The sequence below is a fragment of the Bufo bufo genome, chromosome 7 (assembly GCF_905171765.1).
Source record: "Bufo bufo chromosome 7, aBufBuf1.1, whole genome shotgun sequence".
Classification (NCBI taxonomy): Eukaryota; Metazoa; Chordata; class Amphibia; order Anura; family Bufonidae; genus Bufo; species Bufo bufo.
Genome location: NC_053395.1, coordinates 32,279,874 through 32,351,962, shown reverse-complemented (window position 1 = coordinate 32,351,962; position 72,089 = coordinate 32,279,874).

The window sequence follows — 72,089 nt, the reverse complement described above, 5'->3', positions numbered from 1 at the left end:
GGCATTACCATTCCTACACTCTGCTACTGTCTCTAATGGCTAACAATAATGTCATCTGTTTATTTATTCCAGGTCCTCCTACACTGTGCATTCATAATATTGCCATGAAACTGTTATGTTCATGTAGTGTGCCTGGTTGTCCAGCAGATAGCGGTGTGTATCTGGCAGAGTGAGAAAGAGATCTTTAGATAGAATGGAACTTACCATTCCATTCTCCCCCTTTTGGGCAGAAGTAGGCTAGTTCTTCCTGCAGCCAGCCAGAACCGCAGGGGCAACACGTGAGGTGCACGGTGGGCCGATGAGGGGCCAAATAATAACACACAGTTCATCGGTTTACTCACGGTTAGCAGAAAGCCTCCCTGGGCCGGCAGCACAATGTTGAGGAAGACAGCACTAAATCCTCCGGGGCACGCTCTGTGGTGGGAAGCATCAGCCAAGATGGAGGTTGAGGTGCCCCTGGTGTCAGGGGTGCTTAGGGTGCTTGTTGCACACACATGCCGGTCCACCTCTCTATTCAATTCTAGAGGACTGATGGAGCGCTGTCTAAGTTAGTCCCACAGATGTGAATAAAGTGGTGGACCCACATGTTCATTAACACTCCTTTCACATGGGGGACCCGGGGACCTCTCTTCTTAGGGTTCATAGCGGGCAGGGCCGGGCCGACACAGAGGCTGGGGAGGCTCCAGCCTCAGGGCGGAGGCCAGCTCCCCAGCCTCTGGGCGGCAGGCAGGCCACTGAGTCAGAAGATCCAATGGTATATTGTAACCGCCAGGCGTTCCCATGGTGACGGGGACGCTTGCCTGGGGGTTAGAATCTACCATCGGATCTGAGTTTTCACGCTCTCAGTGAGATTGTGAAAACTCAAATCCGATGGTATATTCTAACCCCCAGGCGTTCCATGGTGACAGGGACGCTTGCCTGGGGGTTAGAATATACAGGGCCACGCCGCTCACAGGAGTACATTTATAAACTAATCAGTAACTTTAACTTTAATCATTGCTGATCTCTTTACTTGGATTACTTGGATACCTTACTCTGTCTTAGCTCCGGGAACAGCAGTAAGTGCGGGCGGGCGGTGCTCACTCACTGACCTCACGCGCCTGCTCCTCCCACTAGGTGGCGCAGGCGCGTCATGTGTCAGTGAGTGAGCGCTGCCCGCCCGCACTTACTGCTGTTACCGGAGCTAAGAGTAAGGTATCCAAGTAAAGAGATCAGCAATGATTAAAGTTAAAGTTACTGATTAGTTTATAAATGTACTCCTGTGAGCGTCGGGGAGGGAAATCTGTGGATGGCACTGTTTAGGGGAAGGGGATCTGTGGATGGCACTATTTAGGGGAGGGGGGTCTGTTGATGGCACTATTTAGGGGAGGGGGGATCTGTGGATGGCACTGTTTAGGGGAGGGGGATCTGTGGATGGCACTATTTAGGGGAGGGGGGATCTGTGGATGGCACTATTTAGGGGAGGGGGATCTGTGGATGGCACTATTTAGGGGAGGGGGATCTGTTGATGGCACTATTTAGGGGAGGGGGGATCTGTGGATGGCACTGTTTAGGGGAGGGGGATCTGTGGATGGCACTGTTTAGGGGAGAGGGATCTGTGGGTGGCCCTGTTTAGGGGAGGGGGGATCTGTGGATGGCACTATTTAGGGGAGGGGGATCTGTGGATGGCACTATTTAGGGGAGGGGGATCTGTGGATGGCACTATTTAGGGGAGGGGGATCTGTTGATGGCACTATTTAGGGGAGGGGGGATCTGTGGATGGCACTGTTTAGGGGAGGGGGATCTGTGGATGGCACTGTTTAGGGGAGAGGGATCTGTGGGTGGCCCTGTTTAGGGGAGGGGGATCTGTGGATGGCACTGTTTAGGGGAGGAGGATCTGTGGATGGCACTGTTTAGGGGAGGGGGATCTGTGGATGGCCCTGTTTAGGGGAGGGGGGATCTGTGGATGGCACTATTTAGGGGAGGGGGGATCTGTGGATGGCACTGTTTAGGGGAGGGGGATCTGTGGATGGCACTGTTTAGGGGAGGGGGATCTGTGGATGGCACTGTTTAGGGGAGGGGGATCTGGATGATGATTAATAACAAACATACATATCTAAATGGCGGTTGGGAAGGGGGGGGGCGCACTTCGGCAGCTCAGCCTCTGTTGGTGGTGGACCTTGTCCCAGCCCTGATAGCGGGTCCCAGTGGTTGCAGGCCCCAGCAATCATACAACTATGGATAGGTCATAGAAGCTGTTTATGGAGTAACCCCCTTAAGAAACCATGTTATGTGGGGGTCCTGACCTCTGGGACCACAAGTGATCCTGATAACGAGGGTCCTCAAGTCCCCCTTTTTAATGCAGTGGTAGTGCAATGTTAGTCCACCACTCTATTCAATTCTTTGGGACTGATGGAGCGCTGTCTACATCAGTTCCATAGATGTGAATAAAGAGGTGGACAGACCTGTTCACTAACACTCCATTGAACTGAAGGACTTAGGGACCTCTGTTCCTAGGGTTCACTGGGGGTCCCACTGGTTGCATGCCCCAACAGTCATACAACTAAGGCTACTTTCACACTGGCGTTTTGGCTTTCCGTTTCTGAGATCCATCATGGGCTCTCACAAGCGGTCCAAAACTGATCAGTTTTGCCCTAATGCATTCTGAATGGATAAGGATCCGCTCAGAATGCATCAGTTTGCCTCCGTTCCGTCTCCATTCCGCTCTGGAGGCGGACACCAAAACGCTGCCTGCAGCGTTTTGCTGTCCGCTTGACAAAACTGAGCCAAACGGATCCGTTCTGACACACAATGTAAGTCAATGGGGACGGATCAGTTTTCAGATCCGCCCAAAACACGAGTTTGAAAGTAGCCTAAGGATAGGTCATAGATGCTGTCTGTGGAGTAACCCTTTAACGAAACAGAGTTGTGGAGGGGACTGAGCTCTGGGACCCCAAGTGATCCTGATAATGAAGGCCCTCGAGTTCTCCTTTTCAATGTATTTGGTAGCACACATGTCGGCCCACCGCTCTATTCGATTCTAGAGGACTGACGGAATGCTGTCTACGTCAGTCCCATAGATGTGAATAAAGCGGTAGACCCACATGTTCACTAACACTCCATTCACATGGCGGACTTGGGGTCTTTTCTTCTTGGGGTTCACAGGGGATCCCACTGGTTACATGCGCCAGCAATCATACAACTATGGCTAGATCAGAGATGATGTTTATGGAGTAACCCTCTTAAGAAACCGTGTTGCCCCTTTAGGCCTCCTTCAGATGGGCGTTGCGGGAAAATGTGCGGGTGCGTTACGGGAACACCCGCGATTTTTCCGCGCGAGTGCAAAATATTGTAATGCATTTTGCACTCGCGTGAGAAAAATCGCGCATGTTTGGTACCCAAACCGGAACTTCTTCACAGAAGTTCGGCCTTGGGATCGGTGTTCTGTAGATTGTATTATTTTCCCTTATAACCTGGTTATAAGGGAAAATAATAGCATTCTGAATACAGAATGCATAGTAAACTAGCGCTGGAGGGGTTAAAATAAAAAAATAAAAAATTTAACTCACCTTAATCCACTTGTTCTCGCAGCCCGGCATCTGTTCTGTCTTTAACTGTGAGCAATAGGACCTTTGATGACGTCACTACGCTCATCACATGATCCATCACCATGGTGATGGATCATGTGATGAACGCAGTGACATCATCAAAGGTCCTATTGCTCACAGTTAAAGACAGAACAGATGCCGGGCTGCGAGAACAAGTGGATTAAGGTGAGTTAAATTTTTTATTTATTTTTTTTAACCCCTCCAGCGCTAGTTTACTATGCATTCTGTATTCAGAATGCTATTATTTTCCCTTATAACCAGGTTATAAGGGAAAATAATAATGATCGGGTCTCCATCCCGATCGTCTCCTAGCAACCGTGCGTGAAAATCGCACCGCATCCGCAACTGCTTGCGATTTTCACGCAACCCCATTCACTTCTATGGGGCCTGCGTTGCGTGAAAAACGCACAAAATAGAGCTTGCTGCGATTTTCACGCAACGCACAAGTGATGCGTGAAAATCACTGTTCATGTGAACAGCCCCATAGAAATGAATGGGTCGGTATTCAGTGCGGGTGCAATGCGTTCAACTCACGCATCGCATCCGCGCGAAATACTCGCCCCCGTGTGAAAGGGGCCTTAAGGTTTGATTGAAACTTACTTCTGCATATTTTTTCATCTACATTCATTTCCATGTAGTCTCAGCATATGTCCAGCCTGGAAGGAAGGATTCCCATGGCGGCGTCTGCCTCCGAGGAGTCAGCTCTTACACTTTTCTTAGTTAAAGTACATTAACTAAGTCAGGGGAACACAACTAAGGCTGTTTTATTATGTGCGATTCTCATCTGCGTGGAAGCGAAAAGCTAACATAGAATTTCTGAGCAGATTTAATGCTCCCCCTCAGGAATTTATCGTATGTAAAACAAATATTGTTTTAACTCCATTAATAATTGATAGCTTGCCAGCACAGATCCTTACCGCATTAAGGGAATTGGAAATTAAGGCTAAGACACTACTTTAAGAAAATATCCCAATGAATAATTAATTTTGCTTCGGTCTATTGAAAACAAAATGAGATTACATCTTAGTTCTAACTTTCTAGTAAGCAAATGTATTCCGACATGACGAGCTTGTACGCGCGGAGAGCGTGGCGTGGCTCTCACCGGACGCATACTAAGCCCACCATCATTAAAAAAATGGATCCATAGCCTCTCCTTTTGAGGATGAATTGCATTATCTGGAAACTGATGCTAAGAAAGAATTTCTATGTAGCTCTGCTAATTAGCACATGTTCGCTAGCCATAAACAGGGGGTGGACTGTAACGCCACGCAAACCAAGTAAAGCAGAGACCAGGGGGCACCCTGCTGGCCACAAGTGATTGGCGGGAAAAAAACACTAAACCAGAGGAGGACATACCCCGCCTGTGCAGCCGGTTAAAGGAGCCAGTCGGGGGGCTTCCTAGCTGTAGAGCAATAGCAGCAGTGGCCAGTCTGTACTGTTACAGGGGTTACCCATTAGTAAAAAATGAAAATCAGATCATATAGGACGTGACAGTCTCTTTCTAATAAGTTTAGAACCAGCCCTGTACCTCACATGGATTCAGAGATCTCCACATTGATTGCTGCAATCGCTCTGCTACATTGAGCTCAATTTGAAAAGCTAAATATTCGTGGCTCACCAGTCCTCCTGACGGATAGGTGCACACCCCTTAGCACCCCCTAGGCTAAAAATGGACCTAAAGATATATGTAATAAAGTGGATGAGGGGCACTCTAAATTTGGCCACACATGAATTTAAGATGATAGGTTTATTGTCACATATAAAATCGGCAAAAAACTATAATAATGAACAATAATAAACAATGTAAACAACATGCGTTTTCGTATGGGAAATTGGGAAAACATAAATGCGATTTATTGCTTCTGATGTTGTCCTTCGAAAATATGATGGGATTTATGCTCTTAATATGAGGACGTACATGTGCGATTTACTGATTAAAACTATGGCTTTTTAGGCGATATTTTCCATTCAAAGACGCTAATAGCATTTTGTGCACAACTCCTGGATTCTTTGTATCCATCTTTTCACTGTATCCATCACTGTCCCAGAATGCAACACTTCATTGACAGTTGTTCTATAAAAAGGACATTGCTCACACTCACCACTGAGGAAGGGGTACCCTTAACCCCGAAACGCGTCTGGTACTGAACAGTGAGGGTCGTAAAGATATAAGGAAAAGAAAAAGGAATACAAGGTCCATTTTGAAAAAAAGCGCAAGATTTCTCATCTTCAGCTGTAAACGTTTCATTCGATATTCAAAGACACGCGACAACCAGGTGACCGATTACCAGGGATACTGCAGACCACGTGGGACGCCACAGGTCCTGCAACAAACTACCTTAGATTCAAACATCGCGGTGAGAACTTCACTACATGTGCGATTCGATTCTATATCTAACGATTGAATAAACAGGACACCTATCTACCCACTGTGAGTAAAATACAATCGATCACGAGGGGTAAGAGACAACTTATATCACTAAGTATTATCAATATTTATTGCGATCTTTTATTGATTAGAATTATATAAAACAAAAACACCATTTATGCCAATTGGAACTTTGCATAGCAGAATACTACTATTTTCCAAGGCGATTTCTCAAGGCGATTTTTTTTCGAGTATCATCGATATTTTGGACCATTATGCTATCAACTGATAGACATTGTGTCACTTTTGTATCCTATTTTGTACTTTTATTGTTGTTTACATTGTTTATTATTGTTTATTATTATAGTTTTTGCCGATTTTATATGTGACAATAAACCTATCATCTTAAAATTTAGAGTGCCCCTCACCCACTTTATTACATATACATTGAGCTCAAGCTGTCAGCTCAGGGGGGGGGGGGGTGTCCTTTCTGCAGCAGCTGGTGGCATGGAACTGGCCATGCATGTCAACCTTACTGAGCTGGACAGAGAATTTTGAAAAAGGGCAAACAGCAGGTGGCGCTGTACAGATAGATTTCAGCAAATAACTCAGTATCCATACCAAATTTTTTATTACATGCAATTGGGGACAAGCCCTTTAAGTGTAGAGGGGGGCTTAGTGGCCGACATAGGTGGCGTTTAGTGGGTCGGAGCTTAGTGTTACGACCAGGGAACCCCAGATATATCTTTGATTGGAATCCCAGAAACTCTTGATGGTGGTGCTTCCTCTTACCCCACTTCCCCATCATTATTTTCTCCTAGAGACTTCCTCCCAAATATCTCGTATTCACCAGGTCTCCTCTTTTTTGAATCTCAGATTTCCGGATTACCCAAAACGGAACCATCCAACAATACTAAGGGCTCATTGAAACAAAGGATTTTCACGTCTGGGTGCTGTCCTCAGCTGTATGAAGAAAAGGCACGCGCTGTGCCACTGCTATGTCGACAGCGAGCAGGAAGAGAGACGGCATGCTCGCACGGACCGCCGCCAATCTGATATTGATGACTTATCCTAAGGATAGGTCATCAATATTAAAAACCTGGGAAACCCCTTTAATAAACGTCCCTCGTAATGCGTTGACTACTGCTCAGTAGACCTGTGGGTGAGATGGGACTTCACAGCATTATAAATCAGTATGATGCTGTGAGTTCACTTCAGAGGAGCACTGTTCAGTCTGGGAAATACTGCTCTCACACGGAGGGTGTTTCCCGGACTGAATACGCTCGTATGAAACTGGCCTTATTCTTGATCAAATAACTAGCAAGGGGCCCACACACTCTTCTTGAACAGGGGCTAGGATCATCAACTCTTGGTGTATGAAAATGGGTTTTCTAAGATAGACAATCCCTTTAAAGAACCTCCACCTTGTTGCTCCTTATATGCCACTGCGTTGGTTTGGGAAATGAGGGTTATTATAGGTATTAAATGCGTTCTATATTTTTTCAAACCAGCTCCTGGATCTGAATACATTTGTAATTCCATGTAAATAAAAATCTAGTATAGACACTGAGTTGTTCACTGAAAACTATCTGTATAGCGCCACCTGCTGTATAGCGCCACACTTTGCGATGCTCGGGTGCGCACAATGGAAGTCAATGGGAGAACCCGAGCTTTAAACCAGGCACCCCCTGCTCTGAAGAGGGGAGGGTGTCGGGACTCTAGTTCGGCTTAGGAGTCCCTGCTCTGACTCCATATATAGCTATGTCCATATATGGAGTCAGTGCTTTGGGACACCCAGTGTATCTAAATCTAATTTAGCCTCTATTTCTGAAAAGTTTCTGACGTGATTTGAACTCACAACCTTCTACATTACAGCCAAGAATCTTAACCACTACACTATAGAGCTGCATGGCCAGTTACTAAAAAAATTAAATAGGAGACTTCTGCTCTATAGGAATACTTACTACTAGTACTTTTACTTTTTTAGTAAATGGCCATGCAGCTCTATAGTGTAATGGTTAAGTTTTTTGGCTGTAACGTAGAAGGTTGTGAGTTCAAATCACGCCAGAAACTTTTCAGAAGCATCGCGCTCAAGCACACGTAATATTACGCCAAACACAGCGATGTGCCGAGCATAGCGATGCTCGGGCCGAACTGGTGTTTGGCCGAGCATGCTTGCTCAACACTAGTGGTTATCCTGGAAAAGATAATGATGACCTATCCTCAGGATAGGTCATCATTACCACATCAGTGGGGGTCAAACTTGCACTATCCCCACCGATTAGCTGTTTCAGGGAGCCACTGTGCTCAATAAAGCTCTGGCAGGCGACGCTTGCTCCCGGCAGCTTTTCAAGTACAGCGCCGTACATTGTATAGTGGCAGTGCTTGGTATTGCAGCTTAGCCCCATTAACTTGAATGGGGCTAAGCTGCAACTAAGCCACGTGAGTGATGTCGGTGGCTGATCGGCGGGGGTCCCGGGTGTCACACCCCCGCAGATCTGATACTGAGATAACCTATCCTGTGTATAAGTAGTCATAAATATATTTTCCTGGATAACCCATTTAATAAATGGAGATGCCGGGGGTGGGTAACCCAACTCACCTATCAAACAGTTATGGCATATTTTGGGAATGAAAATCCCCCTTTAATCATTATATTGTAATGTAGCATTATATTACAGTGTAGCACAGTGAACCATCTCGTAGTTACATTGTTGCAACTTGTATATTTTTCAACAAACCAAACAAATCCATAACAATATGGTGAATGGTGTTTACAGAAATACGTAATGTTGCATTCATTAAGCGCTTGTAGCTATCATAAACCGCTCAAGGTCCATTTATTAAAATCAACAATAGGTAATTCAGGTCCCCGCTGGGCGCGTATGCTCCTATGCTGCTCTACAGCCCTATAAAACATTAAGGATAATTTAAGACGTCTTTTAATTTGTATACAGCTGCAGTGCCTGGGATTTTTACTAAATATTTAATCTTGCGGTTCGCGGCGGAAAGAGTTTATATCCAGTCGCCTCTGGTGCGTTTATTACAGTAAATAAAAGATCTGCAGGCAGCCACTTTTATTGAGCTTTTAGATATTTCTGAGGCAGATAAATGTTGCCTACGAAAATCTGTGACATAGTACGAGACGGAGAAATATCCCCCATTGTACTGAATTCTTTACCAATTAATACATGAAAAGGTGGCTGGATAGAATAATAAAGAAGCTAATAACTTATGGGCCGGGAATCCACATGAAGTCCCCGAGGTTCTCTGATTCTAAGATATGCAATGAATTTAATAGAGAGTGAGCTATGTTCATGCATGAGAACAATGGTGCACAGACATATAGGGACTTCTCTTAAAATAACTGCAAAATGAAAGATTGCAGTCATACAAATTGACAGCCATAATTTTTTGTCTATATAGTTGCAACTTTCTGTGCTGATCAGTTTCTTAAAGATCCTGTGTCAGCATGATCAACCCTATTAGGCCCAGTTCACATGTCAGTTATTTGGTCAGTTATTTCCATCAGCTTTTGTGAGCCAAAACCAGGAGTGGAGGTTACACAGAGATAATGGATAATGAAAAGATTTGCACCTGTTCTGTGTTTTTGACCCGCACCTGGTTTTGGCTCACAATAACTGATCGAGAAAACTGATCAAGTAACTGAGGTGTGAACTAGGTCTTGGGGGTGATCATGCTGACTAAAATGATATCTTCCTTGTGTCTGTATGTTGAACAGCCACAGAGATATGTGCATTTTTATGTATATGAAAATGAGCAAGCTCAAGCACCAGGGGGATGGCCAGAGCCCTTGGAGTACTGCTACTGTTACAGTGCTCTGCACACTCCCCAGTCCTTGATTTTGTACTGACCCTCTGATGCACAAAAAAAGGGGAGGGGGGAGTATGCAGAGCACAGGAGCATTACAGAAGTAGTGCTCCAAGGGCTCTGGCCACCCCCCTGGTGCTCCTTTGCATATCAATAAAAACACAGAAATATCTGTGCAGCTGTTCAACGTACAGACAAAAGAACAGTATTGTTTTAATCAGCATGATCAACCATAGGGTTGATCATGCTGACAGATGCTCTTTAATATATCCTTATAGCAACATTTTTCATATACAAAGCTCCAAATCTGCATACATTTTACTAGAGGAAGCTTACAGCTTACAGCAAGCTCCTAAGCTCCCTCTAGTGGCATCTCCAGGCAGACAGTATTTTAGAATTTATCACCAATGTCCAAGCAGGGGATATGAAGGTTTGTGCAAGAAAATAGAGCATAGAGCAATAAAGAGGTATTAAAAAAAAAAGCAGCACAACATAGTTAACTTATGTTAAAAGTTAGATATTTACTGTAAGTTGCAGATTTTTTTGCAGGTTTTACTTAACAATATTGTGAGCCTATCTGCAACTGTATAATAGGTAATTAAGAAGTCTCGTATGCCTTGGAAAGCCCCAGCAGTAAATATTGTTCTAGTAAATGCTGCAATGAAACTGCACTAAATACTCTGTTATTGGCATTTATGCTACTAGATAGGAGGCTGTGCTGAAGTGAAATTGCTTCACCCACTGTAGTGACAACAAAGCACTACAGCGTAACTGAATCACGCATAATTACAAAACTCAAAACACACAAGACATTCCTTGCATACCAATAGGAAAACTGCGCAGTATTAAAAGTCTATTGGCAGCTGGCAGGAGACTCACAGACTGTGGTAATTGTAGCAATGATGATCGGGGAAAAATGGAGAGGAGGCAATGGTTAAAGGGGTTATCCGAGACTATAAAAAGCTCCCCCATATGCCGAGCCCCTCACAATGAATATACTTACCTGGTCCCAGTCCCCGCACCGCCGCTGCTGCTTTTCCCCGTGTACTGATGAAAACATCCGATGCCGGGGATAGCAGGTGATCACAGGGACGAGGCTTCCTAGCGTCACCCGTGATGTCATATGTAGTACCCAGGAGCAAGGTTGACGTCTTGACATTTGTGGAGATTTGCCCCTATTGCTGCTGTGCAAAGCCATCAGCTCACTACTTTAGTGCCCTTTGAAGAGCTAACTGTGATTTATGCCATTGTTTGCACTTATACTGTTTTATATTGTCGAATTGCATGTTATACAATATATCCTGTTCATTTGCACTGCTATTGCACTGAATTGTCGAAAAGGTTAATGCACAGCCAGTTCACTCTAAGAGACTTTGGGAATTTGCAGCCTGTGCACTAAGAAGCTAGTAATTTTCCACTGATGTCATAAGGGACAATGCAGAGCTGAGTTTTGGAGGGAAAAGCCAAAAACAGTGAACCTCTGGCCATCTGGTTTAGCTCTGTTAGACTGTTGTTGATGACTGAAAACTGATTTGTCATTCCCATTGACTAGTATTAAGGCCCAATATGAGTCTATGGCAGCCTTAAACTGCAACATTGTTTCTGTTAGGCTGCACTTCTCTAGCTTCACCCCTTCCATTAGGAGGTTCTAGATCAGTTAGAAACTGTATAAAAGTAGAGCAGTCAGAGCCCTTAGTTGCCTGCAGATAGGGATCAGTGTTTAGTAGGAGAGACTCTGCCAGACTGCACGAATGACCAGAAGACACGAGATGGGGATACTTTGCCACAGACCCTGGGTCACCAGCCCTTTGATAAAAGAGCCAGCCGGATGACTGAGCAACAGACCCTGGACCACCAGCTCTTTGGGTAGGGTATCAGCTTTCTAAGAAAGAGAGGGACAGCTTGCTTCCTCAGCATAGAACTTTCTGCTACTAGGGATGAGACTAGAGTGGCCAGCTCAGTGCACCCCCTGTATTGTTTTGCACTTGAGTTCCTTCAGTAAAGAAGCACACTGGTTTATGGCAAACCCTGACTCTCTGGACTTATATCTCATTGGGTTGCACCACGCCTTACCATCCCCTCCAGACCCAGTGTAGCATTAGAGACCACCTCAAACTTGTTCACTAGACACATACCTCCCAACTTTTGAAAAGAAGAAAGAGAGACAATATGTGCGGTGTGTTTAGCGGCGTGGCAATTTTTTTACATATTAGGCTATGCCTCTAACCCCGCCCAAAACATAACTATACACACCTAATCCCACCCAGTCCCCTAAATGCCCCCACACATAGTAGTTATGCCCATATTGTGCTCCCTTCACAATAGTCATGTCAACATATGCCTCCTTTGCAGTATTTATGATCAGATATTTACCCCTTCACAGTAGTTATGCCAAGTATGTGCCCCCTCACAGTAGTTATGCCCAGATATGTCTCTGCTCACAGTAGTTATTCCCAGATGTGCTCCCTTTGCAGTTGCTATGCCCATAGGTGCTCCCTCACATTAGTTATGCCCAGATATGTGCCCCATCACAGTAATTATGGCCAGATATGTGCCCCCTCACAGTAGTTATACCCAGGTATGTGCCCCCGTCAAAGCTAGTAAAAAAAACAAATACTCACCTAGTTCCTCCGATGATCTTTGCTCCCCAGCAGTAGGCAGGACACACATCGGCTGCTCTGGGCTGTGTAGGAGGAGAAGCAGAGGCTGATTCCTGGCCTGCCACTCCTGCACAGATCAGCATTGTAGAGCGCTGGCTGCTGAGAGGATAGTAAGGCTCCATTCAGATGTCCGTAAGTGTATAGGACATGTTCTATCTTTTTTGGGAATTGAAATGCGGACCCGGAAGAAATGAATGGGTCCGCAATTCCGTTCCTCAAAATGCGGAACAGAATTGCGGACGTGTGAATGGGGCCTAAAGCGAGGAGCTAACGGCTCTCTGCTCCACCATTAGAGTCAGCCGTCTCTGCTTCTTATGGAGGCACAGACAGCTGGGAGCAGGATGTACCTCAACAGTACTGGGACCGCGGGACAGCCAGCGAAATCCGGGACTGTCCCGCCGGATCTGGGATGGTTGGGAGGTATGCTAAACATAGTGCAGTGTCAATGCACACAGTGGTGTTATTATGGAGGGAGAGTGCAGATGGGATGTTTAGTGCCAGTTTAGATGCAGCACCAGAACTACTGCAAAACAGCTGCTTGGTGGGGGGTGTGGGGTGTCGGACCCCCGCTGATCAGACAGTGATGGCCGGTCCTGAGTATACACCACCCTTTCAAGGTTTTGCCTACTTAATGGGCAGAGTCTAAGGCGGCAGACCTTTGTGATGTACCTGGTACTGCTTCAGTAGCCATATTATAGCTTTGCTCATTTTGGAGGCTGTAGGGAGCCATAATATGGAATTGTGCATTCGCTTCTTGCATCGTCCGGAATAACGCTGAGCAGATAGCCCAGAGAGCTAACATTCTTTATATATTGTACACGGGACACAGCAGTGCAATGTCTGCCGTGCAGATTACTGGGGAGCTCAAGCATGCGAGGCCCTACAGAATCTCCTCGTCTATGAAAAATGTCAGGGTGAGAATGTCTATCTACCCCTGGATCTGGATCATTGTTAGCTTAAAGGTCAACTCATTTAGGATATTGTTTTCTGACAGAAGCGATTGAGATATATATGCTGCAATCAACGTCCGTATCTCTCTAGAATATAAACCCAGGGACTTCGCTTTTTCTATATTAGATATGCACGATCGGGTTAAAGAAGACATGTCACCAGGATAGGATGCACAATGTCCTAGCAAAGTTGAATTTGTGACACAATTACGGCCAAAAAATGGAAAGATTGTGGTCCTCCATTATGACTACAATGAAATAGGAAAGAGGCGACCCCAGATTTACAGAGTAGATAGACTTTGTTCTCAGGGGTAACCCCTCATTAGCATACATGGCTAGCTATTCTTCTAGAGCCATTTTATTACGGGGGTTACATGGAACAGAGATGAATGCTTTACTAGTTTTCAGGAACAGCGCCACCCCTGCCCATGGACTGTGCATGGTATTAGTGCTCAGTCCCATTCACTAATGCTTGTGCATTACCACCTGTGTTCATGATGTCTGATGCCATTGCTTAGGATGTGTGGCAGCAGTCTAGGAATGCACTTTGTAACAACCACATATGTTGGTACCTGCATTCCCTGGATTTAATGGAGGCCATTTTGGCACCAAAAATGCTAAAAATTCAAAGTGGGCCCAGCATGCACGTGGAACCTGCACTCCCCGAATTTTACGGTGGCCGTTATGGCGCATAACAGGTAGAATTTAGTGTTAGGTTCCCTTCTTACGGAGACAGGGATCTCAAGTCTCCCGGAGGTTCAGGGAGTCTCCTGCTATTAGATAGCGGCTCCCTGACTCCCGCATGTGAAACAATATATCCCGGGAAGGTTCACTGATAGCAGAGCAGAGAGATAAGAGAAGTGACAGGACACAGAGTTTAGATTACAGGTTTAATTAACCCTTTAGGGTCAAATTGGCTTCTCAAGGAGATATATATGTTAAAGGCATCCCTTCTTCTGTCTCATTCAGTAGATATATAACTATTGAGAGAGATGTATTTTTTTTTAAATACATTTACACATTTAACCCTCCATTTTAATTATATTATTTACCCCAGTGTTAAATTCACCCCCCCCCCCCCCCCCCCCCTGGATGCTTGTTTTTTTCCTACAGTGGGGTAGATAATTACACACAGGGTTTTAAAGAATAAACTTCCTGACTCAGACCAAGAGCCGACTCAGCGACTCAGCGAGTGAATCCGCGCATGCGCATTGCGCAACCTAAGCTTCGGTTCACTTGCTTCTTGTCAGCTCAGCGAGTGAACCGAGTCATGTGAAAGATCCGAACTTCCCATCTCTAGTTTACTCGCAGTAAACCTTTCCGGCAACCTGTAGCAGCGTCCCCTTCTCGGCACGTGCGCACAGTGCAAGAAGAAGCCGATGCCAGCAGTCCACAACGGCGCATCAGGCTGAGCCTGTGCACACGCGCGGGATCTCGAAGCGGGAGGAGGGAGGGAGAGGGAGAGGCGGCACAGAGGAGTAGAAGGCGGCGCTGGGCACGAACGGCGATGCGTGCGGCCGGGCACCATGCATCCACAGACCTCCCCTGCTTGGGCACCTTAATTCAATGATTGACAGGGTAGTAAAACCTGTTTTTCCGCAGAATAAAGCCACAAATAGCTTTTATAAGGCCACCTTAGAAATCAGAATGCCACCCTGGACATGAGCAGATGTTTAGCTCACAGGGCTTATAGGTGGGGACAGAATCCCTTTAATCATATACATAAATATGATAATTTGGGGCAGGGTGATGAGCCCCGTCCTCCACACCATAGAGCAAAGTGTGCAGATACTGCTTATGTTTGGAAAATGTAATAAAAAGTTTGTGAAAGAAAAAAAAAGAAAACCTCCCTGAAATGAGTATTTGCAGGTTGGGATGTCTGCGGAGATCGCCTTGACTTTTGGCAGACGGGGCCAAATAATAAAAAAATGTATTTGCAAGAATCTCAAATTTACTAAATAAGCGTAGCATTAGCATCAGAATACTTTCTTGTACTTTATTTGTTTTGCAGAGTGCTGTTGCATTTTATTTTTTTCCCGCTATTTATTGACAACCAGTAATTTCCAAAATGGGCTCACTGCATGTGACATGCATCCTGCTGTACAGGGCACAGCCCGCAGCCTCTCCTGTGCGTAAGTCCTTGTTATATGTCCCTTACAATTTTGAGTGATCTATAGAACTATAGCTAACTTAAATGGGTTTCCTGGGATTTTAATATTGATGACCTATCCTCAGGATAGGTCATCAATATCAAATCGGTGGAGGTGCGACACACGGCACCCCCACGATCAACTGGTTAAAGAGAAAGCCGTGCTCCGTGCGAGTGCAGCCTTCCCTTTATTGTTTGCCTGCTCGCCGCTGCGATGTCATTAGCGGTGATCAGGTGTAATTACAAGCCATTCCATACACTTTAATGGACGGCTCATTTCTATACACTTGAATAGGAAGGAGCCGTCACATAGAAGTGACTAGGATGGCTTCTTGTAATTACGCCTGCTCACTGCTGCAATGTCAATGGCGAGCAGGTACACAATGAAGGGAAGGCAGCGCTCGCATACAGAGTGGCCTTTTCCCCAAACAGCTGATCGGTGGGGATGCCGGGTGTTGGACCACCACCAATCTGATATTGATGACCTATCCCGAGGATAGATCATCAATATTAAAATCCCAGAACACCCCTTTAAAGGGAACCTGTCACCTGGATTTTGTGTATAGAGCTGAGGACATGGGTTGCTAGATGGCCGCTAGCACATCCGCAATACCCAGTCCCCATAGCTCTGTGTGCTTTTATTGTGTAAAAAAAACTATTTGATACATATGCAAATGAACCTGAGATGAGTCCTGTCGCTGACTCATCTCGCGGACAGGACTCGTCTCAGGTTAATTTGCATATGTATCAAATCTGTTTTTTTTTACACAATAAAAGCACACAGAGCTATGGGGACTGGGTATTGCGGATGTGCTAGCGGCCATCTAGCAGCCCATGTCCTCAGCTCTATACACAAAATCCCGGTGACAGGTTCCCTTTAAGCTTCTGAGAGGCCAAACGTCCACATACGATGCTGGAGCTAGGCATTATGGGGCATGCTATTACCTATGCTACTAGCTGGTAGACGGAAACTAGAATGTTCTCTTCTATTAGGTAAGTTACAGGTGTATGTTAGGAAATAGAGGGACATTTATATGGGTAGTAAGGATAGGAAATGGTGGTTTGGAGGGAGTTCTGAGACAGGACTTAAATATCTACAATCTAGGATTTAAAAGGTAACCAGAAGCCCCCTTGTGACACCCAAAACTAAGTATACTGTAAGAAAAAAACCTAAACTTCTAATCCCCATCCTTTACAAATGCCTAATGCATGAGCTATAACACTGACTTTGATTCGACGATCTTTCAAAATCATGACTTCAACTTTAGGGCACATTTCCAGTGAATATGCTTCGACAGGTCGTCCTGAACGGGGGTCATCTTCAACTGATTCCCTACCCCCATTAAAAACTTCTTGTCCCAAAACTTAACTTGTTAGTGGGAAGGTACATCATGCACATTTACAGCAATCATCCTTTCATGGATTCCTTTAGGCTTCTTTTCTTCCTTTGCAAGAAACGTACTCACAGAACGAAGCTCAAAATCCCCCACTTTCTTTGTAGACCCTCACTGTACTGCACTTGCCATTCTGTCACTTCCAGTGCTTTCATCAGACTGAACTGCTATGGTTTGTGCTACTGTTGTAAATATATATATATATATATATATATATATTTTTTTTTTTTATATATATATTAAGATTGGCATATCAATAAATTCTCCTTAAAATGTTCCTCTGGCTGAGTCCACCATTGATTAGAACGTGATCACCTTCTGCCTCAGAATTCTACACCATTGAAAATTCCCCATAGCCCCCACCTCTGTGTAGCCTGCGTTAGTGCTCTGCTAACGAGAGGCCAAACATCACACTTAATAATGGTACCAGGCTCTAATTAGAAATGTTTCTAATAAAAGACGCGTTCCGTGTGTGCAGAACCCACGCACTGAACCCTGCGTAATTGGTGTCATGCATTACATTAAAGGTGGGAGCTTTCCTATTCTTCTGGCCGGTCCAAACAAGGTAGAGATTTAAAAAAACTTTTTGTCAAGGAGCTGAGCTTTCATTTAAAATCCCTGCAAAGGATCAACGTCTTACTTTTTATTTTTTTTGGTGCTATCTTCTCTTCAGCGCTGGCAGAATTTCCTTTCGTCAAAGCTTTTATTAGGAGAATCAGCCAGAGACTCTGTATGACCTTTGCTGAGAGCTTTAACAAGCAAATACTGTACCTCTGAAAGCATTTTACAGATTTTTTTGGGGGGGAAACTACATCTCTGGTATTGTATTCTTGCTGGGCTGGAGAATGACTTTGTTGGGTTGGATGGTTAAAAGGCATTATGCTTTACCGGTTTCCTATTCTAAAACTTACATTAAATTGAAGTCACGTTTATTATTGTAACCGGTTATCTGCACTGTATTGCGTTTTTTTCGGAAGGTCGTTTATTGTATGGCGCTAATATGCTGATTGACGATGCCTTCTAAATGTGTCCCAAAAACATTTATTTTCCATTTTAATGATATGGAAATGTAGATAGTGTAGTAAATATTACAGAAGAGCGAATTTCTTAAAATTCTGTTGAATCGGCAGATTAGATTCAGGTTCGACCCAAAATCTAAAGTGTTCCAATTGCCTGGAAAAGTCTATGGCAGGCGCAGCACTATGAAGTGCCTTTTGCACTGTGGCATTAGAAGAATTTTGATATCTCTGACTTTTGGTCTAACCAGACTGTCTGTTACTCTGTAATTCCTCTAGCGCCATTCTATGGAAACAGTAGGTTTAAAGAGCACACCAAATGCTTGAAATAACTTCTTTATTAACTTCAACTTTTCTTCATATATAACACTGCCGCCTCTGCAGCAGATAGTCCATGTACATAATACATGTTGCATAAAGATTCATAAAATAGCGGTATGCATAAGATCGTGGTTCAACTGTTCAATCTTCTCATTCAACATAAAATGGTGGATATATTTCTCTCTTCAGTATCTGTACTGTCACTTTAAGTTATTTAAGCACATTATGATCTCTCTAAACGGAATATCTGAGGTCTAACTAATAGTATTACTTGCAGTATGCAGTTAGCAGTGACTATTTGCAGATTGGTTGAGTATGATCTGGTATGGTTGTATGCAATTTGGATTGCAATATTGAATCTGAATGCTTGCAATTTGTATTTGCTATTGAATTTGCAATTGGTGGAACTGTAAGTAAACACACATATAACTTGTTCAATATATAGTTCCAATCACAATACTAACAACAGGATCATTATATAACTGTTTTAAATACCTATTTTGGCCTCTCCTGCTTCCATAAAAACACCGCTCTCAGTGAAGTGAATGTCTCTTCAGCTCCTGTCTCTGGTGAATAATGATTCTAGCAGCTCCTGCTAGGGGAATTCCCAGACAGGCTGTGTGTGAGGCTGGCTGTGATTGGTGAAAACTCTTGCTGTGTGAGAAGCTGGCTGTGATTGGTCTAGACTTCTGCCCAGCAACAACAGATTAACACTATGCTTTCTGTTGTTTCTGCTGTGTCACTGAGCTTACCTTATATTGCAAAATTAATCTTAAAGGCATATTATCTTTTCTGCTTCTGTGAACACAAAATATAACAGTTATATGACATCCAAAACATGATGTCATTGTAAATAACTCTGCTTTTGTCTTTCACACATAAACATAGGAACTGTATTTAGGTTATTGGCAGATCTGGCTATATACACATAAAAGCTATATTAGCAACCTTGGACAGGTCTTAGCTGGCCAGCTACAAAGTCTCTCTCACAAAATTCTGATTTTTTAAAACAAATTCAGGTGGAATTTCCCAACATTTCTCAAGTGAGCCTTACTTTTACCACCTGGATATGTTACCTTTTCAAGACTGAGGTGCCCAATGCCAGGCAGCAGCTGCAAAGCTTATGACATTTGTATTGATTTTACAAGGCTGTCACTAATATCAGTTGTGATTATGGATTTCATAAAAGACAAAACTTTTCCAGATTAAGGTGGGTTTATGTAAAGGTTTTTAAAGACGTTGTGAAATATTATTTTTTCTTCATTATAATGGCGTCCCCTAGTGTTTAATATGTATAGTAGTGTGAACGTCCACCTAATGAGGTGGTCGCACATGTTCCTTTCCATCCTTTAACTACCTCAGCTTTATTGACTGTTAGAAACTGTGGCACTTACAGGGAGAGAGTTGAAGCAGAAAGGACATGCTTCCTGAGATGTGATAGGGAGACCTGCAGCAGAAAGGACATGTCTCCTGAGCTGTGACAGGTAGAAATCTGCAGAAGAAAGGGCATGCCTCCAGAGCTGTGATGGGGAGTAAGCTGCAGAAAAAAGGATACACCCTGTGAGCTGTGATAGGGACACACACACTGAACTGTAATAGGGAGAGAGCTGGAGCAGAAAGGTCATTCCCCATGAGTTGTTTTAGAGAGAGGGCTGCAGGAGGAAGGACAAGCCTCCTGAATTGTGGTAGGTAGAGAGCTGCAGCAGGAAGGACATGCCTCCTGAATAGTGGTAGGGAGAGAGCTGCAACAAAAAGGACCGGTCCTCTGAGCTGTGAGAGGGAGAGAGCTGTAGCAGAAAGGACATGTCCCATGATCTGTTTTAGGGAGAGGGCTGCAGCAGGAATGACACACCTCCTGAGTTGTAGGGAGAGAGCTGCAGCAGGAAGGACACAGCTCTTGAATATTGGTAGGGAGAGAGCTGCAACAAAAAGGGCAGGTCCTCTGAGCTGTGAGAGGGAGAGAGCTGCAGCAGAATGGATATGCCCCATGAGTTGTTTTAGGGAGAGGGCTGCAGCAGGAATAACACGCCTCCTGACTTGTGGTAGAGAGAGAACTGCAGCAGGAAGGAAACGCCTCCTGAATAGTGGTAGGAAGAGAGCTGCAGCATAAAAGACACACTTCCTGAGCAGCAGCAGAAAGGACATGCTCCCCCAAGCTGCCTAATTAAAATAACTCTAGTAGAGTAATGGAAGCAATGACCAAAAATGCTAGAGAAAAATTGTATGTGTAGGGGCTCATAATGGGGTGCAACAAGGTGCAATCGTTTATGATCATTACACTGCGATAATTTTGACTTTCACTGACATGGGGAAGGGCTGCAATACCAGACATAGCCATAACCAAGAGTGGCGCTATTTCTTGATAAAAATAAGACCCTTGTTTTTTAAATAATCCAATATATTTAATGTAGCCTCTGATGTGCATGTTACCTTCCTGCATGTCTGTATTCTGCATGTTAATATATGAAATTACAGCTCTTTACTGGTTTCATCGGTTTTGTAGCAATCACACCATTGTCATCCGGCGCCTTGTTTAGATGTGACGGTGGGTATGCGTCTCCCGGTGGGCTGTATGTGTGCTTTAATCACTCTGAACAAAGGAGATTCTGCCAGACGACGTTCACTGCTGTCACAAGAAGAATTATTCGAGATGGGGGCTGATTTTCCGAAGGACAAGAATCACAGAGGATGGAAGGAATCCGTGTGGAGATGAAATGTGTGATGTGACAAGAGATTTCATAAAGAATGAGTAGGTGGTGAAATTTCTAATGGTAGTACAGATGCTCGCCGTGTTTTAATACCCAGCAATTCTGAGATGATATTTTGCTTTTAAAACCCATAAGGCTACCTGCACACGGGTGCGGACTGTCTTGCAGAAATCCTGCAGAAATGTACATGTGGATTTCTGTGCGTTTCCACACCAAATTCAATAACGTGGTTTTTGGTGTGGATTTGATGCGGTTTTGCTGCAGATCTCACTTTTGCATTGCAAAGGGTGAAATCCACGCAAAAGAACCGCACAAAGAATTGACATGCTGCAAATTGACAAAATCCACATGGCGGGTCAGTTTCTGCATGGAATGAAAAAGCAAACCATATGCAGCGGCCCAGGAGTAGCTGGAGAGGAGGATGAGAGTAGTAGAGGCTCTGGCTGTAACAGTCAGCGATAGGAGGGCACACCTTTTCTTCCCTCGGGGGAAAAACCTGATTCTGGGGCTCCTCCCTTACGGTAGTTGGAGTGCCCATGATGTTAAGTGTTTGTAAGGATGCAAGCAGGGGCAGACTGCGCATAGACCCTACAGGGAAATTTCCCAGTGAGCCAATGCCCAAGGAGCAGCCTGAGCCCTCCGCATGGCCGCCAGCCTGTACACAATGATCTGATGCTCTCAGCATTAATTAATGCTGGGAGCATCAGGTACTTATGCACCTGGTCAGCAGCCGCAAATGCGCTCTTGCATTGAACTGGCACAGTTATGGCTCTCTTTAACCACCTCAGCCCCCAGTGCTTAAACACCCTGAAAGACCAGGCCACTTTTTACACTTCTGCACTACACTACTTTCACCATTTATTGCTCGGTCATGCAACTTACCACCCAAATGAATTTTACCTCCTTTTCTTCTCACTAATAGAGCTTTCATTTGGTGGTATTTCATTGCTGCTGACATTTTTACTTTTTTTGTTATTAATCGAAATTTAACGATTTTTTTGCAAAAAAATGACATTTTTCACTTTCAGTTGTAAAATTTTGCAAAAAAAAATGACATCCATATATAAATTTTGCTCTAAATTTATTGTCCTACATGTCTTTGATAAAAAAAAAATATTTGGGTAAAAAGAAAATGGTTTGGGTAAAAGTTATAGCGTTTACAAACTATGGTACAAAAATGTGAATTTCCGCTTTTTGAAGCAGCTCTGACTTTCTGAGCACCTGTCATGTTTCCTGAGGTTCTACAATGCCCAGACAGTACAAACACCCCACAAATGACCCCATTTCGGAAAGTACACACCCTAAGGTATTCGCTGATGGGCATAGTGAGTTCATAGAACTTTTTATTTTTTGTCACAAGTTAGCGGAAAATGATGATTTTTTTTTTTTTTCTTACAAAGTCTCATATTCCACTAACTTGTGACAAAAAATAAAAACTTCCATGAACTCACTATGCCCATCACGAAATACCTTGGGGTCTCTTCTTTCCAAAATGGGGTCACTTGTGGGGTAGTTATACTGCCCTGGCATTCTAGGGGCCCAAATGTGTGGTAAGGAGTTTGAAATCAAATTCTGTAAAAACTGACCAGTGAAATCCGAAAGGTGCTCTTTGGAATGTGGGCCCCTTTGCCCACCTAGGCTGCAAAAAAGTGTCACACATCTGGTATCTCCGTATTCAGTAGAAGTTGGGGAATGTGTTTTGGGGTGTCATTTTACATATACCCATGCTGGGTGAGATAAATATCTTGGTCAAATGCCAACTTTGTATAAAAAAATGGGAAAAGTTGTCTTTTGCCAAGATATTTCTCTCACCCAGCATGGGTATATGTAAAAAAGACACCCCAAAACACATTCCCCAACTTCTCCTGAATACGGAGATACCAGATGTGTGACACTTTTTTGCAGCCTAGGTGGGCAAAGGGGCCCATATTCCAAAGAGCACCTTTCGGATTTCACTCGTCATTTTTTACAGAATTTGATTTCAAACTCCTTACCACACATTTGGGCCCCTAGAATGCCAGGGCAGTATAACTACCCCACAAGTGACCCCATTTTGGAAAGAAGAGACCCCAAGGTATTCGCTGATGGGCATAGTGAGTTCATGGAAGTTTTTATTTTTTGTCACAAGTTAGTGGAATATGAGACTTTGTATGAAAAAAAAAAAAATATAAAAAAAATCATCATTTTCCACTAACTTGTGACAAAAAATAAAAAATTCTAGGAACTCGCCATGCCCCTCACGGAATACCTTGGGGTGTCTTCTTTCCAAAATGGGGTCACTTGTGGGGTAGTTATACTGCCCTGGCATTTTCCAGGGGCCCTAATGTGTGGTAAGTAGGTAAATGACCAGTGAAATCCAAAAGGTGCTCTTTGGAATATGGGCCCCTTTGCCCACCTAGGCTGCAAAAAAGTGTCACACATCTGGTATCTCCGTATTCAGTAGAAGTTGGGGAATGTGTTTTGGGGTGTCATTTTACATATACCCATGCTGGGTGAGATAAATATCTTGGTCAAATGCCAACTTTGTATAAAAAAATGGGAAAAGTTGTCTTTTGCCAAGATATTTCTCTCACCCAGCATGGGTATATGTAAAATGACACCCCAAAACACATTCCCCACCTTCTCCTGAGTACGGAGATACCAGATGTGTGACACTTTTTTGCAGCCTAGGTGGGCAAAGGGGCCCATATTCCAAAGAGCACCTTTCGGATTTCACTCGTCATTTTTTACAGAATTTGATTTCAAACTCCTTACCACACATTTGGGCCCCTAAAATACCAGGGCATTATACCTACCCCACAAGTGACCCCATTTTGGAAAGAATAGACCCCAAGGTATTCGCTGATGGGCATAGTGAGTTCATGGAAGTTTTTATTTTTTGTCACAAGTTAGTGGAATATGAGACTTTGTATGAAAAAAAAAAAAAAAAAAAATCATCATTTTCCACTAACTTGTGACAAAAAATAAAAAATTCTAGGAACTCGCCATGCCCCTCACGGAATACCTTGGGGTGTCTTCTTTCCAAAATGGGGTCACTTGTGGGGTAGTTATACTGCCCTGGCATTTTCCGGTGGCCCTAATGTGTGGTAAGTAGGTAAATGACCAGTGAAATCCGAAAGGTGCTCTTTGGAATATGGGCCCCTTTGCCCACCTAGGCTGCAAAAAAGTGTCACACATCTGGTATCTCCGTACTCGGGAGAAGTTGGGGAATGTGTTTTGGGGTGTCTTTTTACATATACCCATGCTGGGTGAGAGAAATATCTTGGCAAAAGACAACTTTTCCCATTTTTTTATACAAAGTTGGCATTTGACCAAGATATTTATCTCACCCAGCATGGTAATATGTAAAATGACACCCCAAAACACATTCCCCAACTTCTCCTGAGTACGGCGATACCAGATGTGTGACACTTTTTTGCAGCCTAGATGCGCAAAGGGGCCCAAATTCCTTTTAGGAGGGCATTTTTAGACATTTGGATACCAGACTTCTTCTCACGCTTTGGGGCCCCTAGAATGCCAGGGCAGTATAAATACCCCACATGTGACCCCATTTTGGAAAGAAGACACCCCAAGGTATTCAATGAGGGGCATGGCGAGTTCATAGAAATTTTTTTTTTTTGGCACAAGTTAGCGGAAATTGATATTTTTTATTTTTTTCTCACAAAGTCTCCCGTTCCGCTAACTTGGGACAAAAATTTCAATCTTTCATGGACTCAATATGCCCCTCACGGAATACCTGGGGGTGTCTTCTTTCCGAAATGGGGTCACATGTGGGGTATTTATATTGCCCTGGCATTCTAGGGGCCCTAAAGCGTGAGAAGAAGTCTGGAATATAAATGTCTAAAAAATTTTACGCATTTGGATTCCGTGAGGGGTATGGTGAGTTCATGTGAGATTTAATTTTTTGTCACAAGTTAGTGGAATATGAGACTTTGTAAGAAAAAAAAATAATAATTCCGCTAACTTGGGCCAAAAAAATGTCTGAATGGAGCCTTACAGGGGGGTGATCAATGACAGGGGGGTGATCAATGACAGGGGGGTTGATCAATGACAGGGGGGTGATCAATGACAGGGGGGTGATCAATGACAGGGGGGGTGATCAATGACAGGGGGGTGATCAGGGAGTCTATATGGGGTGATAACCACAGTCATTGATCACGCCCGTGTAAGGCTTCATTCAGACGTCCGGATGCGTTTTGCGGATCCGATCCATCTATCAGTGGATCCGTAAAAATCATGCGGACGTCTGAATGGAGCTTTACAGGGGGGTAATCAATGACAGGGGGGTGATCAGGGAGTCTATATGGGGTGATAACCACAGTCATTGATCATGCCCCTGTAAGGCTTCATTCAGACGTCCGGATGCGTTTTGCGGATCCGATCCATCTATCAGTGGATCCGTAAAAATCATGCGGACGTCTGAATGGAGCTTTACAGGGGGGTGATCAATGACAGGGGGGTAATCAATGACAGGGGGGTGATCAGGGAGTCTATATGGGGTGATCACCACAGTCATTGATCACGCCCCTGTAAGGCTTCATTCAGACGTCCGGATGCGTTTTGCGGATCCGATCCATCTATCAGTGGATCCGTAAAAATCATGCGGACGTCTGAATGGAGCTTTACAGGGGGGTAATCAATGACAGGGGGGTGATCAGGGAGTCTATATGGGGTGATAACCACAGTCATTGATCATGCCCCTGTAAGGCTTCATTCAGACGTCCGGATGCGTTTTGCGGATCCGATCCATCTATCAGTGGATCCGTAAAAATCATGCGGACATCTGAATGGAGCTTTACAGGGGGGTGATCAGGGAGTCTATATGGGGTGATCACCACAGTCATTGATCATGCCCCTGTAAGGCTTCATTCAGACGTCCGGATGCGTTTTGCGGATCCGATCCATCTATCAGTGGATCCGTAAAAATCATGCGGACGTCTGAATGGAGCTTTACAGGGGGGTAATCAATGACAGGGGGGTGATCAATGACAGGGGGGTGATCAGGGAGTCTATATGGGGTGATAACCACAGTCATTGATCATGCCCCTGTAAGGCTTCATTCAGACGTCCGGATGCGTTTTGCGGATCCGATCCATCTATCAGTGGATCCGTAAAAATCATGCGGACATCTGAATGGAGCTTTACAGGGGGTTGATCAATGACAGGGGGGTAATCAATGACAGGGGGGTGATCAGGGAGTCTATATGGGGTGATCAGGGGTGATTAGGGGTGATCAGGGGCTAATAAGGGGTTAATAAGTGACGGGGGGGGGGGGGGTCTAGTGTAGTGTAGTGGTGCTTGGTGGGACTTTACTGAGCTACCTGTGTCCTCTGGTGGTCGATCCAAACAAATGGGACCACCAGAGGACCAGGTAGCAGGTATATTAGACGCTGTTATCAAAACAGCGTCTAATATACCTGTTAGGGGTTAAAAAAAACACATCTCCAGCCTGCCAGCGAACGATCGCCGCTGGCAGGCTGGAGATCAACTCTCTTACCTTCCGTTCCTGTGAGCGCGCGCGCCTGTGTGCGCGCGTTCACAGGAAATCTCGCGTCTCGCGAGAGGACGCGCCGGCGCGTCCAGGAGGAATGAATCAACCACCTCCAGGACGCGTCTGTGCGTACAGCGGTCCGGAGGTGGTTAATCTCTATCCTGCTAAAGTCTCTCTCAGTGGAATCTATAGCTGGCAACAGTACCTTGGAAATAATCGCTGTAGTGTCCACTGTGGGATGCAGGGCCTTGAAGGCACTTCTGGCCAGGACATGTCCAAGAGTGAAGGGTGTCTTAATGGTGTTCCTCACAGCAGCAAAGTCTGAATGGCTGTAGTAGCAGGTTACCTTGCTGACTCCTATGCTTGGCCATGCAGATTCTAAGTTCTCCTCTTTCTCTCATTTTCTTTCTTTTTTTTTCTGTGGATCATGCAGAGATCTGTTTCTCTGTAGCTTTCTTGGCCCTAAGAAGAGGATGGATAGGTCAACAGTATCTAAATTGGTTTGGGTCCAATACCTGGGATGCCCTCCGATTAGCTTTTGAGAATCTACCGACACTCGCAGCAGCACAAAGGCCTTCTCGCAGCTTAGCCTAGGTCAGTAATGACATGTTTATCGTTCACAGGACCTAGGCGCATGTCAGCCCCATTGAAGTGATAGCCGCTATACAATGTACGACACTGTGCTTGGTGATCTGAGAGAAGGGCACAGTGCTTCTGCGAGCACCAGTGCCCTCTCAAACAGCTGATCGCTGGGGGTTCCTGGGTCACCGAAGGATAGGTCATCAGTTCAAAAATCTTGGAAATCCCCTTTAATTGCAGTTACTCAAGAACCATGCTTAGCAAATATCTATCTCTTTTATATCAATGTTTTTGGAAATTTTGCAACTATTAACACGTGTGCAGCAAGAGACACGGTTTACCCCCTTCCCCCGCCAAAACCAACGAAGGTTAATAGTAGTCTTGATCACGAATATTCAAATTGCAAATTTTTATTGCGAATATCGGCACTTCGAGAATTCGCGAATATTTAGAATATAGTGATATACAGTTGCAAGAAAAAGTATGTGAACCCTTTGGAATGATATGGATTTCTGCACAAATTGTTCATAAAATGTGATCTGATCTTTATCTAAGTCACAACAATAGACAATCACAGTCTGCTTAAACTAATAACACACAAAGAGTTAAATGTTACCATGTTTTTATTGAACACACCATGTAAACATTCACAGTGCAGGTGGAAAAAGTATGTGAACCCCTAAACTAATGACATCTCCAAGAGCTATTTGGAGTGAGTTGTCAGCCAACTGGAGTCCAATCAATGAGATGAGATTGGAGGTGTTGGTTACAGCTGCCCTGCCCTAAAAAACACACACCAGTTCTGGGTTTGTTTTTCACAAGAAGCATTGCCTGATGTGAATGATGCCTTGCACAAAAGAGCTCTCAGAAGACCTACGATTAAGAATTGTTGAATTGCATAAAGCTGGAAAGGGTTATAAAAGTATCTCCAAAAGCCTTGCTGTTCATCAGTCCACGGTAAGACAAATTGTGTATAAATGGAGAAAGTTCAGCACTGCTGCTACTCTCCCTAGGAGTGGCCGTCCTGTAAAGATGACTGCAAGAGCACAGCGCAGACTGCTCAATGAGGTGAAGAAGAATCCTAGAGTTTCATCTAAAGACTTACAAAAGTCTCTGGCATATGCTAAAATCCCTGTTAGCGAATCTACGATACGTAAAACACTAAACAAGAATGGATTTCATGGGAGGACACCACAGAGGAAGCCACTGCTGTTCAAAAAAAACATTGCTGCACGTTTACAGTTTGTACAAGAGCACCTGGATGTTCCACAGCAGTACTGGCAAAATATTCTGTGGACAGATGAAACCAAAGTTGAGTTGTTTGGAAGAAACACACAACACTATGTGTGGAGAAAAAGAGGCACAGCACACCAACATCAAAACCTCATCCCAACTGTGAAGTATGGTGGTGGGGGCATCATGGTTTGGGGCTGCTTTGCTGCGTCAGGGATGGACGGATTGCTATCATCGAAGGAAAAATGAATTCCCAAGTTTATCAAGACTTTTGCAGGAGAACTTAAGGCCATCTGTACACCAGCTGAAGTTCAACAGAAGATGGGTGTTGCAACAGGACAACGACCCAAAGCATAGAAGTAAATCAACAACAGAATGGCTTAACCAGTAGAAAATACGCCTTCTGGAGTGGCCCAGTCAGAGTCCTGACCTCAACCCGATTGAGATGCTGTGGCATGACCTCAAGAAAGCGATTCACACCAAACATCCCAAGGATATTGCTGAACTGAAACAGTTCTGTAAAGAGTGTAGGAGAGTACCTGGGGTGGTGGTAAACGGGAGGTACGTGCCAGCGGGGGTCCTGGCCCCGCTGGAGTAAGAGCCGGAAAAGTGCATTTTGCAGCGGTTACGCTGTTAACAACGGATCCGGGCCGGCTCTTATTGGGAGCAGGCAGATATGCGGGCGGGTGCCTGTCTCCCCACGGTCCAGGCCAGGTTTTGCAGGGAAGGGTTAAAACCTGACCAGCAACAAGGGTGTGGTCACAGCCAGTGTGTTCTCTGGCTGTGAGAGTGAGGAGTGGAGGTGAGCTGGGCTGCGTGCTGAGGCCTGTAAAGGAGTGTGCAGGGACCCGCAGCTGAATCCAGGAGGGATCCATGTCCTGTGGCTAGGAGCCGGACCCATGGACTTACTTCACCAAGGAGAAAAGGTGACATTACTCCTGGCTTTAAATAGACTTTGCTTTATGTGACTGAAACAGGCCTCAAGTAGCCTGCAGCAGGGACTTGCTGTGTTTGAACTATTATTTTGCTGTGTGTGACCACCCTCCCTATGAACTGCACCGTCTTTCACAAATATGCACCGTGTGAATAAACAAAGCATTGTGTTTTACACCAAGACCGGTCTGTGATGCCTCTATACTGCACTCGCTACCACTGCCTACCAGAGCGGATCCCCACAAGAGGAATGGTCAAGAATTACTCCTGACCGTTGTGCACGTCTGATCTGCAACTACAGGAAACGTTTAGTTGAAGTTATTGCTGCCAAAGCAGATTCAACCAGTTATTAAATCCAAGGGTTCACATACTTTTTCCACCTGCACTGTGAATGTTTACATGGTGTGTTCAATAAAAACATGGTAACATTTAATTCTTTGTGTGTTATTAGTTTAAGCAGACTGTGATTGTCTATTGTTGTGACTTAGATGAAGATCAGATCACATTTTATGACCAAATTGTGCAGAAATCCATCATTTCAAAGGGTTTCCATACTTTTTCTTGCTACTGTATATTCGTAATTTTGAATATTTGAGATCTTTTTTAAATCAGTACACATGATCCCTCCCTGCTTCTAGCTTTTGGGCCAATGAGAAGGCTGCAATATATTTGACTTTAGGAGTAGTGTTGATTGCGAATTTTCGTAATGCAAATTTTTATCGTGAATTGAAAAATTCACGATAAAAATTTGCATTACGAAAATTCGATGTCACGACTGTGACTGATCCAGACAGGTCTGGGAGGAGAAGGTCGCACGACTTGCTACTCGCGATAGCTTGTGAGTTTGCTCCGTGGTTCAGGGTATGTCATCTGGGTTTTGCCTTGTGAACCTTTTTGTCCTGACTGGGAGTTTGTAGGCATCCTTCTCAGGTGAGTCCTGTCTGCCACTCCCAGCTACTATATTAGTTTCACTTTCACTTGCAGTCATTGCCAGATATAGTCCTTACTTCCAGTTCTATTCTGACCTTTGAAGGAGATCGTTTGATGGTGTTGCTGTGGAGCTCTTGTCCGGCGTGGACTGTCGTGATTGGGATCGCCTTCTCTGCTCGTGACTGGATAAGTCTATCTCTGATATAGTTTGTTTGTTGCTGTCTTCTCCTGCTGTTCTCCTAGACATGAGTGATGGTGACTAGTGCTCCCATCGGCCTTTCCCCACTCTAGGCCTTTTTAGGGTGACTGAGGGTTTAGGCATCCTGCTCGCCGCACAGGTTCACACCCCGTCTAGGGTATCACGGCAGACAGGTGCCAGCTTAGGGTTAGTCAGGGGTGGCCATACTATTCCCATCCGTAGACAAGGGTCCCCCTTCCCCTCCGTCTGGTGCGACGACTGCTGCTGGGGTAGCGGTCGTGACAGTATATCTGGCCTTTTAAAAAAAAATAAAAAAAAATGTGACATTTCCTTTTTTTTTTTTTTTTTTGCTTGCTGTTTTGCTTTGTATTTTTCTGTTCCACTATGGATCCGGTTACGGTTTTGGCGAAACAATTACAGGGATTATCCCTTGAAGTGGCAGGATTAAAAGAAACAGTGCTGCAGCAGCAGCAGCCATCCTTGGGTTCCACCGTTGCTACGGGAAACCAAGGTACTCCTGAGCCAAAAGTGGCTTTACCTGATAGGTTCTCAGGAGGGAGAGACCAATTTGTAACCTTCAGAGAAGCTTGCAAATTGTTTTTCAGGTTACGCCCTAGATCCTCCGGCGGTGAGGAACAACGGGTGGGTATTGTAATTTCTCTCCTGCAAGGAGATCCGCAGGCTTGGGCTTTCTCCCTACCATCAGACTCTCTGGCCTTACGATCAGTGGAGGAGTTTTTTGAAGCCCTGGGTCTCGTATATGATGACCCGGACAGGGTCTCACTGGCTGAGTCTAAGCTACGTAGACTTCGGCAAGAGAACCGGTCTGCTGAACTTTATTGTTCCGAATTCCATAGGTGGGCTACTGATACGTTATGGAACGACTCGGCCCTTAGGAGTCAGTTCTGCCAGGGGTTGTCTGAAAAATTAAAAGACGCGCTGGCGGTATACGAGGTCCCTGGGTCTCTGGAGGCTGCTATGTCTCTGTCCATAAGAATCGACAGACGACTCAGGGAGAGACTATTAAATTTTACGGAGGCCTCTATAGGGCAGGGATCGGTTTGTTATGATCCAGTCGAACCAATGCAAATAGGGGGCGCCACTAGACGGGTGAATCCTCCTAAGTTCTGCTGTAGGTCAGAGGTTTGCTTTCGTTGTGGGGGGAGGGGTCATTTTGTAAAGGTTTGTCCCTCAGAACCCAAGAGACCACAAACAAAGGAGCCGCTGGAAAACTAGAGTCCCCAGATTGTGCGGAGGATAACAGTCTGGGCGTATTCGTTTCCTCCATACGCATGTCTCAGTTTTTGTTGTCCGCTACCGTTGAGGCGGGCAATAAGACTGAGATCTGTTCCGTCTTTTTGGACAGTGGGGCGGGGGTCAACTTGGTGGATTCACGGTTTGCTCAGGCTCTGGGTTTTACTCCAGAACCGATACGCAGAACTATTCCTGTTTTTGCCATCGACTCCTCCCCTCTTACTCAGAAAGAGTTAACTCAGATCATTCATAATATCCATCTGCAGGTAGGGGACCTCCATAAAGAGCATATCTCGTGTTATGTCCTGGACGGTCTTCCGGCTCCTATGGTATTGGGGCTTCCCTGGCTGGTGACTCACAATCCAGTGGTGGATTGGCAGGCTGGGGAGATTGTGGAGTGGAGTGAACATTGTAAGGACAACTGCTTGAGTAGTAGGTGCTCTACACTCTCTGTAACATCTTTACCTGCCTTTCTGTCAGATTTTTATGGATGTGTTCTCTGAGAAGGGTTGTCAGGGGTTACCACCTCATCGTCCATATGATTGCCCGATTAATCTACTACATGGGGCCGAACTACCTAAAACCCGGTTATACAATCTTTCCGGCCCGGAGAGGAAGGCTATGAAAGATTATATTTCGGAGAGTTTGGCTAAGGGACACATCAGACCCTCTTCTTCACCTGTGGCTGCGGGGAAGACTGTTATTCTTGTAGTTGCTGACAGATTCAGTAAAATGGTGCACTTTATTGCTCTTGCCGCATTGCCTAATGCTAACACACTGGCTCAGGTTTTTATTGACCACATCGTGAAGCTTCACGGGGTCCCTTCCGATATTGTTTCGGATCGTGGTACCCAATTTGTTTCTAAATTTTGGAAAGCTTTTTGTTCTCGTTTAGGGGTTCATCTGTCGTTTTCTTCATCTTTCCATCCACAGTCCAACGGTCAGACTGAACGTACCAATCAAAACCTAGAGACATATTTGAGATGCTTTGTTTCCGAAAATCAGGAGGAATGGTCATCTTATTTACCGTTAGCCGAGTTTGCCATTAATAATCGTCGTCAAGAATCCACCGATAAGTCACAATTTTTTGGTGCGTATGGTTTCCATCCTCAGTTTTGTACGTTTAGTGAGGGGGGGCCGTCTGGGATTCCCAAGGAGGAACGATTTGCGTCTTCACTTTCTTCAGTGTGGCAGAGTGTGCAAGAAAGTTTGAAGAGAATTGGTGGTAGATACAAACGTGCGGCTGATAGGAAGCGCTCTGAAGGTCCGGACCTTGGGGTGAATGACTTGGTGTGGTTGTCTACCAGAAATATCAAGTTGAAGGTTCCCTCGTGGAAATTAGGTCCGAGATTTATTGGTCCTTATAGGGTAATTAAGATCATTAACCCGGTGGCTTTTCGTCTGGAGCTACCTCAGACTCTAAGGATCCATAATGTCTTCCACAGATCTCTGCTTAAGAGATATGTAGAACCTCCTGAACCATTGCCACTACCGCCTCCACCGGTGGTTGTTGATGGCAGTCTTGAGTTTCAGGTAGAAAAGATTGTTGATTCACGATATGTTCGCCGCTCTCTTCAGTACCTGGTGCACTGGAAAGGTTATGGTTCCGAAGAGAGAATGTGGGTTTCAGCATCAGAGATAAAAGCGGACAGGCTCATTCGGGCTTTTCATAGCTCCCATCCGGAGAGGCCTGGTCTTGAGGGTCCAGGGGCCCCTCGTAGAAAGGGGGGTACTGTCACGACTGTGACTGATCCAGACAGGTCTGGGAGGAGAAGGTCGCAGCGACTTGCTACTCGCGATAGCTTGTGAGTTTGCTCCGTGGTTCAGGGTATGTCATGTGGGTTTTGCCTTGTGAACCTTTTTGTCCTGACTGGGAGTTTGTAGGCATCCTTCTCAGGTGAGTCCTGTCTGCCACTCCCAGCTACTATATTAGTTTCACTTTCACTTGCAGTCATTGCCAGATATAGTCCTTACTTCCAGTTCTTTTCTGACCTTTGAAGGAGATCGTTTGATGGTGTTGCTGTTGAGCTCTTGTCCGGCGTGGACTGTCGTGATTGGGATTGCCTTCTCTGCTCGTGACTGGATAAGTCTATCTCTGATATAGTTTGTTTGTTGCTGTCTTCCCCTGCTGTTCTCCTAGACATGAGTGATGGTGACTAGTGCTCCCATCGGCCTTTTCCCACTCTAGGCCTTTTTAGGGTGACTGAGGGTTTAGGCATCCTGCTCGCCGCACGGGTTCACACCCCGTCTAGGGTATCAGGGCAGACAGGTGCCAGCTTAGGGTTAGTCAGGGGTGGCCATACTATTCCCATCCGTAGACAAGGGTCCCCCTTCCCCTCCGTCTGGTGCGACGACTGCTGCTGGGGTAGCGGTCGTGACATTCGATTTCCGCAATCAAGAAAATAATGACTGGAGATAACGAATTATCGAATATATGGCGCATATTCATCCAAATATTTGCAAAATATCACAAATTCCAATATTGCCCCTGCCGCTCATCACTAGTTAATAGGCGGGTGAGGCGCAAGTGTACGCTGACATGTTATCGGAGCTGTGACTTTGATCAAGCCTCTTCATTTTCTTTCCAAATCAAATATGCTAACAGCTTCGGGGCAGATTAATAATTCATTCTATTCTATTAGATATACCGCCATGCTTTTTGTAGGGGCCTGACTCATAATTAGGACTCATCAAGGGACACAGAACCATAAATATGTGCATAGGACCAGGGCCGGCTCTATAATAAGGCACACCACGCGGCTGCTTGAGGGTGCAGAGAAGGGGGGGGGGGGCGGCACTAGGGCGGAATTTATTTATTTATTTAACTTTTTTTTTTTATACATAACTTGTGGACTTGCCCAGCCGCCCACCCCAACCTGCAGGTGTGGCGTGCGGCCCCGGCCCTCACCTCCTCACAGAGCAGCACGCAGGCTCAGCAGCAGCACGGCATTGGCAACACAGACAGTCACAGGGTCAGGGGGGTGTGACTGTCGAGTGGCGCTGCGGGCAGCGCTGGTGTAGACTGGGGAGCGGAGGTCTGGAGACTGGAGGCGGAGCTGTTGGTGGTGAGTAACTGTGAGTAAGTAAGTCTGTGAGACATCAGACAGTGACACTCACACAGCCAGGCCCATAACAGACCGTCCCGACTGCTGTAGGTGGCACAGACAGGTAGGTAGGTCAAGGTGATCTCATTGAGCGCAGGCTGCGCAGAAACAGAAGAACATTAATGATGTGGGGTCAGGGTGAGGCAGGTGACATTACAATGTGACATGAATGGAGGGGGGACAACAAGACATTTAGACAAATGTCTTTGAGTAGTCTGTCTGTGCGGCCCGCAGGGAGAAATGTATGTGGCATGGGGGGGGGGGGAATGGACATGATGGAGGGGGGAGAAATGTGACAACATGGATGGAGGGGGGAGAGAAATGTGACAACATGGATGGAGGGGGGAGAGAAATGTGACAACATGGATGGAGGGGGGAGAGAAATGTGACAACATGGAGTGGGGAGAAATGTGACAACATGGATGGAGGGGGAGAAATGAGACAACATGGATGGAGGGGGGAGAAATGTGACAATATGGATGGAGGGGGGAGGAATGTGACAATATGGATGGAGGGGGAGAAATGTGACAACATAGATGGAGGGGGAGAGAAATGTGACAACATGGAGTGGTGAGAAATGTGACAACATGGATGAAGGGGGAGAAATGTGACAACATGGATGGAGGGGGGAGAAATGTGACAACATGGATGGAGGGGGAGAAATGTGACAACATGGATGGAGGGGGGAGAAATGTGACAACATGGATGGAGGGGGAGAAACGTGACAACATGGATGGAGGGGGAGAAATGTGACAACATGGATGGAGGGGGAGAAATGTGACAACATGCCATGGAGGCCTCGAGGGGGAGAAATGTGACATGGGGGGCTGATGGCTGACATGGGGGCATGATGGCTGACATGGGGGCATAATGGCTGACATGGGGGGCTGATGGATGGGGGCTTATGGCTGACATGGGGGGCTGATCTGAGGCATTGGGGGGCTGATCTGAGGTCTGATTAACATTGGGGGTCTGATTGCTGGTCTGATCTGAGGTGTAATGGAAAATATTGTTTTCTTATTATCCTCCTCTAAAACCTAGGTGCGTCTAATGGGCCGGTGCGTCTTATAGGGTGAAAAATACGGTCCTCAAACCAGGGACCAGGGCCAGGTGAGCTGCGGGAGGGGGGCGCCAAAATTTAGCTTTTTTGTGTTGGCAAAAAGCCTTGCACCGGCCCTGCATAGGACTGAGCGTTCGGATGAATCATCGACAGCTCGAGAGATGCGTTCTAAGAGGACATCGATTTTGTGATGCGTACCTCCTCTACTAGATGTGGGGAGACCCCTGGAACGTTCTCCCGTCCCTGACTTCCAGCGCTCTGATTGTCAACCCTATTGACTCCTATTAACTCCTCCCTGCTGAGCCCATATTATGAACTCCGCAGGGAGGAGATTGCAAGTGTGATCTGTCGGAGGAGAGGAATGATTTCTTAAAGTCGTGTTACGGTTTTCAGGAAATCAACATTATTCATTCTGTAATGAAAAGCTTTAAGTTGTTTTTTTTTCCATTTACTTTTGGTGTGAATTCCTCAAGGTTTTTAATATCTCTGCTTGCGTTTTTTTTGAAACGAACCAACATGATTTACTTAAAGAGGTACTCCAGTTTTTTTTTTCTTTGCCTATATGGTTCAGGATGATTTATTATTAAAGAAAAGATGGAGGCTCTTGTGTATGCCTGTTTTATTTGATGTGTAATTTATGGGTTGTCAGTCATCTTGATTCCTTCTCCCCCTAAGATATGGTATTCCTAATGAATCCTACATTTCCCATTTGCAAAGACATAGCGGGTGGAGTCTCACGACATCACACTCTACTGTGTCCTCTGAGGGCAGCCATGACAGATCAGCGACACAGCTGCTGTCCTCTCACACAGCAGGGTCTCCATGTTCTCCTATGTGATGCAGCTTGAGCCTGTCTGTCCTCTGTACCTTGTCATATCTCTCCCTACAGCATTAAAATACATTGCCTCAATTGAAGCTAAATTTGTTCCACCTGAAGTCGCGCAAGACATCTTTAAAAACATTTCAAATTTGGAATCCGAAGTCGGGTTTGGTACTGGCTGGTACCTCGGTAGTAAATCCGACTTTGGATTGCTAAGAAGAAAATAGAAATAGGACCAGATCTCAGGAATTGAGGCACCATTCTTTTTCTTAAAATATCTGTTGAGCTTACGCACCACCAGAAATTTTTGGACCAGCATGATTCAAGGCTGGGGATGTGTTTTCGCCATGTGGCATGTTTTTTGCCTTCACACTAACAAAAAAAGGAATATGCATGTGTTGAGGCTGCATTGTGTAAATGTCAGCGCTTGAAGCGGCTTTTGAGTTTCTCGTGAATACGACACAGTGACAAACTGTGCTGTCTGGAAGTAGGAACAATACTTTGCACAGAAAATACAGACATGGAACAGATTTTTATTTTTTACACCCTTCACTATATTCTCTCAACAGCTAACTCTAGAAAAAAAATACTTTTGCCGCCCCCCGTTTAAGGTGTTATAAACACACTGTGGAGGATGACGGGTATTATCCATCCTTCTTTACATTGATATTGTTGTATAATGATTAACTCTTTCCTCTGGAGGTCTGGATGGATGTATCTAGTAGGCCAAGGAAGCAATAGGAGGCTTGACCTTTAGGTTTTGTATTGAATCTCCTGTAGAAAAGTCTTAGATTGAGTAGACCATTATCTCCCATGGGATTGTACATTTTTACTGTAGGTGTTTAAGGAGAAAACTACTAAATAATTAAGCTGCATTGTGATCACGACAGGATATTTACATTGAACGCCAAGAGAAGAGTCAACCCCACTGATCAAGATCCAAATAAAGATCACTGATGATCATATACTCAAGGCTAGGAATAAGGGTCAAGTATGTTCTTCTTCATCTACCTTTTCAAGTGTACTTTAACCTTTCAGTACTACACCTTTTGTTTACAGAAATCATAATACTTAGACGTTTTAAAGAAGGATGAACTCATGGTATACCTTAGTTGCTAATATCATTGATAATGAGGTAGTATACGGTAAGTTTTTCACAGAGACCAAGTAGCTTCAAGCTATCTAATATACCACTGGACTGATATGATGGACTACCAATGGATTTGTCTCTTTGTGTCTTCAGCACCATGAGCTTAACCAACTTCTTTAGACCACAAGTGGTGATATTGTAATACTTAGACGTTTTAAAGAAGGATGGACTCATGGTATACCTTGGTTGCTAATATCATTGATGGTGAGGTAGTATAAGTTTTTCATAGAGGACTAATAGCTTGAAGCTAACTAATGTACCACAGGACTGATATGATGGACTGCCAATGGATTTGTCTCTTTGTGGACCAAAGCATGACAAAAGTGTAACTTGACATTGTCGGTAATGAGTCAAGATCAGATGTGGACATACTATATATTGAGCTTATGCAGTGGCACAGGATTTGTGTAAGGATGGAGGGTCCACCAAAACAAAGAGAAAAGGGGTTTTTTGGTACTGTCTACCAGATTGAATGTAAACGACTATGAAGGATTCTCTTGTGAAACACCAGAGAAGTTGACAAATCGGTAAAGGATTTGAGAGAACCAAGAAAGAGGAGCTTCATGATGTTCACTCTATTACTGACAAATGACTGTTGAGCTGCAAGAGGCATATCCCTGTCCTGCACAGGGCCATCTTCTGCCTAAGCCCACCACTGTCTAAATCATTTCTAAGACTGGTTTATCGTTTCAAATACTGTACTTTCGGCCAAAACTCAAAAATTCTTAGCTTCATCTCTAGACAGATCCATGTGGCAGTTGTACAGCTCATACTGTATGTATGAAGATTAAACAAATCTTGTAGACTATTCACGTAAAATTTCACAGTTGATATTACATTTTTTATAAGATAGGCTTTTTGAAATTGAAATTGGGAGGAATTTTTTAGAGGAGCGATATGGCAGTGGAAGGATCTTTAAACTAATGCTTAAATGAAGTGTGATGAGGCATGAAAGTATACTCAGGGCTTATGAAATATGCTTTTTCAAGCATTAAATATCATTGATAAAAGTGAATGCTCTTTTCCGATGTTCATACTCACCAGAATACCAACTATTCACCATCTGTTGAAGGTACACGACTAGTACTCAGATCCACCTGACCGTCACTTCATTTCCCCTCCCCAGAGGACACCCATTGTATGTAATGTAAGGGAAAAATTAGAAATTTATCATTGCATTGATATGAAAGTGCCAGTCAAAATTATTGACCTATGCTTAGGTGACATGTACATTTCAAAGAGCAAGAATTTTCAGGCTCAAATATTAAAAAGCATTGTCTAGCTTTGGAAAAAAATAAATAAAAAAGGGGCAACATGTCTTAAAGTGAAAGAAAGTAACAATAACCTTATTGATCCCAGGTCACTTCCATTCCGATGCTTCCTGGGTTCCTCATCATTCTCTGCTTGCTGGTCCTTCATGATACTTAATCGCTGGCCATAGTGGTGCCCTGCCTCAGCCAGTGATTGGCTGAGCAGTCATATTTCTCTGTCGAGAGGGACCAGGAACTAGAGACTGGTGAAGGGCCTGGGAAGGTGACTATTACTTCTTGCTTTTTTAAGCCATTGTACCCAATTTTCTCAAGTTTTCCTTGCCAGACATCCCCTTTAAGCCTTGAGTCCATCATTAATTCAAACTTTTGTCCAGAAACCCAGAGTAGCATACTAGGCTCTCTCTCCTCTATTCGTTAGAATCCAAACTTTTGGGGAAATTCTCGACAAATTCAGAGCCGGTAGAATTGATTCACTCATCCTTTCTTGGGAAGCCATGGTGATTTGAGTAAGCATACTATATACTTGTCAAGCCATAGACTGGGGGCCCACCTTGACTCTTATTACCCAATACCAATCAGGATATGTTATTCAATCAGGAAAATATAGAACTACTGTTCTAGCAAATCTTTTAATCAAAATGTATTCATATTAAGCTAGTGCCCTTAGAAGAAAGACATTTGGAATTGAATGCAGGGCTATTAGCCAAGGGTCTAGGAAGCTATGAGAATCACCCTCATAAATATACAACTTTAATATGATCAGTGTGTTCCAGTTACATATTCCAAGGACATTTTTTCATTCATTGACATGGTCCTGCAGTTGTTATAAGCTGTTTCTATAGGAACTGTCTATATCCAGACACATTAGCGCTCATCGTACCTGTCAGCGTTCATTAGCACATGGAAATATTTTGTGCACACTTAAACTCAACCAAGACTTTTTTTTTGCCTATTCCGCTTAAAAAGGGTTTTTCATGCATCTAATATTGATGACATATTCTCAGGATAGGCCATTAATATTCAATCAGTGAAGGTCCTACACATCACACCCCCACCGATCAGCTGTTCGCCTGCAGCCTCTCATGTTGGAACAGCTCCGTTCAAAGTGTAGTGGTCCTGACGGGTACTGCAGCTTATCTCCTATTGAAATGAATGAGAGCTAAGCTGCAGTAACCCGACACGGCCACTACACTTTGAACAGAGCTGTGCTTCCTGTTCCATTCACAGTGCTGGTTCCAGCACAGGAGGCTGCAGGGGATAGCTGATCGGTGGGGGTGCAGAGTGCCAGACCGATTGGATCCTCTGGATAGCTCATCAATATTAGGAGCTTGGAAAATACCTTTAATTCAACAGATTTAGACCTATTGGCTATTATATCTATCTCTTTTTTTTATTATGCTTGAGCTATGAATTCCTGTAAGTAACTCTTTTTTTTATCACCATCTTAACTCCTTAATGACCACCCCCTGTCTTTTGACTAGTGCAGGTCCTCAGCCAGGGCTGGTTTAAGACAAAATGTGGTCCTGGACAAAATCAAAACTGGGGCCCCAAATCTTGTAATAATGTTCTAACAACACAGTTACATTCTGTCGATTCCGGCGCTCCCTCACAGATTTACACCCCGTAAAGCTCCTCACACAGTTCTTCACCCTGATGGCCCCAGAATATGCCACATGCCCCCTCCCCTCACAGCAATGAGTTACCCTTACTCACGGCATCTCAGAGTGTTAAAAACCGGAAGCGAGGGATTCCTCTTCAGGCGCGCTTTCCCCCAGAGGAGATCAGAGAAAGCACCCTGTTCTAAAAATGAGCCGCAGCCTGTACTAGGCTTCCAGGCTCATTGTTAGTATATCCCAGTTCAGGCCACTAGATGGCAGCACTGAACTGTGATAAAGTGATTTCTATACAGAATAATGGAGCAATTTACATCTTATGATTGTAAGTTGTGGTCCACTTAGGGGACTTAACAAAAAGAAAAAAAAAATGTAAAAAAAAAGTTTTGAAAATATAAAAAACCCATAAAAATTTAAATCACCCCCATTCCCCAAAATAAAAAGAAACAACAAAAAAAATAGAATTATGGGAATCACCGCATACTAAAGTGCCCATACTATTAAAATATAAAAAAAAGTTAGCCCATATGGTGAATGGCGTAACTTTTAAAAAGGCCGTTTCGAGTTTTTTCATCACTTTATCTCCCGAGAAAATTGAATAAAAAGTGATCAAGTCCTACACAACCCAAATGGTATTGTCAAAAACGTCAAAAAACGTTGTCAAAAAACGTTTTGCTGAAAAACATCATAGAAGTTTCTCTTGTATTTTACAAAAGAAACTTCTATGAGATTTTTCAGCAGTAACTTAGCATTGAGCTCTATATCCCAGTGGTTTAGGTTTTTACCTGTAATGTAGAAGGTTGTGAGTTTGAATCCCCATAGAAACATTTTAAAAATACTGGTTACACAAGTTAAAAAGGTTGGTGTAGGCTAATACGGGTGTTATTTGATCATATTTTATTTTCTTCTCAATAAAATAATTTTTTTTCACTGCTGGGAACACCCTGTGTATTTAAGTTTTATTTAGCCTCTATTTTTAAAATGTTTCTGTAGGGATTTGAACTCACAATCTTCAACATCAAGGGCAAAAACCTTAACCACTGTGCTATAGTGCTCATTGATATGTCAGTGCTGAAAAACATCATAGAAATTTCTCTTCTGTTAAAAACAGCATAGCAGTTTCACTTCTATTATACAAGAGAAACTTCTATGAGTTTTTTCAGCAGTGACATAGCATTGAGTTCTATAGCCCAGTGGTTAAGGTTTTGCCTTTAATGTAGAAGGTTATGAGTTCAAATCCCCACAGAGATATTTCAAAAATAGAGTCCAAATTAGATTTATATACACAGGGTGTCCCTAAGCATAATGACAATGCTTGGGCATACCTCTTTCATGCTCATAACACTCCATATATGGACATATGCATATATGGAGTCAGAGCAGGGACTCCTAAGCTGGGAAATTCCCCACTGTTGAGTCCGGACTGTTCAACCTCCTGCAACCTGCCTGGCGGGACTGAAGCAGGGGACACCTTAGAACAGGGATGCTCAACCTGCGGCCCTCCAGCTGTTGTAAAACTACAACTCCCACCATGCCCTTCTGTAGGCTGATAGCTGTAGGATGTCCAGGAATTATGGTTTTACAACAGCTGGAGGGCCGCAGGTTGAGCATGACTACCTTAGAGGATCAGGGCCCTGGGCAATTGCCCAGTCCCCCCCCCCCCCAATGCCTGTCCTGTCCTCAGTCTACATTGAGGTCTTTTGGAATTGCTATAGTACAGTTAGCTGAGCACTTAAAGTTTATATACAGGCCCCCATACACATTAGGCTACTTTCACATCTGCATTTTCAATTCAGATTTTGAGATCCGGCAGAGGGTTTCAAAACTGAATTAAATGGATCAGTTTTGTCTCCATTCATTATCAATGGGAACAAAACTGATCAGGATGCATCAGTATTAGGCTGGGTTCACACGAGCGTGTCCGGATTAGTTCCGGATGCGTCCCGGTGTGTTGCGGCAAACCCGCGCGAGTAGGAATGCAATTGCAGTCAGTTTTGACTGCGATTGCGTTCCGATGTTCAGTTTTTATCGCGCGGGTGCAATGTGTTTTGCACGCGCGTGATAAAGAACCGACTGTGGTACCCAGACCCGAACTTCTTCACAGAAGTTCAGGTTTGGGTTCGGTGTTGTGTAGATGTTATTATTTTCCCTTATAACACCGCGGTGATGTACCATGTGATTGGAGCATGTGATCTGACTTCACCAAAGGTCCTTTAGCCCATAGTTCATCTTTTGAGAAGTAAAGAAGAAACAGGGAGCTACGCGAACAATAGGAGAAGGTGAGTTAATTTTTTTATTTTTTTTTAACCCTCAATTGATCACCTACTAAGCATTCTGTATTCAGAATGCTATTATTTTCCCTTATAACCATGTTATAAGGAAAAATAATACAGTTTATAGACTGTCTCCTACAACCATGCGTGAAAATCGCACCGCATCCGCACTTGCTTGCGGATGCTTGCGATTTTCACGCAACGCCATTCACTTCTATGGGGCCTGCGTTGCGTGAAAAACGCAGAATATAGAGCATGCTGCGATTTTCACGCAACGCATAAGTGATGCGTGAAAATCATCGCTCATCTGAACAGCCCCATTGAAATGAATGGGTCCAGATTCAGTGCGGGTGCAATGCGTTCACCTACCGCATTGCACCCGCGCGGAAATCTCGCCCGTGTGAACGCAGCCTTAGTGTTGAGCGAATCAAAGTCCACAAAGAATTTCCTTGTGCTTCATGGTAGCGAAACGATTTTCCATGAATGGTGATAAAAAAAAAAAAAAAAATACTTACCTTATCCATTTGCTTGCGACTGGCCGGCCGGCCGCCTCCATCTTGACTGAAGATCTCGCACAAAATACCATGTGCAGTGATGTATGATGTCACCACGCCGGCCGATGTGATGACGTCATCACAGGCCGGGCAAGATTTTGCGCTATATCCTCAATCAAGATGGCGGCGGACAGCTCTTCCCGAGCAAATGGTTGAGGTAAGTATGATTTTTTTATTTTATTTGCACTGTGTTATTACTGTCAGACGCCGCAATCAACTATAAATGTGGAACTTAAGGGGCACAATGACGGAGAGAGGCGCAATCACCGTTCCCTGTCATTGCACCCACTGCTTACAAAGAAATGTGCTTCGTGACGAAGTAATTCGTCAAGAAACGTTTTTTGTTGTAAAATTTGGTGAAGTAGCCTAATCGATTTTTTAAATACTTTGCTCATCTCTAATCAGTATGCATCAGTTCAGTTCAGTTGTGTTTTGGGGCTGGATACAAAACCGCTGCCAGCAGCGTATTTGTGTCCGGTTTGCAAAACTAAGCAAACCTGATCCGGCATGAAAATCAATGTAAGGGTACTTTCACACTAGCGTTAGAAGAATCTGGAAATCCGTATGCAAACGGATATCTTTATTTAATTTTTTCAAAGCTAGAAAGAACTGTGCATGCGCAGACCAGAAAACCGGATCCGGCGATGCGGCAATTTCCGGAACACAGGATCTGGCATTAACACATTTCAATGGAAATTAATGCCATCGGCAAGTGTGGTAGTGTTCCGGGATTTTGGCTGGAAAAAATACCGCAGCATGCTGCGATATTTTGTCCGGTCAAATACCGTACAAGGGACGGAACGGAAAACATCCTGATGCATACTTAACAGATTGCTTTCCATTCAGAATGCATTAGGACAAAACTGATGCGTTTTTTTTTTCGGTACTGAGACCCTTTACCGGATTTCAATAGCGGAAAAGAATAACGCTAGCGTGAAAGTAAGTCAATGGTGCCTGATCAATTTCTTTCTGTAACAAAAAAAATAACAGATCCAGCGCCCATTAACTTACAGTGATTTTCATGTCTGATTATGTTTGTTCAATTTTGATTTAATACAACCGGATCTGGCCGAAACGGAGCCATCAGGATGTATTAGGCTACTTTCACACTAGCATTAATATTTTCGGTATTGAGATCCATCATAGGGTCTCAATACCGGAAAAAAAACGCTTCCGTTTTGTCCCCATTCATTGTCAATGGGGACAAAACGTAACTGAACAGAATGGAATGCTCCAGAATGCATTCTATTCTGTTTGGTTGCGTTCTCATATTAGAGAGCAAACCGCGGCATGCTGCGGTTTTCTTTCTGTCATGGGATGCAAGCAAGACGTTTTCTCTGACACAATCTGACACAATAGAAAACGGATCCCTCCCCATTGACTTTCAATGGAGTTCATGACGGATCCGTCTTGGCCATGTTAAAGATAAGACAACCGGATGCGTTCATAACGGATGCAGAAGGTTGTATTATCAGTAACGGAAGCGTTTTTGCTGAACCCTGCCGGATCCAGCAAAAACGCTGGTGTGAAAGTTGCCTTACATGGAACGGATCCTTTTTCAGGTTTCGAGATCCTCTGCCAGATCTCAAAACCTGCATTAAAAATGCAGATGTGAAAGTAGCCTTAGGCCCCTTTTACACAGGCGAGTTTTCTGCGCAGGTGCAATGCGTGAGGTGAACGCATTGCACCTGCACTGAATCCGGACCCATTCACTTCAATGGGGCTGTGTACATGAGTGGTGATTTTCACGCATCACTGGTGCGTTGCGTGAAAATCGCAGCAAGCTCTAAATTGTGCGTTTTTCACGCAGCGCAGGCCCCATAGAAGTGAATGGGGCTGCGTGAAAATCGCAAACATCCGCAAGCAAATGTGGATGCGGTGCGATTTTTACGCATGGTTGCTAGGAGACGATCGGGATGGGGACCCGATCTTTATTATTTTCCCTTATAATATGGTTATAAGTGAAAATAATAGCATTCTTAATACAGAATGCTTAGTAAAATAGTAATGGAGGGGTTAAAAAAAATAGAAAATTCATAAACTCACCTTAATCCACTTGAAAGCTCAGCCTGGCATGTCTTCTTTCTTTTTTGATAAAAAGCACCTGTGCTGATGTCACTGCGCTCATCACATGGTCCATCACATGGTATATCACCATGGTGATGGACCATGTGATGAGCGCAGTGACGTCATCAAAGGTCCTTTAGCCAGGTCCTGAAGAAAGTAGAAAGAAGAGGAGATCCGCTACGCTATCAAGTGGATGGGGTGAGTTAAATTTGTTTATTATTTTTAACCCCTCAATGGACATTGTACTAAGCATTCTGTATTCAGAATGCTATTATTTTCCCTTATAACCATGTTATAAGGGAAAATAATAAAATCTACACAACACCGATCCCAAAACCGAACTTTTGTGAAGGTACCAAACATGCCGATTTTTCTCACGCGCGTGCAAAACGCATTAAAACGCTTTGCACTCGTGCGGAAAAATTGTGCATTTTCCTGCAACACACCCGCATCTTGTCCGGCCCTCACACGCGATGCCCGTGTGAAAGAGGCCTTAGTGGACTGAACGCACTGTTTTTGGTAGGACTGGCCAACAAGACCTTATAGGGTAGAGAAGGATTGGGTGTATTTATTTTAAATGCTGGATTCTTTTCTTCTCTCAGGAGAAAATCCGCCGCCAGAGGTGTCCAGTAACAGCTTTCTCCCCTCTCCCCATTGTAAACACATGCATGCTCGGCCAAGCTGAGTGTGCATTCGGGCTTTGGGGCAGATATATGTCAGCCACACTAGCCTTAGGCTTTGTTCACATCACCGTTCAGCCTTTCCGTTCTCCTGCTCCGTTTAGGACCAGGAGAGCGGAAAGGACGGATTCGGCACATAACTGAGCTGAATGGAACCTAATGACCCCATAGACTATAATGGGGTCCGTTAGGTATCTGCTCAGAAGATTTTTGAAGCGGAGACAAAAGTCCTGCATGCACTATTTTTGTCTCTGCTCCAAAATCTTCTTCTGAATGGAAGCCTATAGTCTATGGGGTCCTTAGGTTCCGTTAGGCTCAGTTATGTGCCGAATCCGTCCTTTCCATTCTCCTGGTCCTAAACGGAGCAGGAGAACGGAAAGGCTGAACGCTGAGGTGAACGAAGCCTTAGGCTGTCAGCTATTAAAGCTGTATGGACCCTATAAGAACACACTGTAACTAACAGCTCTGGTTCTTAGAACAGAGTTTTTCTCTACAGCGAGATTGGAGAAAGCTCCAATCCTGGCAATGGCTGAAGTCTGTGATATGATGGGGACTGATTGGATCACTGGGTTTTATGTTGACCTGTGCAGAGAACCTCTCTGCAGTCAGTCCTGGGTGCATAGAAACGACCCCAGGGCTTTCTGTTCAGTAAGCCTACTATTAGGGAAGCCCTAACAGCAGTCTGTGTTATAGTGATATTAATGTACTGACATACAGGAGTACGCAAATGCTTTAGAAGTAAGAAACTAACATAAATTTGTGTAGTAATTCCTTAATAGGATTTTTCAAAATTAAGCAAAAATGAAAAAAAAAAAAAATGAAAAAAACCCATAATTATTTTGCATAATGCACATATCATTGTGCCAAAAACACATAAAAACAAAACAAACTACACTTATTAGATATCCACATGACCGTAAAAGCCTAAAGAAGCAATTAAGACGGTTATGCACTGTGAAATGAGAACAGTATAAAAAATACGCAATAAAACTAACAGCAAAAATAGGCTTTTTTTTCTTCTAAATTTGCACCACAAAAAAATTATATAAATTCCATTGTAATTTATACTTATGCCAAACAGTGTGGGGAAAAAATGCAATTTCTCCCTATTAAAACAAGGCTTCATATGTGAAAAGATAATAAAGTTATGGCTGCTGAAATGCAAGAAGAAAAAAAAAATTTGACAGTCAAGAAAACCTTTTTAGGGTTTCCTTTAAATAAATCCTTAATGAAAGTCACTGTAATTTTGTAATGTATTTTTTTTTTACCTTTAGGCCCTTATGCACACGACCGTTACGTTTTTTTGCGGTCCGCAAAAAGCGGAAGCTGCCCGTGTGCCTTCCGCAATTTGCAGAATGTAACGGGTGGTCCATTGTAGAAATGCCTATTCTTGTCCACAAAACGGACAAGAATAGGACTTGTTATATTTTTCTTGCGGGGCCACGGAACGGAGCAACGGATGTGGACAGCACACGGAGTGCTGTCCGCATCTTTTGCGGCCCCATTGAAGTGAATGGGTCCGCACCCAAGCTGCAAAAACTGTGGCTCAGATGCGGATCCGAACAACGGTTGTGTGCATGAGGCCTTATTGCTCCTATTTCCCATTCCGTGCTGTGGTCACATGACCATGTCCATGCTGCTCATTTCCTGTGATGTTATGTCCATGGGCGGGGCAATAATAGGGGAGTGTCTATGTAACTAGCTTTGTAGGAGGAGCTATGAAGTAGCTGGTTGTTGTTAGGGGCGGATTTGGAGCTGTGTCAGAGGAAGGAGAAGTGCATCATGGGTTTGGTTGGATACAGGAACAGGAAGTGCTACCTATAGGGTGGAAAGAAACCAGAGGGATTTCTTTACATGGTAAAAATGCGTTCAGATTGTCCAAACTGAAAAAATCATAGGGAAGATGTACGTAAGGTAAGCAACTACATGAACATATCTGTTAAACACCATAGTAATCCTGGAAAACCTCTTTAATTGATTAATTTTGGTTCTAATGTCTAATGTACAGTACAGGTACTTCTCTGAATGGGTAGGAAATAGGGCCTATACTGGTATGTGCTACCATGGTGGTCACTAGACCACAATACAACTGGTTGCTAAGCGACAAGAAGAAATGTGTGCACATGCTGTACATAAAGTGACAGATATTTGAGTGAGGAAAAAAGAACAGTGCACAAATCTGCACATCTGATCCGATCTGATATTGATGACCTATCCTGTGGATAGACAGCCATTGATCTGAATTGATTACCTATCCTGTGGATTGACCGCCACTCATCTGATTTTGATGACCTAACCTGTGGATAGACCACCACTGATCTGATATTGGTGACCTATAATGAGGATAGACCGCCACCGATCTGTTATTGATGACCTAACCTATCCTGAGGATAGATCACCACCTATCTGATATTGATGACCTATCCTGAGGAGAGACCGCCACCGATCTGATATTGATGACCTCTCCTGCGGGTAGACCACCACTGATCTGATATTGATCACTTATCCTGAGGATAGACAGCCACCGATTTAAATTGATGACCTATCTTGTGGATAGACAGTTACTGATCTGAATTGATGACCTTTCTTGTGGTTAAACCACCACCGATCTGATATTGATGACATATCCTTACATAGTTACATATTTAATACGGTTGAAAAAAGACATACGTCCATCAAGTTCAACCAAAAGATAGGTGGGGATGCGAATCCCAAAAGGAATTGCGACTCCGATTTTTACACGTTTTCATAAGCATTAATGTTTTTTACTTTTAAGAATTCGTCTAAACCCTTTTTAAAACTGTCCTCTGTTCCTGCTGTGACCACGTCCTGAGGAAGTCTATTCCACAGCTTCACAGTTCTTACAGTAAAGAAACTTTGACGCTTCCGGAGACTGAACTTTTTCCTCTCCAATCGGAGGCAGCACCCCCTTTTCTTTTGAGCGCATTTTACATGGAACAGCTTTTTACCGTATTTTTTATATGGCCCATTTATACATTTGTATAGGTTAATCATGTCCCCCCTTAGAAGTCTCTTCTCGAGACTAAATAAATTCAATTCTTTAATTCTTTCTTCATAACTAAGACCCTCCATTCCCCTTATCAGTTTAGTCGCTCTCCTCTGTACTTTTTCCAGCTGAAGTGCATCCTTTCTATGGACTGGTGCCCAGACCTGAACTGCATATTCCAGATGATCCTGCACCAACGCTTTGTAAAGTGGTAGTATTACATCCCTGCCCCGCGAGTCCATGCCTCGTTTAATGCATGACAATATCCTGGTGGCCTTAGAAGCAGCTGATTGACATTGTCTGCTGTAATTTACCATCCACGAGGACACCCAAATCCTTCTCTATAAGTGACTCTCCCAGTACTACATCACCTAGGACATATGAAGCACAGAGATTATTACTACCAAGATGCAGAACTTTACATTTGTCCACATTAAACCTCATTTGCTAAGTTGATGCCCAATCACTCAGAGTGTTCAAGTCAGTTTGTTTATGGACATCTTCCATAGACTGTACAGTTCTACACAGCTTAGTGTCATCTGCAAAAATAGAAATGGTGCTATTAATCCCGTCCTCTATATCATTAATAAATAAATTAAATAATGAAGGGCCCAGCACTGAACCTTGGGGTACACCACTTATAACCTGGGACCAGTCTGAATAGGAATCATTGACCACAACTCTCTGGACACGGTCCTTCACCCAGTTTTAAATCCAATTACAAACTATAGTTTCCAAGCCTATAGACCTTATTTTACCTATTAAGCTTCTGTGAGGGACAGTATCAAAAGCCTTTGAAAAATCCAGAAACACTACATCCACAGCCGCCCCTCTGTCCAGGCTACTACTGACCTCACTACATCCACAGCCGCCCCTCTGTCCAGGCTACTACTCACCTCACTACATCCACAGCCACCCCTCTGTCCAGGCTACTACTGACCTCACTACATCCACAGCCGCCACTTTGTCCAGGCTACTACTGACTTCACTACATCCACAGCCGCCCCTCTGTCCAGGCTACTACTCACCTCCTCATAAAAACAGATCAGGTTAGTCTGACAACTTCTGTCCTTGGTAAGCCCATGCTGGTTATCACTTATAATATTATCTATAGTCACATACTCCTGTATATAGTCCCTTAAGAGTCCTTCAAACATCTTTCCCACAATGGAAGTTAAACTAACTGGTCTATAATTACCTGTGGAGGACCTTGATCGTTTTTTGAATATGGGCACCACGTTTGCCTTGCGCCAATCACTTGGCACTGTACCAGTACCTAGAGAATCTTTGAAAATTATAAACAGGGGCACAGCAATGACTGAACTGAGCTCTTTAATCACTCTTGGGTGTAATCCATTTGGACCCGGAGCTCCTTGTTCACATTTACCCTATTTAACTTCTCTTGGACCATATCTTTAGTTAGCCAATGGGGTATATCACTGGATGTACTAACAGCCTCGGCGCCCCAGATATCAGCTCCTTTCTCTTCTTTTGTATATACAGAGCTAAAAAACCTATTTAGGAACTCTGCCTTTTCCTTATCTTCAGTGACTACCCCCCTTTACCATTATTTAGGGACCTACCTGCTCAGACCTAGGTTTTTTAGCATTTTTATATTTAAAAAACTTTTTGGGATTTGTTTTGCTTTCTTTTGCTACCTGCTGTTCGTTTTGTATCTTTGCTAAATTTATCTCCTTTTTGCAGATTTTATTAAGCCCTTTGTAATCAGCTACAGCTGACCCCTCAGATTTGTATTTTCTTAAATGCCCTCTTTTTTGTCTTTTATTGCCCCTTTTACAGTAGCTCTAAGCCATGGGGGGTTTAATTTTAGCCGTTTATACTTGTTACCTAAAGGGATACATTTTTTTGTGCCATTACTCAATGTGGATTTGAAGCTCTCCCATTTATCCTCAGTATTATTTTGCGACAGTAGCTGCTCCCAGTCTATGCCCTGAAATGCTGCCCTCAACCCAGGGAAATTAGCCTTTTTGAAATTCAGTGTCTTTGCTCTGCCTGACAGAGTTTGCTTTTTATAGTTTAGGGGGAATATAATTATATTGTGGTCACTATCACCTAGTGTTTCTCGAACAGTAACATTTCCAACAAGCTCTGCATCATTAGAAATTACCAGATCCAACAGAGCATCGCCCCTAGTGGGAGCTTCTACAAACTGGCCCATAAAGTGGTCCTGCAGCAACTTGAGGAATTTTCTCCCCTTTGCGGTTGAGGCAGAACCATGACCCCAGTCAATATCTGGGCAGTTAAAATCTCACATTATGACCACTGTACCAGCCTGTGCAGCCCGCTCTATTTGGTTATACAGTTGCATTTCTATCTCCTCTGTGATATTAAGGGGTCTATAGATTACACCAAGTATTATTTTTTCAGTGTTTTTATCCCTTTGAACTTCTACCCATAAGGTTTCCACATCCTCACCCACAATTACCTCTTTCACACTTGTCTTCAGATCACTCCTCACATACAGGAACACGCCACCACCTTTTCTATTGACCTGGTCTTTCAGAAATAGTGTAAATTCCTCAATATTTACAGCCCAGTCATGTGAAGAGTCCAACCATGTCTTTGTGTTCTTCTAGTATCATAGCCTCCAGCTCCCCCATTTTTCTAGCTAGACTTCTGGCATTTGTGAAAATACATTTTAAATTACTATTACCTGTAAAGTGAATATCTGGGATTTTTTAGTTACCTTGGTTGATTTTTGTATGTAACAGGTTCTTGTTACCAGCAGTTCTATTTTTCATAAATGTATAGTTATGCCCAGTCTTCTCCCTATTTTCCTCGCTAACCCCGGCCTCCACTAAATCCCCACTGTCCCCTTCTATAACCCACTCTCTGTCTACACTATCTACCCCCTTATTAGTATGACCCCCCCCACCCCCCAGATCCTAGTTCCTCCCTGCACTAGCTTCTGAGCCACTTATTTAACTCCCTAAGCTCTTGTTGTCTCTCTGGTGACGCTCGTGGCACTGGTAGTATTTCTGAAAACACTACCTTGGAGGTCCTGGACTTGAGCTTCTCACCTAGTTCCCTAAAATCGTTTTTAAGGACCTTCCATATTCCACTGACTTTGTCATTGGTGCCAATGTGTACCATGACCGCCGGGTCTTCCCCAGTCCCACCTATCAATCTGTCAATACGATCCGCAATATGCCGAACCCGAGTACTCGGCAGACAACACACTGTTCGGCATTCACGGTCTCAGCGACAGATTACCCTGTCTGTCCGCCTAATAGAATCCCTACCACCAGCATCTGCCTGACCTTTGCGGCACTCCTTTTCCCATCTTTCCTGCAGGGTGCGTCCTGGTTGCTAGGAGAAACGCCCTGCTGCAGTATTGCTGGCCCTGGGCTTTCATCCCTAATGTCAGTCAAACAGGCATATTTACTAGGGCATGCGAGCTCAGGACTAGCCTCCCTGGCACTTTTCCCTCTATCCCTTCTTCCTACATTAACCCAACTGCTGACCTGATAGTCCTGATCTTGCCCTTCTCCTCCCACCTCCATTTCACTGACCCCAGTCAGTGCCTGCACAGTGAGGTCTAAGCCTCTCTCCAGGTTTGCAATGCCCCTAAGTATTTCAAGCTGCTTATTTAGATCCAAGATCTGGGCTTCCAAATATGCAATATGATTGCATCTCGTGCAAATGTATTCACCCTCGAAAGGCTCTTCAAGGCATGCCTACATTGCACAGGACACACACTTAGTACCATTGTCCATGGAGGACATGTTTAAATGAGGATGAACAGTAAATATGAGTTAGAATTAGACCCTGTCTGCTGTAGTTGGTGGACTAGCTAGAATTAAGCCAACAACACACAAGGAAATTATATCCAACCTTAGTTTCTTGCTCCTTGTCTTAAACTCCGGTTCTTTAAACTCTACTTAATCAGCAGCCACTTGGTACAGCAAGCTTTATGTAGAGCAAACTCTGGGAGAGTTCAGTGGTTTAATATATAGCACCTAGTTGACACTCCCCTTAACCAAGCAGAGAAAAAAAATGGATTTAAATGGCAGTACACAGCAGAGAAAAAAAAAGTGTTTTTAATGGCAGTACTAAAATGCAAGTTCTTAAAAGGAACCTGTCACCTCCAACAAACATCCCAAGCCAGCAGCAGTACCTGAGAGTAGCCAGCAGCGTGTTTGTAATGATCATTTTCTTCCTGCAGGCAGATGAAGCAAAAGCTGTAATAACTTTCTTTTATCCCCTGCCAGTGCGCTTCTCTAGTCAGGCTTGAAGTCACGGAGGCAGTGGCCTCCTTGCTTCAAGTCACAGTAACCACGCCCCCTTCCCTGCCCCTTCTCTGTGACTGACAGCCAGCAGTTTGGCAAAGCCAGCCGAACTGTCATGCATAAGCGCTGTCAGTCACAGCAGGCTCTCGCATATTATTTTTTTCAGGGTCAGCTCACCAGCAGGCCCGCACCTCAAATCTTTTACAGGGTCAGCTCACCTGCAGGCCCGCACCTCAAATCTTTTACAGGGTCAGCTCACCAGCAGGCTCGCACCTAAAATCTTTTACAGGGTCAGCTCACCTGAAGGCCCTCGCATATAATATTTTACAGGGTCAGCTCACCACAGGCCCTCGCATATCATTTTTTACAGGGTCAGCTCGCCACCTTATTTTACCTAATAGGTAATTTGCACGCATGCTGCCTTGCTTGGACGTGGTAACCGTAGCTGTTTCTCAGGCTCCCTCTCCGGAATCGAACTCCGGTCACCATGGTTTGCGCTGAAAATAATATCGAAAGTTGATAGGGCAGACATCCGATTGGATCGTCGCCGTCACGAGGACGTGCGATCGGCCCCAGGTTATCTAGAGTCACCAAAGCGGCAGCAGGACTTTGCCCATAATGCTTTAGATGGTCAGCTCATCAGCAGGCCCTTGCTCCATATGTTTTTGAGGGTCACCAGCACACCATCAATCATAATGTTTCAAGGCTGTGTATGATGCCCTCCTTTATTGTAACAAAGGGTGTATTGGAGTGCCTCTTCCTTGTAATTTTTGGCAGCCCTTTCACTTAGTGCATAGGCTTTACGAGTGTAGGAGTCCCACTACCTGAACAATTGTACCACAATGTGAATGAGGCCCTCCATTATGTGATATACAGGTTGTATCGGAGTGCCTCTTCCTTGTAATTTTTGGCAGCACTTGCACTTTTTATACAAGTAAATATACAAGAAATAATGTTTCCTAACAATTTTTCCTCTAAAATCGATTTTATCTTCGGTTTTTTGCGTATTATTGTCAGTCTGTAAAAGTGGCGTACTACTTGGACAACATCATTCCCAGCAGCGACCTGGGAGTCCAAGATGCATCCAGACATCCTCCCCATGCTGTTCCCGAACCATTTCGGTGGTGTTTCCATCAATTTCTGACCTTTTCCTATGAACCAGACACCCTCCCCTCTTCAGAGCAGGGGGTGCCTGGTTTAATGCTCTGGTTCTCCCATTGACTTCCATTATACTCGGGTGCTCGGTAGAGCACCCGAGCATCCCGAGGTGTTTCAGCCAGAGCACCCGAGCACTTTGGTGCTCGATCAACACTATTGATGACCTATCCTGTGGATAGATCACCACCGATCTGATATTGATGACCTATTCTGAGGATAGAACGCCACTGAACTGATTGATAACCTATCCTGAGGATAGGCCGCCACCATTCTGATATTGAGGACCTATCCTGAGGGTAGACCGCCACTGATCTGATGTTAATGACCTATCCTGTGGATAAACTGCCACCGATCTGATATTGATGTCCTATCCTGAGGATAGACCGTCAATATCTAAGCACTGGAAAACCTCTAAAACAATTGCTTATAGGACCAGATACCAAACTGTATACATATGTACATTTTGCACCAGATGATGTAATCCAGTGACATGCAGGTGTCTTTTGGGGTCAAAGAAGAACAAATGCAATGTATTGTACCATGCAATAAGGACGATGAATGGTTCTCCCTGTGTATAATGGACTATAATAATCCAATGCCATACACATTTGTCAACCTATTGATCGCCATTACAGCATGTTTAATTGTGACATAATAAGCACCTTTGACCTCTTAAAGCTTTCTCCTAGCTATTTCCATCTCAAAATTATAGGGCAATACACGGCACAGCGACTTGAAGTGTTCTTTAAGTAAGACACCGCTCTCTTTATTCACAATTTTTTTTCCCTGTCCATCAAACAAGAAAGCATTTTGTGAGTTGGCACAATCACAGTGTACGCTGCTCCTCGCTGAGATATTGTATTGCATTAGAATTCGCATTTCCTAATAGACTCCGGTGACATGTTGGTCTTGCGGTGCAGTGAGAAGATGGAGGTGGCTGCTGTTTGATACATATTAATATCTGTCATATAGTAGTGAACGTTCTAGTACTCTTGACCTGCGCGGCGTCCGATCCGGTTTTCGCTAAAATTCTCTTATTATCATCATTCTATATCATCCAATAAATGGATCAGCAATTTTAACACTTTGGGTGAATAGAGATGAGGCTTAATAACAAACCATTTCGGTATCAATAGTATCAAGTATAAGATGTACTATGCAGATTCTACATATAAAATTGTTATTTTTTGCTATTGACTTTTGAATTTAATTGTATTTTACTATACAGATGTAACAACTGTTAATTTGACACTTAAAGGGGTTCTCCCATTATTATTGTAAAAAATGAAAATCATCATATAGGACTTGACAATCTCTTGCTAACAAAGCTAGAACCAGCCCTGTACCTCACATGAATCCAAAGATCTCCCCATTCATTGTTTCAGTTGCTCTCCTAAATTTATTCCAGGCTGGCAGCTCAGAGGGTGTGTCCTTTCGTATGTAACTCTCTACCTATCACAGCTCAGGGGGCATGTCCTTTTACTGCAGCTCTCTACCTATAACAGCTCAGAGGGCATGTCTTTTTTCAGCAGCTCTCTCCCTACCACAGCTCAGAATGTCTGTCCTTTCTGCTGCAGTTATTTCCCTGTCATAGCTTACTATTGCAGCTCTTTTCCTATCACTGCTCTGGTGGTGTGTCCTTTCTACTGCAACTCTCTCCCTATAAGCTAACTACTCTTCAGTAGAGATGGCCTTGTGGTTCACCCGGCGGTCGTTTCGCGGCGAACTTTGCTCGTTCGCTATTTGCCGAACATGCGAACATATGGCAATATTCGCATGCACCATATTTTTTTGCATAACGCCAAACTTTGACCCATGACACATCCATCGGGTAGGACAGGACAGCCAATTGAGACGTTTCAGCACATGGACACACCCCCAACCCTATAACAAAACCCGATCTGGCAGCCAGTTTACATTATGTGCTTTGCCAGTGTAGGGAGAGGTTGCATTTTGGAGCAGGAACAGTTAGGGACACCAAACTCTAGCTAATAGGGCCAAAAAAGTCCTTTTAAGGACTGGTATAGGTGTGCTATCGATAGGTGTGATATAGAGGGGTGTGATATACTTATAATATAGTTTCTAACATAGAAATTATATTATAGTGCATTTGTATTGTGCAGCAGTTGTGTGCGATACTGCAGTTATACAGAGGGACAAACGCTATTGGAACAAATAATTTCTACTGGTGTGATATACCTGTTGCCCCCCAAAAAACTGCTTGAGGGCTGCGATATACCTTCTACAAAATCCTGGTTGAGGAGTGCTATATACCTGTTTCCGCTAAATACTGATTGAGGGGTTCTATATACTGTCATGGTCTTACCTGCTTGCTGCTCTCCTTCGTTTGACATGTGCTGGCGGCCATCTTGGTTTCTGGGTTTCTTGTAGCCTTCCACCCTGCGGCTTCTCCTTCCCCTGGGAGGAGCTGGATGCCTAGCTCATATATATAGGAGGTCTGTGGCTTCAGTTCCTTGCTTGGTCCTCTTGTGTTCACATGCTTCTAAGACTGCTGCTGCTTCTGGTTCCTGATCCTGGCTTCGTCTGACTACCCTGCTGGTTCCTGATCCTGGCTTCGTCTGACTACCCTGCTGGTTCCTGATCCTGGCTTCGTCTGACTACCCTTCTGGTTCCTGACCTCTGGCTTCGCAAAGACTCTGCTCGGTTTCACCATCCGTTTGGACTTTTGCTTTACAGCTTTATTTTCAATAAAGCCTTCTTATTTTCACTTATCTCTTGTTGTACGTCTGGTTCATGGTTCCGTGACATTAGGACCAAGCCATGAATTCTGACGGTACAGGGCCATCCTCGCTACCCACGCTGGTTGCCAGACTTGATCAGCAGGATCACCTGTTGGGTCGGTTCGCTGTGGCGTTGCAAACCCTGCTTGAACGCACGGCTCATTTCGCTCCCGTTGCCGATGGGTCGGTTGTCGCTCCTGGGCCCGCTCCTACTGCCGCTCCGGTTGTTGCGCCAGAGTCTACCCCGACACCTGTTGTTGCGCCTGCGGTGTTTCGGGGTATGACCGGTTCTGCCCCTCTTCCACAGCGCTTTGGGGGAGAGCCAACTCAGTGCCGAGGTTTCCTTAACCAGGTGGGCATTTATTTCGAGTTGCTGCCACATGCCTTTCCTACTGAGAGATCAAAGGTGGGCTTCTTGATCTCGCTGCTCTCGGACAAGGCCTTGGCCTGGGCCAGCCCTTTATGGGAGAACAACAATCCGGTGGTTGCCGAGTTTTCTGGTTTTGTTGCTTCTCTTCGGAAGGTATTCGATGTGCCGGCTCGTGCTGCCTCTGCTGCGAAGCTCCTTATGTCCATCAGACAGGGTTCACGATCCGTAGCTGAATACGCCATTGAGTTTCGTACCCTGGCAGCAGAGGTGGGCTGGAATAATGAGGCTCTGGTCGCTGCTTTCTCTCATGGTCTCTCGGATGTCTTGAAGGATGAGGTTGCAGCTAAGGACCTACCAGTTGAGCTCGAGTCTCTTATTTCTTTCCTGATTTTGATTGACACCAGACTCAGGGAGAGACCTTCCTTTAAGGAGAACCTGCGGAGGTCTTCTAACAGATTGGTGCCTACGTTTGCTGTCCCACCCGTGCCTCCCTCTCCTCCCACGCCTCCTGGGGATGACTTGTCTGGGGGTGAACCCATGCAGCTGGGGTTTGCTCGCCTGTCCGAGGGGGAGAGGGCACTCCGGAGACGCGAGGGCCGATGCATGTACTGTGGTCTCGGTGGGCATTTTCGGTTGGCATGTCCGAACCGTCCGGGAAACGCTCGTACCCTGAGATCCTGTCGGGGGCAGATCTTGGGTGGAGTCTCCTCGTCCCCGGTTTCCCGTGTTGACAAACCACTGATCACTGTTGTCCTCTCCTGGGTCGGGGGCTCGGTGACGACCCAGGCGTTGGTGGACTCTGGTGCTGGTGGTTTGTTCATTGATAGTGTGTTCGCTGCCGCCAATTCCATTCCTCTGCAGGCTCGAGGTTCCCCACTGGCTCTTGAGGCGATAGACGGCAGACCCCTTCTGCCGCCACACGTGACTCATGAGACCCTTCCAGTGGGGATAGCCATTGGTGCCGTTCACAGAGAGTCGGTCTGCCTCCAGGTTATTTCGTCTCCACACTACTCGGTGGTCTTGGGGTACCCCTGGCTCCAGAAGCATAATCCGACTTTCGATTGGAGATCGGTCGAGATCCTCTCGTGGTCACCGCAGTGTGGGGCTAGTTGCATCCATGGGTCTGTCAAGTTGCTGTGTACTTCCTCGGACTCTCTGTTGCCTCCTGAATACGAGGAGTACCGGGATGTATTCGATAAGGTGCGCGCGGTTGCCCTACCTCCGCACCGCCCATACGATTGTGCCATAGAGTTACAATCTGGTGCCGTTCCTCCTCGTGGCAAAGTCTATCCACTGTCGGTAGCGGAGAATGAGGCCATGGAGGAGTACGTGAGGGAGGCGCTTTCACGCGGACACATTCGCAAATCTTCGTCCCCGGCAGGGGCTGGATTTTTCTTTGTGAAAAAGAAGGGCGGTGAGTTGAGGCCTTGCATCGATTACAGGGGTCTCAATCGCATCACGATCAAGAACGCTTACCCGATACCCTTGATTTCCGAGCTGTTCGATCGCCTTAAAGGGGCCACGGTCTTTACCAAACTCGACCTGAGGGCGGCATATAACCTGGTAAGGATCAAGGCGGGCGATGAGTGGAAGACCGCGTTTAACACCAGGACCGGTCATTACGAATCCTTGGTTATGCCCTTTGGGTTGTGCAATGCGCCCGCAGTCTTTCAGGAATTCATCAACGATGTTTTCCGTGACCTGTTGCAGCAGTGTGTGGTAGTCTATTTGGATGACATCTTGGTATATTCTGAATCCATGGAGGCCCACATTCTGGATGTCAGACGAGTGTTGCAACGGTTACGAGAGAACAAGCTGTTCGGTAAGCTTGAGAAATGCGAATTTCACCGATCCCAGGTAACTTTCTTAGGTTACATCATTTCCGCTGAGGGGTTCTCCATGGATCCTGAGAAGGTTTCGGCTGTCTTACAGTGGCCCCAGCCCAGTGGTCTTCGTTCCCTGCAGCGCTTTTTGGGCTTCGCCAATTATTATCGGAAGTTCATCAGGGACTTTTCCATGCTGGCCAAGCCTCTCACGGATCTGACCAGGAAGGGCAGTAATTCCCAGGTCTGGCCGCTCGAGGCCATCCGAGCTTTTGAGGCCCTAAAGTCCGCCTTTGTGTCGGCTCCGATTCTGTCGCATCCCAACCCTGGGTTGCCCTTTGTCCTCGAGGTGGACGCGTCTGAGACGGGAGTAGGCGCCCTTCTGTCTCAGCGTAGAACACCAGAGGGTCCTCTGCTTCCTTGTGGGTTTTACTCCCGGAAACTGTCTTCCGCGGAGTGCAACTATCAGATTGGTGACAGGGAGTTATTGGACATCGTGCAGGCCCTTAAAGAATGGAGGCACTTGCTCGAGGGTTCGGTGGTTCCGGTTCTCATCCTGACGGACCACAAGAATCTGACCTACCTTTCTGAGGCCAAGAGATTGACACCACGTCAGGCCAGATGGGCTCTGTTCTTGTCACGTTTTAATTACGTGGTCTCCTACCTACCCGGTTCCAAGAACATCAGGGCGGATGCCTTATCACGGCAGTACTCCGAGCTGTCCAGGGAGGAGTCGATTCCGACTTCGGTCATACCTCCGAATCAGATCCTGGCCGCCATTCGCACCAGCCTGACCTCTCCCCTGGGTGAGCAGATTTTGGCGGCTCAATCTGGTGCTCCCTCTGGGAGACCCAACGGCAGATGTTTTGTGCCTGAGGAGTTGCGCACTCGGTTGTTGCGAACCTACCATAACTCCAAGACCGCGGGGCATCCTGGAAAGAATCAGCTGTCCTGGGCTGTTTCACGTCTGTTCTGGTGGCCTTCCCTACGTTCCGACATCGCCGCATATGTAGCGGCATGCTCCGTTTGTGCCCAGAGTAAGTCCCCTCGGCACCTTCCGTTGGGCCTTCTGCAACCCATAGCCACCGGGGAGCGCCCATGGTCACACCTGGGGATGGATTTCATTGTGGACCTCCCTGCATCCCGAGGCCATACGGTCATTCTCATGATTGTGGATCGGTTTTCCAAAATGTGCCACTGTGTTCCTCTCAAGAAGTTACCCTCTGCACAAGAGTTGGCCACGATTTTTGCCAGGGAGGTCTTCCGGTTGCACGGTTTGCCTAAGGAGATTGTGTCGGATCGGGGGAGTCAGTTTGTGTCCAGGTTCTGGCGCGCCTTTTGCTCCCAGTTGGGGATTCATCTCTCCTTCTCCTCGGCCTACCACCCTCAGTCCAATGGGGCCGCAGAACGATCCAATCAGGCCTTGGAGCAATTCCTTCGTTGCTATGTCTCCGATCACCAAGACAATTGGGTTGACCTCCTGCCTTGGGCTGAGTTTGCCAGGAACACGGCGGTGAACTCTTCCTCTGGGACGTCTCCCTTCATGGCCAATTATGGGTTCCAACCTGCCGTGTTACCGGAGGTATTCTCTCCCCAGGATATTCCGGCTGTGGAGGATCACCTTTCCGTCCTACGTGCTTCTTGGGTACAGATCCAGAAGTCCCTTGAGGTCTCTGCGCAGCGCCAGAGACTCCAGGCTGATCGCAGACGAGCGCCTGCTCCTTCCTACCAGGTCGGAGACCCTGTATGGTTGTCCACCCGCAACCTCAACCTTCGAGTGCCCACTCCCAAGCTGGCGCCTCGCTTTGTTGTTCCCTTCCGAGTGCTTCGCAGGGTAAACCCGGTAGCCTATGCCCTTGCGCTTCCTCCTGGCATGCGGATCTCCAACGTGTTTCATGTCTCCCTGTTGAAGCCACTGGTGTGTAATCGTTTCACTTCCTCGGTTCCTCGGCCTCGTCCGGTCCAAGTGGGCAATCGTGAGGAATATGAGGTGAGCAATATCCTGGACTCACGCCTGGTCCGCGGTCGGTTGCAGTTTTTGGTCCATTGGCGTGGTTATGGTCCAGAGGAGCGTTCCTGGGTTCCCTCCGCAGATGTCCATGCTCCTGCCTTGCTCCGAGCCTTCCACGCACGCTTCCCTCAGAAACCGTTTTGTGCTCCGCGGAGGAGGGGCCCTTGAGGGGGAGGTACTGTCATGGTCTTACCTGCTTGCTGCTCTCCTTCGTTTGACATGTGCTGGCGGCCATCTTGGTTTCTGGGTTTCTTGTAGCCTTCCACCCTGCGGCTTCTCCTTCCCCTGGGAGGAGCTGGATGCCTAGCTCATATATATAGGAGGTCTGTGGCTTCAGTTCCTTGCTTGGTCCTCTTGTGTTCACATGCTTCTAAGACTGCTGCTGCTTCTGGTTCCTGATCCTGGCTTCGTCTGACTACCCTGCTGGTTCCTGATCCTGGCTTCGTCTGACTACCCTGCTGGTTCCTGATCCTGGCTTCGTCTGACTACCCTTCTGGTTCCTGACCTCTGGCTTCGCAAAGACTCTGCTCGGTTTCACCATCCGTTTGGACTTTTGCTTTACAGCTTTATTTTCAATAAAGCCTTCTTATTTTCACTTATCTCTTGTTGTACGTCTGGTTCATGGTTCCGTGACATATACCAGTTTCCACCAAATACTGATTGAGGGGTGCTATATACCTGTTTTCACCAAATACTGATTGAGGGCTGCGATACACCTGCTTCCACAAAATACTCACGATCAGTGTGTGGGGGGGGGGGACTCCACACTGAACACAGGAGGGAAGGGGAACAGTAACTGGGCCTGGAAACTAGGGAATAAACAGGTCACCTCCTAGATAACCCTAATCTGTGTCCTAACTATCCATCAATATGAATAGACCCTAAAGTTAGGAATATTCATATGCAGGATACCTAGGCCGTTATATCCCTATTAGGCCATGGAAAAGATTAGGACCAGAGACAACCCATTCCTACCCAATGGATGAATGGAAGTCTCTGTCTGAGGCCCAGATACAAACAACAGGGAATTTAACAAACACAAACAAACGCGACACTTAACTTCTGTAGAGACGGACAAGCAGGAACACCAGAGACAAACTCATACCAGCTCCGCCAAACCCAAATGAAGCTATCTATCACATAGTCAGAAGGGTGGGGTCAGACTATAAAGGGTAGAAGTGATGACCACTGAGCAACAGCTGAGAAAAGGGAATTGGTCATTAACCCTATCAACACTGAATCAAGAGAAATCAAGGAGGCTGTTAGATTCCTCCACGCTCAGCCAATCTCCTTGATTTCCTGACATCAGTCACCTGAGGGACAGTGACAGTACCCCCCTTCTACGGGTGACCTCTGGGCACCCAGGACCGACCTTATCAGGATGGGCCTTCACCAGACGATTCGCATTAACATCGGCCGCTGGAACCCACATCTTCTCCTCTGGTCCGTAACTATTCTGTCTCCGATTGTTGTAATAGCGATTTATCCCTAGTGAGACCTCTATGCCTGGCCTGTATAAGCAGATATAATCACTGCGGACAATCCTTATCAGATAGCTTGAACTCACCAACACAGAGTTTATCCATGTAAGTTGCTTTATTCTGTAAGCCAGATAACAGAGTACAGCAAAACAGATGGATTCCGGTATTGTGCGGTCAAAAGATGATGCTTTTGTAAGCTTACATGAGAATACATATGTACCTGTGCAAATCCCTGAAGCAGTATGAAGAAACAGGAAGTGAGGTACACAGGAGAAGGGGTGGAGCAATGAAATGAATGACAGATATCACAAACAGAAAAACAAGTGCAATACCAAAAATGGCCAATAGATGGGAGCGTATAACCAAATATAGAATATATGAATGGTTTAATGAATTAAACTACATAGATTTAACTGTGTAGCAGCAAACTCTCCATCTGGCGTTGAAAATGTCACTATTTAAACCATAACAGTAGTTATATAATTGCAAATAAACAACAGTGCAATTTGCTTGATGTCCGAGGACCTGAAAAACATAAAGAGAACAGGCATATAATGCAATAATTAAAATGTAAGTCTTCAAGTGTATCAATTAAAGTTCAAACACTTCTTGCTTGAAGTTTCAGGCAGGATTCAGCAGCATAGGCATAAGTTCATTCTCCAAAGGGCAAGAGCAGAATAAGTTCTGTGATAGGCCTGATGAAAGTCTTTACAGTCCCTTGTCTTGCGATGGTGCGTACAAGCCTTATCCACTTGTAAAAATGTTCAAAGCGTTGACAGCCCAAGACGAGTCTTTGTTCAGTTCTGGTGACGAGGGTTGTAACTTCAGGATGAATCTCTGGATCCTTGTCAGGTTCTAGAAGACCGAAGACGTTAGCCGTGGTCTCTTCTGTGTGATCCAGCAGGAATTCCGGACCTGTTAACCAGGAAGAATTTGCAAATACACTTGCAGACACTGGCCTAGTAGCATGATCTGCAGGATTAATTTCAGATGGGACATAATGCCATTGTTCAGGTTTATATGATTTCCTGATTCTTTCTACAGGGTTGCTGACTTAGACATAGAAACGTTTAGTCTGGTTGTATATGTAGCTCGGAACAACCTTACTGTCTGTGTAGAATTTGGTGTCATCTATCTGAATGTCTACCTCGCGTAATATGAAATCTGCGATTTCTACTGCTAGCACAGTCCCACAAAGTTCAAGCCTAGGAATTGTGTGCTCAGCGTTAGGTGCTAACTTAGCTTTCCCAAACAGAAACCCTATGTGTGTTTGATTAGAAGAGTCTCTCACCTTGAGGTAGGAACAGCCGCAATGGCCTCAGTAGATGCGTCTGAGAAGATGTGAAGCTCTTTTCTCCGGCTCGTAGCAATGGAAGCTGAGGTGTAGCAGCGTGGTATATGGATTCCATCTAAGGCGTGTAGAGATTACTTCCAGGACTCCCACTTTGAAAGCTTGCCAGATGGCAGTGGAGCATCCCAATCTTTAATAGACTATGAGAGCTGTCTAAGTAAGGCTTTACCTTGTATGGTGATGGGAGCCACAAATCCCATTGCATCGTATAGGCTGTTTACCACTGACAGAACACCACACTTGATAAATGGTTTGTCTGTAGAGCTGACTTGAAAGCTAAAAGTGTCCTTTAATAAGTCCCACCGTAGGCCCAGACTTCTCTATATAAGTGGCATGTCCATTCCCAGATTTAAGTCCTTAAACCCTGTGGCATGATCTCCAGGTTGAAAGGCTTTCATAACAGCAACACTATTTGAGGCAATTTTGTGTAGTCTGAGGTTAGCCTCAGAAAGCATATCTTGTGTCCTTTGGAGCAGGTCTATGGCTTCCTTGTCTGTAGGTAAAGACTTAAAGAGGACCTTTCATCAGCATCAAGTATGTAAACTGAATATACATACATGGAGAGCGGCGCCCAGGGATCCCCCTGCACTTACTATTATCCCCGGGCGCCGCTCCGTTCTCCGGTTACAGGCTCCGGTAAAGTCATAGTTAGGCTCCACCCATTTGAGCCTGCCGCGGTCTCCTTCTCCTATGCTGTAGCGCTGGCCAATCGCAGCGCTCAGCTCTTAGCCATGCTATGAGCTGAGCGCTGCGATTGGCCAGCGCTACAACATAGGAGAAAGAGACGCCGGCAGGCTCAAATGGGTGGAGCCTAACTATGACTTTACCGGAGCCTATAACCGGAGAACGGAGCGGCGCCCGGGGATAATAGTAAGTGCAGGGGGATCCCTGGGCGCCGCTCTCCATGTATGTATATTCAGTTTACATACTTGATGCTGATGAAAGGTCCTCTTTAAGTCCATCATCAACATAGAAGTCTCTCTCAACGAAGTGTCGAGCATCTGCACCATACTCCTTTTCTCCATCAATGGCAGTCCTTCGTAAACCGTATGTTGCAACAGCGGATGAGGGACTATTTCCGAAAACATGTACTTTCATGCGGTATTCAATAATCTTATTGTCCATGTTGTTGTCACGGTGCCACAGAAACCTTAGGAAGTTCCTATGGTCTTCACGTACAATGAAGCGATTAAAACATCTGTTCAATATCAGCAGTTATGGCCACTTGTTCTCTTCTAAATCTCATAAGTACGCCTACAATGTTGTTGGTTAGATTCGGGCCAGTGAGAAGAACATTGTTTAGGGATACACCTTGATGCTTGGCACTAGAGTCAAATACTATCCTGATTTGTTTTGGCTTACGTGGATGATACACTCTGAAGAAAGGCAGATACCAGCACTCATCGTGTCTTTGAAGTGGTGGCACTGGTTCGGCGTGATCATTGTCAAAGATCCTTTTCATAAAGGCGATGAAATCGTCCTTCATTTCAGGCCTGTTCCTTAGTGTTCGTTGAAGTGAGTTGAATCTGGATAAAGCCTGTTCACGATTGGTTGGGAGTTTTGCCCTTGTAGCATGAAGAGGTAATGGTGCAACCCAGCTGTTAGACTCGTCCTTAAAGAATTCCTTATCCATTATTTTGATGAATTCTCTGTCTTAAACTGACAAGGTTATTTTGTTGTCCTCACTTGTTGTACAAAACACTGTGGTACCTAGGTTGTCATCACAAAGGACAGGAGTAAAATCAGGTACTTGGATGATGTCAAGAAGCTTCTCCTTTACTTCATAATGGTGAGGGCACTGTTTGAAGTGGGATGCACGTCCGTTTCCCAACAAGTAAGTCTTGAAGGAGTGGATCTCAGATGGTGTACACATCCTGTTCAAGCATACATCGCTCACTATTACCCAGCCTAGGTCAAGTCTTTGTGCATAAGGGACATCGTCAGGCCCATCGCACTGATCGCGTACTTTATGTACTCTGTAACTCTGAGAATGTCCCTTCCTAACATGACTAAGATTTCAGCATTCTTGTCTGGAATCTCATCAACAAGGTGCCTTAAATGAGGATGGTGATATGCAGCTTCTGGAGTGGGAATCTCTTCCCTTTCATCTGGTATCTGATCGCACTCGACTAACGTTGGTAGGGGTATGCCCTCTTTCTCGTTGATATGACAGACCACAAATCTATCAACCCTTCTGCCGAAGGTCTCTACACGACCAGAACAGGTTCTGAGAGTATATGGTGTTGCGTGATCCTCTATGCCAAAGATCTTAAAGAATTTAGGCTTAACCCGGGATCTGTTGCTCTGTTCATCTATTATGGCATACATCCTAGCAGCTTTCTCAGGATGATCCCTTGGGTATATCTTAACTAAGCATATCTTGGCACAGCATTTGTGGTCCTTGCCTTTTCCACAGACTTATGTACATGAAGAAGAGACATTATCTTTGGATGGAGCATGACCTTGTTGCTCCCCACCATGATTTGAGATGGGACTGGAGGTAGGAAGCTGTTGTGGGTTGTCTGGAAGTGGAGTAGGGTGCATGACTGTAACATGTCTGTCGCTACCACATTCTGTGCACTTGATGACAACTTTACAGTTTTTAGCAAAATGGCTATAAGAAGCACAGCACTTGTAGCATATGCCAAGTTTCTGGAGAATCTCCCTGCGCTCTTGTAAAGTCTTTGCCCTAAGCCCACGACATTTCTTAAGAGGATGCGGCTTCTCTTGAATAGGACACTGACGATTAGGGTCTTTATCTCTTTCATCCACAATGCCCTGATCAGTAGGTGAGGTTGTGGAGGGTGAGATGTCTGTCCTTTTAACAGATATACAGTACAGACCAAAAGTTTGGACACACCTTCTCATTCAAAGAGTTTTCTTTATTTTCATGACTATGAAAATTGTAGATTCACACTGAAGGCATCAAAACTATGAATTAACACATATGGAATTATATACATAACAAACAAGTGTGAAACAACTGAAAATATGTCATATTCTAGGTTCTTCAAAGTAGCCACCTTTTGCTTTGAATCCTGTTTTGCACACTCTTGGCATTCTCTTGATGAGCTTCAAGAGGTAGTCCCCTGAAATGTTTTTCACTTCACAGGTGTGCCCTGTCAGGTTTAATAAGTGGGATTTCTTGCCTTATAAATGGGGTTGGGACCATCAGTTGCGTTGAGGAGAAGTCAGGTGGATACACAGCTGATAGTCCTACTGAATAGACTGTTAGAATTTGTATTATGGCAAGAAAAAAGCAGCTAAGTAAAGAAAAACGAGTGGCCATCATTACTTTAAGAAATGAAGGTCAGTCAGTCAGCCGAAAAATTGGGAAAACTTTGAAAGTAAGGGCTATTTGACCATGAAGGAGAGTGATGGGGTGCTGCGCCAGATGACCTGGCCTCCACAGTCACCGGACCTGAACCCAATCGAGATGGTTTGGGGTGAGCTGGACCGCAGAGTGAAGGCAAAAGGGCCAACAAGTGCTAAGCATCTCTGGGAACTCCTTCAAGACTGTTGGAAGACCATTTCAGGGGACTACCTCTTGAAGCTCATCAAGAGAATGCCAAGAGTGTGCAAAGCAGTAATCAAAGCAAAAGTTGGCTACTTTGAAGAACCTAGAATATGACATATTTTCAGTTGTTTCACACTTGTTTGTTAGGCTACTTTCACACTAGCGTTGTTTTTATCCGGCGTTCAATTCCGACACCGGAACTGCCCGCCGGATCCGGAAAAACGTGTGAAAACGGATTACATTTGAATCCTGATCAGGATTTTGATCACAATGAAAAAATGCATTGGAAAAAACGGATCCGCCATTTAGGGACTTTAACTTTTTTTTCACATTTTTCGGGTTTAACATGCAAAAGCCGGATCCGGTTTGACTGAACACACAGCGCCAGATCCGGCGTTAATGCAAGTCAATGGGAAAAAGGCCTGATCCGGCGTTCAGTCAAAGTGTTCAGGCTTTTTGGCCGGAGGTAAAAATACTGCATGCTACGTTTTTCTGAAAAGCCTGATCAGTCAAAAAGACTGAACTGAAGACATCCTGATGCATCCTGAAGGACTGACTCTTTATTCAGAATGCATGGGGATAAAACTGATCAGTTCTTTTCCGGATTTGAGCCCCTAGGACGGAACTCAGCGCCGGAAAAGAAAAACGCTAATGTGAAAGTACCCTTATGTATATAATTCCACATGTGTTAATTCATAGTTTTGATGCCTTTATAGTCATGAAAATAAAGAAAACTCTTTGAATGAGAAGGTGTGTCCAAACTTTTTGTCTGTACTGTAGCTCTATTTAAGTCTCTACATTTAGCTGCTGTGTTATCATACCTTGATGATGGTGAGGATGAAGCAGGCAGGTTCGGCTCACTGAAGCTGAAGCTGGGATCGTTTCTCATCCAGGCTTGATCACTAATGAACCTGGAGAAGTATGAGAATGGAGGAAAGGATACATTATAGTCTATTTTGTATCTCGAGTCCTGTTGTGCCCATTTCTCTTGTAGGCCGTATGGCAGTTTAGACACCACTGGGTTGACATCGTGAGCGGAGTCCAGGAAGCTTAGTCCAGGTAGACGTGGGTCAGTCTTTGCCAACTCTAGCTCCATGAGGAGGTCACTTAGATCTTGGAGCTTGTGGTAATCTTTGTTCCCTATTTTTGGGAGGTTTTGTAGTCTCTTGAATAGAGTGCTTTCTATGGCTTCAGAGCTACCATAGGCTTCCTCAAGTCTTGACCATGCAGCAACAAGACCTGCATCTGGGTGGTCAACATGTACTTTTCTGAGTATTTTAACACAACCTGCAGATTCTGGTCCCAGCCACTTTATGAGCAAATCAAGTTCTTCCTTAGCAATAAGGTTGAGATCGGCAATAGTAGCCTTAAATATTGATCTCCAGGCCCTGTACCTCTCTGGACTGTCGTCAAACCTTGACAGGCTGGTGTTAATGAGCTCATGGCGTACCATTTATCTGGCAAAGTCATTCATGTCTGGTCTCTCACTCTTTGGTGTCAAAGTAACTTCTGGAACCCCTTGGGTGTGAAAGTTCTCTGGTGATGTAGGGTGAAGTTTACCAGGGTAAAATGATGTTGCATGAGTGTTTAACTGTGGTGTAGTCTCTAAGGCTTGTGCTGGTCTTGGTTTGAGCTGCGGCTTATCACCGGAAGTCACCTTGTTGTTGACATGAGTTGATCCGGTTTGCTGCATAGATGTACTTGTGTTGTAGACTTGAAGAGGCGCAGACATATAGAGCTGAGAGGTCTCTGCGGTAGGAGTCAGAACAGTGTTGTTAGTAGGAGGTACAGGAGATGACTCTTTATCTTTGCAGATGTTATGCTTTAGAACGTATTCACTGGTGCGTTCGGCTGGATCTTCCAGTTCTACTGGGATAAGGCAGTCTGAATTAGTACTTTGTCCCATTTCTTGTTCAAGGACCTTCAGCCTTGCTAGGAAAGCTGCTTCCTCCCCTTCCATTTGCAGAATCTTTATTTGTGAATCTGCCTCTGCTTGGAGAGCTTTGCTTTGTGCTTCCATCTTGGCTTCATGAGCTGCCATCTCTGCTTGTTGAGCTGCCCTTTGAGCTTCTATCTCTGCTTGACGAGCTGCAATCTCTGATTGTTGAGCTGCCCTTTGAGCTTCCATCTCTGCTTGCTTTCTGGTAAAGGAGCTTTGCGCCTTTTTTTATTCGGCCTCAGCGCAGGCTTCTATTAACTTGTCGCTTAATGTTGATCTTCTGGAACGAGAGAATCTGGAAGAAAGTGCAGTGTGCTTGGTTGTGGTGGATCTGTGAGATCTGGTCTCCTGCAGTTGAGTAATGCGGAGTTCTGCCTTAAGCTTAGCATTTTGCACTGCGATATCCCTTTGTTGGTTCAGTGCATCAGTTCTAGTCAGTTCTGATGAAGAATCCTCTATATTAGAGTCCTGCAAGAAGGCTGAGTATTTTGCAGACAGCTGCTGGTAGCGTACATACACAGCAAATAGGTGATTTATAGAGTCTCCTATTTCAGCTGGTTAATCATTAGAGTGTGACAAAACTGACATGCGGTGTGAGGTTCTGTGGCAGAGGTCTGACAGATTACTGGAGAACTCATCTCTAGTGGCTTCATAGTTTTCTCAGAGTTTCTGTGTTGGTTTTATTGTATGTTTGGGTCTTACACTCTGTTTGGTAATATCTGCAGAATCTGCTCCCTGTACATCTGCCGATTCAGAGGCATGATGTATCTGCGTTGGTTCAGCCATAAAAGAGCGTTCAGAGCCTTTTTGCGAAAAATGGTACTGTCTCTTTAAGAAGACGAACATCAAAAAATGGTACTGTCTCTTTAAGAAGACGAACAGTGGCTTAGACAGGTGAGGTAACATTGCAATCTAGAGAAACAGTTTTCAACATTCACTTGAAGTGCAGTAAGCTTGTGCGACCATGTGCTTTCACAAGATGGCGGATGGCACTGAGCTTGATTCCAGATTAGGCACACACATATACACAGCAGGCTGTAGGAATTCTATGCATCTTTTGACTATTCTGACTCCGATTGTTGTAATATCGATTTATCCCTAGTGAGACCTCTATGCCTGGCCTGTATAAGCAGATATAATCACTGCAAACAATCCTTATCAGATAGCTTGAACTCACCAACACCGAGTTTATCTGTGTAAGTTGCTTTATTCTGTAAGCCAGATAACAGAGTACAGCAGAACAGATGGATTTCAGTATTGTGCGGTCAAACGATGATGCTTTTGTAAGCTTACATGAGAATACATGTGTACCTGTGCAAATGCCTGGAGCAGTATGAAGAAACAGGAAGTAAGGTACACAGAAGAAGGGGTGGAGTAATGAAATGAATGACAGATATCACGAACAGAAAAACAAGTGTATAACCAAATATAGAATATATGAATGGTTCAATTAATTAAACTACATAGATTTAACTGCATAGCGGCACAGTAACCCTTCCAGTGGACAAGATACTGAAGGGATCTACAGAGAACTCGGGAGTCCACAATCCTGCTGATTTGAAATTCGAAATTACCGTCCACCATGACAGGAGCGGGAGGCAAGGAGGACGGCTCAACAGGTTCGACACATTTCTTCAACAACGACTCATGAAATACGTTATGAATTTTCAAAGCCTGAGGAAGTTCAAGACGGAAGGCTACAGGATTAACAATGGCAGTGATCTTATATGGACCAATAAATCTTAGGCCCAACTTCCAAGAAGGTATCTTAAGATTAATGTTTTTTTGTGGACAGCCACACAGAATCACCCACTCTCAGGTACGGACCATTCATACGTCTCCTGTCAGTCACACGCTTATAACTGTTGCCCATCTTTTTCGGGTTATTTTGAATTTTCCGCCAAATCGAAGACAAAGAAGAGGAAAATCGTTCCTCCTCAGGATTACTGGAAGTTTGAGAACCAGAAAATGTGCCAAACTGCGGATGGAATCCATATGCCCCACAAAACAGCAACTTATCAGTGGACTCCTGTTTACGGTTATTAATGGCAAACTCAGCTAACGACAAGAATGAAGACCACTCCTCCTGGTTCTCCGAAACAAAACATCTCAAGTAAGTCTCCAGATTCTGATTGGTGCGCTCCGTCTGTCTGTTCGACTGAGGATGAAAAGAAGAAGAAAAGGACAATTGTACCCCCATTCGAGTACAGAATGCTTTCCAGAATCTGGAAACAAACTGAGTCCCC